Source organism: Eschscholzia californica, unplaced genomic scaffold (assembly GCF_041429995.1).
Source record: "Eschscholzia californica isolate CP2 unplaced genomic scaffold, dmEscCali1.0.p SCAF_3, whole genome shotgun sequence".
NCBI lineage: Eukaryota > Viridiplantae > Streptophyta > Magnoliopsida > Ranunculales > Papaveraceae > Eschscholzia > Eschscholzia californica.
Window position 1 is genome coordinate 27,802,079 of NW_028238420.1, and position 72,089 is coordinate 27,874,167.

The window sequence follows — 72,089 nt, forward strand, 5'->3', positions numbered from 1 at the left end:
ACAGAAAATAGTTAAAGTTTTCAGTTACATACCTTTTTTCTAGGGCTCATTCTTCTACTTACTTGTTCTTCAATAACTGTCTTCGATCTGCTAGACCGAGGTTCATCAATGGATACTTTCTTACTTGATTGTTTTGATGAAGTAGGCTTTACCATCTGTCCGAAACAAAGTAATATCACACAGTAACGAAATCTCTTAGTTGTTCATGATATAGAGATAGATAGAGAGAGAGAAAAAAAAAATTAGAACATTAGGCCTTTTTGAATGAAAAATTACCAAAGAAAATAACAAAAACGTATGTTCATGATATAGAGTGAGAGAGACAGAGAGAGAAAACCTACCTTTGAAATGAAATCAGATGAAAGAGGGTTGAACTTAAATCAGGTGAAAGAGGGCTGAGACGAGAGAGAGAAAACCGTTCCTTCTTAGCTTCTGTTTACGAACTGAAATCAGGTGAAAGAGGGTTGATTTTAGAGGGATTTTATGGCTTCTGGTTCTTTAATGGCTGGTGGTTTTTGAGAGAGGGAACGATTTTTGAGTGAAGTTAATTGAAGAAGAGGGAACGGTTTGCTGGAGTAAAGGCGTGGGAGAGAGAGAGTGATGGAGATGGGACGCCTCCACCTGCAACTGTCACATCGGGCCAAATTTTTCAGATTTTTTCGCGTTTCCCGGGAAATTTGAGTGGCAAATATCGTAAATATTGAGTGGCATGATTCGTATTTGAGTGGCACGAATCGTAATTTTGTTAAAAAAGTAAGGGTATTTGGTTTATCCAAATTCAGATCTAACACAGAGGACCTCTTTTACATTTTTTTCCCAACTTTGGATTGGGCCCTTATTTTGGGCGTAACTTTGGGCCTTACATCCATTCTTTGGCGTTCTGCACAAGCAGTTTGCTCCTGAGAAAAAAATACATAATTTAGCATCAAATGGATTAGACCTTCGTATAGTAGCTTCCCTTAAACAAAACTCTGTGTTTTCCAGACTCCCCATAAAAAATGTAGCTTCTATAAATACTTAAACTAGTGGTACTCCTAACTTATGTAGCATTTACTTTTTTTGTGTCTGAACTCATAATTGTATGGGGGTTCAGACAGTGTTAGGAGGTAAAAGGCCAAGAAGGCAACAAGGGGTAGTATTGTATGATCAATTTTGGATGCCACACAAGGTCGAGCTGAATCCTCGTTAGGAACATATATGTAAGAGGCAGTTTTGTTTCAAATTGGAATTGGCGGTTTAGTTGGCAATCTTGAGAGAGGCGGTTTTGTAACATGGCTTGAGGCGGTTTCAATTAAGGCGGTTTCACAATTGGCAACTTTCAATTTTGAGTTTCTAAATTGGATATGGTCTAAGTCGGCTTATATTATATATAAATAGGAGTGCCAATTATCAACAACATCAACACAACTACTCAACAACAACTCTTCTTTAGAGAGCTAGAGAGAGAGAGCAAGTGAGAGAAATTTTGTTCATAGTTTTTGGGCGGTGTTAAATTTCTCGGTCGTCGAAGATTTAGTATAGAAGGTAAATTTCTATAAGGTACCATCTTGGGACGAACTTGCGGGTTGTGTGAGTCGTCTTCATCTATCCTTCAATAAAGATTTCTTGTTCGCCCGAGGACGTAGGCTTTAAAGCCAAACCTCGTTAAATTCTGTTCGCATATTTGATTTTGGCTTAGCTTTTCGATTATTTTCGTAGTCGGATCAATTTCTAGGATAGGTTCGATAGCTTCCGCGACTTTTAGTTCTAACAATTGGTACCAGAGCATTGTTGAGATTGAACGAAGAGAAGATGGGATCGAGAAGTGGTACGGTCAAAGCAGGGAAATATAAGATAGAGAAGTTCAATGGGAAAAACGATTTTTCTTATTGACGGATGCAGATGAAGAATCTGTTAATCTCGCAGAAATTACACAAGACGTTGATGGGAAAGAAACCAGGAGATATGTCAGATGAGGATTGGGAAGAGTTAGATCTCGAAGCACGGGCTACCATTATGTTGTGTCTTGAGAGGGACGTGGCGTTCTTAGTAGACGAAGAAACAACGACGACGAGTGTGTGGTTAAAGCTAGAAAGCAGGTTCATGACGAAAACTTTAACGAATCGGGTCTACTTAAAATCCAAATTATTCACATGTAGAATGGAAAAGGGTTCTTCTATTCAGGAATATTTGAATAGGTTTGACAGGATTATCTCAGATTTGAAGGATATTGATGTTAAGGTTGAGGATGAGGACCAAGCCCTCATATTGTTACTTTCATTGCCTAAATCCTATGAAAATCTTGTTCAAACTTTGATGCTTGTTGGTGATAGTCTAAGCATGGAAGAGACGAGAAATTCGTTATTAGCGGATGACCTTCGTAAAGGTTGCTACTAGCAGTATGACGTCGGGTGGAGTAGACAAGGATCAAGCACAAGGGTTGTTTGTAACAAGGGGGAGGAGTAATGAAAGGGGAAAGGGAAAGGGCGGGAAATCTAGATCCAAATCTAGAGGCTCTTTCAAGAAAACGTGCTTTAGTTGTGGTGAGCTTGACCACTTTAAAGCGGCTTGTCCAAATAGAAAGTTGAAGCAAAAGAACGAAGACTACAAGGAGAAACAAGAGATGCAAGAGGCGGGATATATGTCAGAAGACCCTGACACATGTTTCTCGGTAACATAGGTGTCTAAGAAGATCTCCGATAAGTAGATGCTTGATTCAGGGGCCTCACACCATATGTGTCCAAATAGGGAGTGGTTTACTACCTATAGGAGTATAGATGGTGGTACAGTTATACTGGGTGATGATAGTATATGTAAAGCTGTGGGACTCGGAACAATACGTATCAAGATGCACGATGGAGTGGTGAGAACATTGACGGACGTAAGACACATACCCGATTTGCGGAAAAATCTAATTTCCCTCGGTGTGTTAGAGCGGAACGGCTGTAAGATAATTATTGAGAATGGCTCCATAAAAGTCGTTAAGGGTTCTTTGGTGGTAATGACGGGTACTCGTTACGGTAATTTATACAAACTTTTGGGGACAACAATTGCGGGAGATGTAGCAGTAGGAATCAGTGGAAGGGATCCAACGACTAGTACGAGGCTTTGGCATAAGCGCCTTGGGCATATGTCAGAAAAGGGTCTATCTTTGATGTGTGGGAAAGGCTTATTGAAGGACATGAAGAAGCCTTGCATGGAGTTTTGTGAGCATTGTGTGTTCGGGAAGGCACACAGGGTGAAGTTCTCTACAAGCAAGCACATGAGCAAAGAGGTATTAGACTACGTACATACCGATGTCTGGGGACCGGAAAAGTTAGCTTCCAAGGGTGGTTCCAGGTATTTTGTTACATTCGTTGATGATCATTCGAGATTTGTCTGGCTTTATTTTCTGAAGCATAAGAATAAGGTATTCAACACATTCCTGGTGTGGAAAGCAATGGTTGAGAACAAAACTGGTCGAAAGCTGAAGACGTTAAGATCGGATAATGGGACCGAGTACACGGATGGGGCATTCAGGGAGTTTTGTAATCTGGAAGGCATTGTGAGGCAGTGGACAGTAGTAAACACACCTCAACAGAATGGAGTCGCAGAGAGATTAAACCGTACACTACTTGAAAAGGCTAGATGTATGCGCTCCAATTCGGGATTAGGCGTAGAATGGTGGGCAGAATCTGTTGTTACAGCTTGTTATATTGTGAACAGGTCTCCACATTCATCTTTAGCTGGCGGCATACCTTACGAGGTGTGGTCAGGTGAACATGCAGATTACGGGAGACTTAAGGTTTTCGGTTGTACGACCTATTACCATGTTAAAGGTAACAAACTTGACAATAGAGCAAAGAAGGCAATTTTCTTAGGATATGCTACAGGACTCAAGGGTTATCGACTATGGCGTACGGAAGACAAGAAGTTTGTAATCAGCAGAGATGTGGTGTTTGAGGAGTCATCTATTGTAGATATGGCGAAAGCTACGGTGCCTAGTTGTGGTGATGTTGGGTCTACTAAAGCTCAAGTAGTGGAAGTAGAAGCCGAAGACCAACGGGTTTCTAGGAATCATGATCAGGTGGAGCATTAGGATAATACTCAGGATGAGGAAATTAATGAACCCGATCATGAGGAGGTTCAAGGGGAAGGTACACAAGTTTTACAACAACAGCAGCAGGATGTTTCGGTACACACTAGGCCGAAACGGTTATATAAGCCGGTACAGAGGTTAGGGTCAGACAAACCTCTTAGGCATTACGGGCAGGCAAATGTGGTTGAATATGTACTCTCGGTGGAAGACGACGAGCCGGTCACCTTCAAACAAGCTATTCCCGCGGAGGAAAGAGAGAGTTGGTTGGTTGCTATGCAAGAAGAGATGAAGTTTCTTCACAAGAACAAGACATGGGAGGTTGTCTCATTGCCCGAAGGAAAGTCGGTTATTGGTTGTAATGGGTGTAAATTTGCCTGCTCCATCAAGGCGTATGGACTTAAACGGAAAATCAGGAAAATGAGCTCGTAATCTAATAATTTAGGCAAACAACCTTCCAAATGCATTATTACGAGTAGACAGAACATTAACATGGGACCATCTTTGATGGGCCTAAAAGGTTACCCTAAAAGGTCTCCACCCGCAAGTATACGGGCGTCAAGTAATAGTTCCGGTAAGACCGGTTCGTTCCTCAGAGACTAAGTTAAACTAAGTTCTAACCTTAAAATTATTGAGATTTAAAAATAGTTTGATGGTGGTAAAATAAAAATAAAATATAAAACTCAAAAATAAATAAAGAAATAAGTCGGTATTCAGAAAAAGGGAACCTAGGGTTTTCGAATCCGTCTTCCTAACAATTCTAACGACAATTTAATTTAGATCTAATTAGAGAGTTCTTTATATAACTCAGGTTTTAGTCCATGAACGGTCTAAAAACCCGGAAGATTTTATCGTTAAAATAGTAAAAACTTTAATAAATTTATCGAGAAAATAATTATTATGACTTCATCTAAAACCCTAGATAGAAAAGATTTAGCTACTCATGCTAGAAACGATAAATATTTGAATTAGTATAAGAAAAAGAAGAAAGAAACTTACCTTTTCTGCGATTTTCCCACCAAACAGAGCCTAAGGATGTGATTTCCTTCTGTTTTTCCAAGAATCTGCCAAACGCACCCTCTGGGAAAACGATTTTCTCGTCTTCCCGGAAATGGTTTCCCTCTGGGAAATTTATTTTCTCATCTTCTCCAACCTTCTTTCTCTCTCTAACCTCCTGTTTCTCTCTTTATCTCTTACTCTAATCTCTCTCTCTATGTTATCTCTTTCTATCTCACTAGAAACAGGAAACAAGAAGAAAGAGAAAATCGAAAATAAAATAAAGATGAACTTTTATCACAACCGAGTCTCTCTCTCTACAATATCTCTCTGTCTCTCTCTCTCTAACTTTCTCTCTTCCTCTGTAATCTCTCTCTCTCTCTCACTAAGAAACTAAGATTACAAAAAGAAAAACCAAAAATCAGAAATCAATAAGCTCTCGGTTCTCTCTCTCTCTTCCCTGTTTTCTTTTAAAACCCGTGATCAACTCTCCTTCTCTCTCTACTGTTCTCTTCCCAAAACTCCTTTTTTCCCTCTTTTCTGTGAATTCCTTCTATTTTATAGACCCAGCCAAAAAAAATCGAATCAAATTTCCTTTACCAAATCTTCCTCCAATCTCGGTCATCTTTCTCTCTATGTATTACTCGGTCCACTTTCTTCTTCAATCCCTCTCTCTAAATACATCCAACCGATTCCATTTTCTTCATTAACCAAGATCTTTATCTCTCTAGGATCCTAACAAACTAACTCCTTCAATCCCTCTCTCTCGGGTTAGTATGAGGATATCTCATAATTGAAGTTTGAAAACGAGAGAAGAGATAAGGAAGGAGGCCGTACCAACGTGTGAATGAAATCTTCATTTGATTCAGTGCTTCGCAGCAACATAAGAAGAGGTGCACAACATGTTCTGATAAAGCCACGTGTCTTTTGACCGAGCATCGGGCGTTGGATCTTGCGTCTCACTCACAAGAGTAGCGGGGTATGATGTCTCGCGCTATACGAAATCAGAGTGAATAGCTGATCCCGAATCCAACTAGCGCGCCCACTAGTGTACCGATAAACTATCCCTCACCCTCAGATTAGCCGCCACGTGTCTTTGACTAGCTCTAAAGTGGGTTTTATTTTAACCAAACTTTGACCGGCTCTATCTTGCTCATCCGGACTCCGATTTCACTTTCGCTTTCGCCGATAGATTCGTATTGGACTCTACTTTCACATGAGCACTAATATTGACCAGAATACCCTTGTCTTTAAAATGACCAAAATGCCCCTCAAGTATGTCTTTATCACGATGTTTTCGCATCGAACTCCGTAAATGAGACCTGAGAAAGAAAATCAAACAAATTATCAGAGTAACCGCTCGAACTGGACTAACTAACCCGAGTTAAGAGATTCAAATGAGACATGTTTCATGTCTCATCAATCTTTCAGAAGCATCTACCAATATCATAAGATATCGAAATGGTCCACATGGTGGGTGAATAGGATCACTTATATCTGCTTGAATCCTTTCCAGAACTTTAGGAGATTCGATGTGAACTTTTGTGTGAGACGGTCTTACAATTAATTTCCCCAATGAGCAAGGTGTACAAGCAACATCCTTGCTTATTAGAATCTTTTGATTCTGTAGTGGGTGTCCCTGGGAATTTTGAATTATTCTACTAATCATGGTAGATCTTGGGAGTCCCAAACGATCATGCCAAAGTGTCGTCACACTTGGATCATAAAACTTCTGATTTATGACAACATAAGATTCAACCGTTTTTATCCTTATAATATACAATCCTGAAGAGAGAGTTGCCAATCTCTCAAGATCATGCTTCTGGCCCGAAGCAGTTGAAGTAATATACAAATATTATTCATTATTTTCATCTCTAGTCTCAATGTGATAACCATTTCGACGTATGTCTTTAAAGCTTAACAGATTCTTCAAAGATCTGTTTGAATACAATGCATCGTCAATGGTTAACTTTGTACCACTCGATAATATTATAATTGCTCTGCCAGAGTCGTCAATGAGACTAGATGAACCAGTGATAATAATTGCATTAGCCTTGAACAATTTCATAGTCAATAAGTACTTTTTACTTCGAAAGATGGAATTTGTGGTTCCACTGTCTGCTAGACAAATATCTGCATCATCTCTCAAAACTATACTTCTAGAATTCATACCTTAACGAACATAAACATAAGATACCATTAGAAAACATGTAAATTTTATATATTATATTGTTATACAATAAACAAAAGTAAAACATTAATGTAATACAAAATTTATAATAACTGAAAATATTATAAAAACACTACTGAGGAGAGTTACGAGTTCGATTAATCATTTCGTCAAACTGATCATCTAGTATTTGATCAAACTCATTACTAGTAAGATTTTCATATCCACTACCATAGATATCTTTTTCTTCGATGGGGTACTGCAACAGCGATGCGGCTCTATTCAGATTAATCCCATAATCTGTGACCTTTGACTCGGTCCTGACATCAGTAAGATGTATTTCAAACTCGTCAATTAAATAGTCAGATACATCCAATCTGGTGTTACATGAAGAATCATTGATTTCCATATGATTTATTTCTCCATTGACAGTACGTTTCTTCAAGGATGCTTCATAAAGATTTATTAGGTGTTTAGCAATCTTACATGTTCTTTGCCAATGCCCTGTCATACCACATTTATAACAGGGTTGATTCTTCATTTCAGAAGGTTCATTTACCACCTTCTTCCTTTTATTTTGCCGATTATACGGCTTGTATCTGTTACTCGAGTTATTTACCCATCGGCCTCAACCGTTGCCACGACCGCGCCCTCCAGAACGGTAACCACCACTTCTGGTATCTTTATTTTGATCGTCACCTCGACCATGTTCCTCCGAATTTTTATTGTGGTAGTTGCCACGATCACTACCCTTATGGTTTTGTTCTCGTATTTCAGTAGAGACAGATGTGGAATAGGTTTCAGAAAAATTAGTATATCCTGTTGGACGGGTTTCTTGATTTTTCATAATTACTTCCCTATTTTGTTCAGCTACAAGAAGACATGAAATTAACTCCGAATGACATTTAAAATTCATATTTCTGTATTGTTCTTGCAAATTCATGTTGGATATATGAAAAGTGAAAAACATTTTTTCTAGCATTTGTTCCTCAGAAACTGGATAACCCAGTGACCCAATTTTGTAGTTATTTTAACTAAGACATAATTATATTCAGAAACTGTTTTGAAATCCTGCAGTCGCAGGTTTATCCAGTCATTCTGGGCCTGCGGTAAAATAACCTTTTTTAAATGACTGTATCGATTCTCTAAACATTTCCATAATACAAGTGGATCTTTCTGATATAAACATTTCGATTTGATTGCTTCACAAAAATGATGACAGATTACAATGAGGGCCGCTGATCGTTTGTAAAGAGAGGTTCATTATTTCTCTCGCAAATTGTCTTCTCTAGTTGTTTGGCCTCTAGATGGACTTCGATTTCAAGCTTTCAAGTAATATAGTTTTTCCTCGATAAGTCGAGGGCTGTAAAATCAACACTTGTTAGAGTCGACATATTAAACTTGAAAATTTACGAATTACCTGTAAAGTTTTGATAGTCCCTTTGAATTGACTGAAATCTTCTCTACGACTAGAGCGTCGTGCTGATAACGTGTCGTGATTGTACCAAAGGAGAGAGATAATTTAAATAGTAAAGGCACTTAAATAACTAAACTCTGTTTTCTTATAAATGTATAAGTATGGTTTTCTCAACTTGCATACCATAATTAATGGTCAAAATGGTGTATTTATAGCAAGAGATGTGGGCAACGTGGAGCATAAAGATGGTAAGGCCTAATTGATGTAGGCACCTCATGCTTGTCGTCATAGTGACTCACCCAACTAACACCGCCTCATGTTTCTCCCATCTTATCCTTGAGAAGCTTGTAGAGGATTATGTGGGCAACTACTAAAGTCCAATAGCAACTTGAACTCTACTAACCTTATGGGCAGCCACATGTAATATAACAAATATAAGTTTTTTGAATAACCATTTTATTTCTTTTCTTTGGTTTCCGTCCTTAGTGTCTCTTTTCTTACTTTTGATCTTTATTGTATTCTTTTCCTTCCCTCTCTATAGGAGGATCTCTATTAATTGAGATTTTACAAAAAAAAAAAAAAAGTTGAAATTACAAAACAAATAGGTTTTTTTTCTTCATTTTCTCTATCAAAAAATTCAAACAAAAACGGTTTAAAACAAGATTTTAACAAATATTGAGAACTGACCTTTAGTTAGTGGAGTCATTTCATCAAATTAATGAGTTTCTCATATTACTTAGTGGTGCTCAAAAGGCCGGGCCGGCCCGGGTTGGGCCCGAACCCGGCCCGGGTTGGGCCCGAACCCGGCCCGTTCCGTACAGGCCCGGCCCGGCCCGGCCCGTTCATAAAACGGGCCAGGCAGAACCGGGTTAGGATCCGGTCCCGGGCTGGGCCTGATATTTCAACCCGCCAGGCCAGGCCCGGCCCGGACCGTAGAGGACCGGGTTTAAGCCCGGCCCGGCGGGCTTATGCGACGGGCCGGGCTATCCGGCCCGGCCCGTCAACGGTCAAATTAATTTAAATTCTTGACCGTTCTGTTTGGGGAAGTACCTCATTTCCCTAATTGGCTGGTGCCAAACGGTACCTAGTACCACATTTAGTTCATTGGCTATTGCCAAAAGGTACTATGTACCTATTTTACTTTTTACTTTCTTTAGTCTTTTTACCAAGAATACCCTCCAACTAGTTGTTGGGGGGGGGGGTATATTAGGTCATTTATTCAATCTTCTACTCCCCTCTTTTGAGTGTTGTCTATAAATGATTCATCATATCTCTTCATTTTTACATTCCTCAAGCTTTTTACTCATTTGTCATTTCTACCACAAGTCCACAACTAAGTCATTTCATCAATCTCCTATTCCTCTATTTATCTATAAATAATCCATTATATCAATTCCATTTTCACATTCTTCAAGCTCTCTACTCATTTCTACTACAATTAATTCCTCTCTAAATTTCATATTCAAGCTCTCTAATCTTTATCATTTAACTTTTATTCTTCACAATTATTCAAGAGCCAAGACTACTACTACAACTCTACAAGTGAACTATCTATTTATTAGTATCAAGTGAAGCTCAATTATTAATATCAAGTAAGTAATTTATTTTCTTATCTAGCTATTTATATTTTCGAAATAATTCTCTTCTCTTACCCCCTCATTAGTTATGAGTACCTTTGATGATGTTAATATTAGTGTAAATGATTATGATTTTGGTAGTCCTACGAGAGATGATAATATCCCTACGCCGGGTGAAAACCCAAGTGTAACACAAACATCTAAGAACAAAAGGTTGAAATCGGATGTATGGAACTATTTTACGATAGAAGAAAGAACGATCAAAGGGAAAAAAGAAAAGAGGGCCGTTTGTAAATATTGCAAACGAGATTATGTCGGAGACCCTTCGAAAGGGTCATCTACTTTAAAACGACATTTAGAAACTTGTAGACCTAAGCACGAAGGAGGTGTTCCTACACAAACAACCATAAATCCAAGTACTACTACTACCCAACAACTATTTACATATAATAGTCGTACAATGAGGGAAGAATTAGCTTTATATATAGCATGTCGTGAACAACCCTTACGATTTGCCGAAGATGAAAAGTTAGAACGTTGGATTAAAAAATCCATACAACCCCTATATCGTAAAACTAGTAGACACACAACTAGGAGAGACATCATGGAACTTTTTAAAAATCAAAAAATTCTTGTGACAAATGAACTACAAAATGTAAAAGGTGGAATTTCTTTTACTTCGGATATATGGAGTGGTATCAACAAATTCGGTTATCTAGTTGTAACCGCACATTATATTAATCCCGAGACTTGGATTTTATGTAAACGTATTATTGGTCTTCGATTATGTACTTACCCCCATGATGGTAGTCAAATATATCAAAGCATATATAACATATTTAGAGAATATGATATTATGAGCAAGTGTATTAGTATTACTTTTGATAATGCTAGTGCTAATACAAGTGCAATGTCTTTATTTCAAGATCGACATGTTAATGACTTTTTTGGTTCTAAAATTACTCATGTTAGATGCGTATGTCATATCATTAATTTAGTTGTTCAAGATGGTATTAAAACAATTGCACGTGATCCGGATCTTAATTTTATTGAAAAAATTTCCGATGCTATTGTGTACATTTCTACTTCAAATTCTAGATTGCAACAATACTCGAAATTGTGTGTAGAGAGGGGCCTAAAAGCCAAAAAATTTATGATGGACGAACCTACTCGTTGGAATGCAACATATTTAATGCTAAAGTCATATAAAGGTTATGAAGAAGTAATTATTGACTCTATTGGATTTGAAAATCAATTTAATTTGAGTATGCGTGATTTTCAAAAATGTGATTCATTTTTAGATTTTCTAACGGTATTTTATAAAGCTACCAATTTATTATCCGGTATTTATTATCCTACTACAAATGAAGTTTTGAGTTCACTTTATGATATGACTCAAGCTTTTGTTAAGGGTAAAGATTATCAAATATATGATAATATAATTAGTATAATGGAGTCTAAGTTTAAAAAATATTGGCATGAAGTTCCTTCATTATTCATTTTAGCTTCATGCTTGGATCCTAGATTAAAGGTAAAAAACACCACTTTCCTATTGCATAAAATTTATGATGACCTTCAAACTATGCCTAATTATGATATTGATCAACATGTATTCAATTTATTTAAAGATTTATATGATTCTTATCAACAAAAGTATGGTACTCAAAGTGTTGAAGATGATGAAAATGTTGCTTCATCTAGTACCTCTACTAGTGCATGGAGACACTTAGTAGTTGGTCGTAGCCAAAGAGAAACTCAATGTAATACAAGTAATGTTGGATATTATGAGTTGAATAGTTATTTACATGGTGGAGCTTTAGACAATAGCAAAACTATATTTGATGAAAACTTCAATGTTCTACAATGGTGGAGAACCAACGGGATTTGTTTCCCAATTTTACAAATAATGGCTCGTGATATACTTTCTTCCCCCGCATCAACCGTTGCATCGGAGTCGGCTTTTAGTGCATGTTCACGGGTTTTAAGTGATAGAAGAAGTCGGTTAAATTCCGATATTTTTGAAGCACTTATACGTGTGAAAGATTGGGATGATTTTGAGACTAGACAAACCACTTACATGGAGGAGCTTCAAAAAGAATTTGATGATTTAGAACAAGAAGAAGATCAAGTAATTGTTGAAGATGATTAGTTACTTATTTTACCAATTTGAATTTTTATTTTTATTTTTTTCTAATGTAAGATAATTGGAAATGATTGATAGTTTAAGTGGGTGCCAACCTAGTTGGGATGTGCTTAATCTATAGTGATCCAATTATCAACCTTTTTTCATGTAATTTTCTATTTTATTTCAATCTAATTTCTACAATTTTGTTGTTCATTCTTAATTTCAATAAGTTAGGATAACTTGAAAAAAATTGACTAAAGAGCAAAGAAACTAAATTACACTTCTTATTTTTTTTTTAAATAATTATCGATAAAACAAATTTAGACTAAATTTGGGAATCAATAAAATATTTTTTTCATAAAAACATGCTAAGACCTAGTTCAACAAAAAAAAAAAAAAAAACATGCAAGACCCAAGTCATATAAAGAGTAACATGCAAGACCCAAGTCATATAAAGACTCTTTAGTCTTTATTAAAGAGTAACAGTAACTGATGCAAGACCCGTGAAAAAACTAAAAACCCAGCCTGCGGGCCGGCCCGGCCCGGCCCGGCCAGACCCGGGTTTGTCCCCAGTCCCGGGCTGGGCCTTGGTTAGCCAACCCGGGTTGGAGGCCCGGCCCGGGACCATTTCAACCCGGCCTGCCTAGGCCTGGCCCGTAGCCCGGCCTGGCCTTTTCCTAGACGGGCCGGGCCGGCCCGGCCCGGCCTTTTGAACACCACTAATATTACTTCAAATGGTAGCAGCTTGTCTACCTGTCTTGCTATTTCGGCTTGCTTTTCGAGTGCAAAGTTCTTCTGTTTTTGTTTGTGATCTTCTCTGGTGTCTAGTTTATGAGTGATGGCTGACTGGTCAATTTAGGAACTTGCTCTGCTCTACCTTTTCCTCCCTGGTTAGCGTGCTGCCAATATAAGTGATTTACAAATGGGAATCTCCAATCTGGACCAGAAAGGTTATGTTGGCGGTGTTGCCTGCTTCTCTGGCAGGGGTTAACTCTGCCTGTATTAAGTAGGTAAGCATTAGGCATGCTTCAACTCCCCAGAATTTGGGGATTAAGGCATTGGCCCCACTTACTCGAACTCCTTAGTCTTCTCTTAAATCCCACGGAAGACCTAATTACACTTGAGTTTAGCTCAAGCGCCTAGGACAATCATACCGACCTCCCAGTTGTAGCTTGAGTGACAGACCTCCTACGGATTCAACCTCCATGTTGACTTGATGCGGGTTGACCCCGTTAAGCTTTTGATCTTTTCTTGACTTATTGACCTCAATCAACTGATGACCAATTTTTGGATCATCATCCGGACTTCAACTACCTGGTTCTGCATACATACATTTTTTTTACGGACGAATATTCAGCAGTAGGTGTGGGAATCGGGGCAGTTCACGGACGACAACTCATCCAGTCCGGGCGCAACGCTCGCAAGTCAAACTTGTACGCACAGACAACCGGACAAGCATTTCGGTCTGAAAAAATGTTCGTCCGTGTCGATCTTCCTAGCCTGACAAGGCAGACATTGGTCGATCGGGCAACAGGTATACATCGTAATTTGACAAAAAATTTTAAAAAAAAAATCAGCAAGTTCATTTACTTAGTGAACAATAACAACAAAATTGAAAACACCGAGATAAAAGATCGCCAATTGTAAAATCCTTTGATGATGACGAAGATACACGGTGTCGATCATAACGTTAGAAACTTAAGGTTTCTCAAAGTAAAGAGTCAGAGAAGTAAATGATTCAATAATTTCCAAGATAGAAGCTTCTCTTTTCGGCCTACCACATCTAGATTGCAAATGACGCGATATGACACAAACAGGTGTGACCGCATGAGAAAGGTGAAGATGGCGGTCGACAATATGGAAGATCGAAGCGCATTGTGTTTTGTGCAACTTATCAAATGATCTGATAAAGAGGGCTGCTGAAAGCACCAGACCTTTCTGCTATAAGCAGGTGGCATATTAGTTAGCACAAAAGGGAGTGACTTTGGCAGCAGTCCGTGAGAAATCATATTGCCTAAAGGGAAAGATATGCTATATATCAATTATAACAGAAGTATTTGACAATCAAGATTAGCTACTATACGTCTCCGATTAAATTAAGCGATTTGTAAGTAAAACTAGTTTAAGATATCATCTGGAGTTTGGTCTGACAACCTTCATTTCTGCTTTTATTTTCTGAAATAATAAATATTTTTCCTGGCTTTGTTTTTTCCTATTATTTAAGGGTCCAATGGAGATCAAGCAAAATATGACGACGAAGAGGTAGTATCAGCCAAAACCTGCAGTATTCCCGAAACAATAAAGAGAATTAGAAAATGAATCAACATAAAAGTTCGTTAGAGCATGTAAAATACTATGTCTCAAATTTCTTGAGCATACCTCAAGTTGTTCTTCTGAAAAACAATCTTTTTGAATACTCCATGTATCAGCATGAGTCCTTCTGAACTCTGCAATTGCTTTCATAACTGTAGATCTTACAGGTGATGGTTCTCCGATGAAACGAGCCAATAAGGTCACATGGTCAGGCATCCAACTGCAAAATATATATATTGTGATGGTAAGAGATAACTCTAGTGAAATATTGTCATGGCAATTAATATAACAAATAGAAGCATTTCAATTTCTTCAGATTCTAAACTAGTATGTACTAATGAATCTACGGAGTTGGTACAGAAATTAAAAAAGATAACTCTAATGAAATAATGTCACTTACGATTAATGCAAACATAGACACTTCATTTTCTTTAAGTTCAGAACTAATATGTAATACAGTAATAGTGAATCTACGGAGATGCAGTCTAACCGTTGTGTATCCATCCCAAATTCAAGAGGTCACGGGATCAATATTTGGAGACCACAGCTTCCCTCAATTATTATTTCATGTAATTTACAGGTATAAATAAAGTGAATGTTGTTATCATGGCCCTTCAGGGCTTGTTTTGGGGTCCATTTCCATGGAAGCTTACGTGCACAATGATGAATCTGGATGGATTGCTCCGTGTTGGCTAGGACTCACATGGAGATATAGTATTTTTTGTGGGAAACGATCTAAGCAGCAAAGACTAGAGTACATGGTTCAGCGGGGTCAGCTCACTACCAAGTTATATAGAACAGTACAGATTTACATATTCTTATCGTACATATTTCTAAGTTGCTTTAAGTGTTCCTGGTGCCCATGAAAAAATGATTATGTTAAACTGGCTAGCTGCATACCTGGGCATGTCATAAGGAACTGATAATACAGAAGCAGCCAAAGCAAGCACTGCACCATGTGTGGAAGCAATCGACTGACCCGAACTCGTTGAGCTTCTGCAGTTGCAAATTTCAAATTTATCATCCGAATATAGGTCAAGCATGTTATTCATGCAGAAAATCTGAACATATCTAAGTCATTACGGAATTGTGTGTGTGTGTGTGTGTATGTGTGTGTGTGTGTGTGTGTGTGTGTGTGTGTGTGTGTGTGTGTGTGTGTGTGTGTGAAGAAATTGGGAGGAAAAAGTAACATTAAGCACTGGTAGAGTGCATATACTACTGAGTACTGACCTCTTCCTTTGTTTCTTTTGAATAGAGAGAGCTTCTGTGTAGGCTTTATCACGAAATACTCTGACCAGATCCTCATCCCCACCCTTGAGCAAGCCTGCAAGAACTCCCGCAGCATGCTCCCTTACCTAAGCCAACAATTAGTATTTGGTTCATTAGTAACTACTAATTAGTTCATTACTGTTTAATGCTAAGACCTAAAAAAGTTATTCATAAAGGGAACTATTGTTCTTTCTGTAAGTTTGGCCCAGACTTTCAGCGTTTATCTACAAAATATTAGTGATGCAACTTATCTACTTTATCATTGCAATACCGTATTCCACTATCATTCTAGTATTTACAATTTTCTTTTCGATATTGGTCTCAGGACCATGTTTTTAGGACAAGTCCAAAATTTTCTGTTGGAAAATTATATAGATGGTGGACCATTACGTCCTTTTTCTTTAAAAGCAACTTATGTGGAAATTGTCTTCCGCAGAAGTATTTCAATGACTTGGGAATATATAAACTCCAAACCAATTAAGGAATCTTGATCTATACAACAACTTAAGAGTTGTCAAACTGTTGTGTTTTGCTATGCATAAAGAATTCCACATGGTTAATGCATGACACGTCAGATATTTACTATAAGGAACTAAAGGCATAAGTTTCAGAACATTAGCTAAAAAAAGAGCAAATTAAAAGACTTGAGCAACTATGGTTTTGTGCTAGGCCTTGTGTAATCAAACATTTACCTCAACTTGGTTGTCTGTAAGTAGCTTTTCAGTGGTTTGCCAGATTTGCTGTTTTGCAGCATTTGAGAGAACAAATGTGTGCCTGACATCAACAAAGAAGGCAATTTAGACTTAATTCCCTTGGCAGTTATAACTTACGACGAAGACCTACTCAGGATCTCAGATGTCTATAAAGCAAAGAAGGGGAAAACTCAGGATCTAAGATGTATATAACATGTAATGAGAATTCTGCATTACATTGGAGAGTTCATATTCTATTTTACAGATATATGTCAGAGTTGAGAACCTTAACATGAGTTTATATCAAAGAAGAAGCATTGTTGAAAATTATATATATATATATATATATATACAAAATTTTATGAAGTGACTGTATTAGCTCCCAATGTAAGATCATGGTTAGTATTTTTAAACCTATTGTATGGTATTTTTAGTGGTCAAGTTGCCAATTTTAGAGTTATTTGAACTCTAGAAAGAGTAATAGGCTTAGTAGGTACCTGGTAATTTTAAAGAGCTTCATTAAGATTCTGAGTATTTTCAAATGAGTTATACACACGAGGAGATTATAAGAAAATTAATTTTTTCCTTTTAGATGAATTTGTTTGAAGCCAAGAGATTCTTCAAGTTTCAATTTGGATAGAAGAATTCCCCTGACTATTTATATGAGTAACTAGTGATTGTTTGCTCCTATCCACTGCTTACATCATATTTGATATTCAATATCCTCGACAAACACAGCAAGGTAAACAGAAAAGAAATCCTGTGAACCACTACAAATGCCCATGGAGATGGTGAGAGAGGATAGAACTGCCTTAAATACATTCTACGGAATGTGATTAGCTCTTCATAGGTCAGATATTCTCAAAGTGAGGGAGAATGACGCGAAGTGATCTACGAAGAACTACACTGTTTCTTCCTTTAAACTATTGAGTATACTTTATTAGCTTCCAATTAAGATTAGGATTAGTACTTTTAAGTTTCCGATATAGCTTTTAGAACGGTATTTTAGGAGCCATAAGCTGTTATCTTTAATTAGTTTAATTAGAGACCTTGGCAACAAGTACTATGAATTTTACTAGAATGTTAAGTCTCTTTACTAGTTTTATGGAGTAACCTAACACAAGGAGCTCTTTAGCTGATTTGATCAACAATTGAATTCTTGGTGTTTCCTCATGGGTAAAGTAAATATCCTAATTATCTATTTGGGTGGAAATTAACTCCTTCAGCCACCAGTTTACATAAGAGATTCATTGCAGTCCAAGATCTAAATGCTGAAAAGGTGGTAAGAGCTGAGCTATAAATATCCATACCTATACATAAAAGTACGAAGATATGTCAGAATTGCAAATCTGGTACGCCAGTTAGAGTCATTCGCTAATGAAAGGAGGACAGCAACAGCCTTTTGCAGATGGGGTTCCGGAAATATTCTCCATTTTAGCAATTCAAAAGAAGCCTTAGCTAGCGTAGATAGATCTTTGTTTGATGTTTCCTGCAAATAATAATAGAAGTCTATTAACTCTCGAGCGCTACAGCACAACATTTTAGGCAAACAAATATTGACAAAGCACATTCATTATAAACCCTTGTAGAAAAGAGTTCATTTTTAGATTGGGCATAAATCTCAGCTGCATGTCTTCCGTTTATCTTCCGCGGGAGTAAATCTCAACTGCAAATTTCCCTCCATGATGTCTCAAATTTTTTTTTCATTATAATGAATTCCTTGACTACAAAAAATAACTAAATCCACTTTCTAATTGTTTACTACTCCCGACTAACCCCTACACCTAATCCCTCTAATATTTTTAAAATATGACGATATCGCCAGCGTCCATGTTTTTATTGATTTATCCAGTTAAGCTGTCACGTAAGTGGCCCACTTGCAACACTTGTTCTCGTGGAATGATTGTTTCTAATTTCTAGTTAAGCAGAAACAAAATTAATAATCTCATGAACATCAAATCGAAAAAAAAAGTTTCTTTGCTTGGGTACCTGCAATGCAATTACGGGATGAAGAAGATCTACCAGTACGTCAAGCAAAATTGAAGATCTTCCTGACTTCAAACATGATATGATAAAATGGAACATCTGCACCCAATTGAAAGGATAAAAATTTGGTAAAAATTAATTCCATTTTTAGTGAAAGCAGCAGCAAGTGATAGCACATTAGCACCTATAAAATTCATACCGTTTCCATCCACTTAACATCTTGTGATTCATTAGCTGAAACCCCATTTTCACCAGACAACGCCTCCACATTGTCAGACAGACCAGCATTCTGGATATTTACAGCCAGTTCAGAAGCCCGTTGTGGAAGAACCTGATTCCAGTTTCTGGTTCCGAGAGAATAATCTCCCCCTTCACAAGAATTGTTCTGGATAAAGGATTCAGAAAGCCTAATGTTTGAGCACAACACAGAAAGGGCAACACCAATAGTTTCCCGTACCTGCACGATACAGCCTCTTTATATATGAAGTACAACTCTGCAAAAATTGAGAACTGGGAAGCAATATGTTTCTCAAATTTAGAGAGAACTACTAATTATAGGAAGTCAAATAAGAAGATGGTGTAATGCAATGCTTGGCCGCACCATAATCAAAATAATAAACCTTCAAGCAAGGGGTGTGCAGATGAGCAAGTTCCAACGTTTGTGGAACCTCGGGAGAGGAATCCTCCGCCTCAGACCGGGTCTAGCCTGGACCTGTGTCTCGGAGCATGATATCTAAACTCTCAAGAGCCCAATATGAAGATGAACAAATTGCAATTTAATACTTAGATGACTCTAGCAAAAGGGAGCAAAACTAAAAAAGGTAGTGGATGTCGAACATTGTGGAAAGGAAAGAGCACTGCTACAAAAGAAGTCCAATGCAAATTGCACTTACTTGGGCCGATGAGTGCCCCATGTTCTCCAGCAACTCTACCAGAAGTTTCTCATGTAATTGCACCTCGGCAACTGGCATCCTTGGTGGGGAAATTTCAATGAGTACAGCTGAAAGAAAAGTATACCTCTTAGCAACCACGTTAGTAGCCACTGTTTGAGGCAAAGGTGTCATCAGGCAATCCATGATCCTTTGCCTTAGAAGAGGAACTCTTTTTCCATGTTTTCCTTTCCCTGTAACTGCATAACGTATGCAAGCAGCCCACTCAGGTATGGACTCTACAGAAGGTGCTAGAATGATCTTCTGCAGTTGGGTCATTATCCAGCTATCCCATGCTCCTAAAAGACCATTTACATCAGAATGCAATACTCCAGCAAGTGCTTCTGCAGCAACGCACTGTTTTGATCTCTCCTTAGCATTTGAAAATTCCTCCAATGCATTCTGAAGTGATAATACCACTGGCACACCACATTCTTGAATCAATCGCTTAAAAATACGTGCAAAGCTTGAGTAAAAAGTATCACTTCCAAGTAAAGAGATCCAACTAGGGGTGCGAGGCCAGGATGTTGAGAAGTCAAAATAGAAAAGAGTAATTGATTTGTCTGACTGGCTCTGGATAGATGCTCCATGATTCCCTCGAGAAGTCCCATCAGTATCCGAGGTTATATGAACATGAGAAAGACTATTCAATGTCTCACCAAAAAAGCCCTCTTCCTGATATATTTCACTCAGTGACCCTTCAAGGGGAGATTTATGTTTCCCTGTGAAGTCCATAGACGGATTATACTGCTCCTTAGCTGAGATCTTGTATGGTGATTCTTTCAGTAAAGTATTTAGAGCTGATATTGCAAGTATCCTTGTCTGAGGAAGTTGACTTTTCAAATTCTTCAAGAAATGACCTGGAATACAATCGTCAATTACAATATGAAAAAAGTGACTAAATGCAGAAAGACTAAAATAGGATGCATTTGTACATAGGTCATGACTAATAAAAACCTTTAGGTGGATAGTATTGATGCATTAATTATTCTAACAAAATCTAACCAGTAGTTTTGCTCAGAATCTTTGAGGATAAGTTTGGATCGCTCCTAGAAGCCATGGTTAACAATAGCAGTACTCTGTTAGCCATCAAATTGTACCTAAAAAACGTTAACCAAACTCGTTTAGTTGTTTGCAGACAAAGAAATATCCGCAGCTCCAGTAGAGAATAAGAAATTTGCTTTACACACTTGAAAAGATATTCTGACTAACGTTTCTGCACATTAGCCATAGATAACACTGTTTGGCATGTAATCTTACCACATTAGAAGCGAATTACAAAAATGAAAGAAGACAAAAAGAATTTACCGCCAATGTAATCCAGTGGCATCAAAACTTAGAGAAGCGATCCGAGAGACCAGATCTGCAAACTCTGATTCAGCTGAATGCTTGTCTGATGGGCTGAGAATACTTTTTGATACTCCAGCAAAGTGAATGTTGTATTTGACAAAGAGCTGGCGATGTCAAACGGCATCAGGTAACACAGTTCAAAATGTACCGTAAACATCTTACTACTATTATTTAATTTACCTCACTGATAGCTTTCTGAGCTTTTAGTGATTCATGGTGGGAGCTACAAACAACAGATGGTAGGAAAGGTAAGAGCTATATGGGGATAAAATTCATCAACTTGAAAAGGCAAGTGAAACTAGATTAACTATTATATGCTAGTAGAAAGAATAAGATGCACCTCGCAAGGATGCTGAGAAGAAATGAGGATAAGGACTTCGTATCCTAAAGAGGAAAAAAAAGAATATGGAGTCAGAATAATCTCACTAAAAAGTTCTCCAAAGCAATCTTGTTGGGTATAATCACCATGCTCAAATGCTTGAGAACCGTTTGTGTAGCAAGAATGGAGCACGAACCCAACACCACATGTTCTGGTGAATTTGGATTGCTCAGGTTCTCAGTAAATGCTAGAACACATTTCGATATCATAAACGGCCACCGTTTTAGCATCTTTACAAGAGATCTTCCAGCAAGTCTGCAGCCCAATTCAATGACCAAAATGAGATAGAGGAGAGCATCATAGCATAAATTAAGAGACCCCACATAACTTACTTTCAGATAACCAGTTAACAATGAAATACCATCTTATTTACTTGGATCATAACCCTGACTTCGTAATAAAAGCTAGAAACACGTAACTACACCTTGATGGAATTTAGATCGGCCTATTGTTAACCTTTAATACCTAGGATGATGACGTTATCACTTTTAGACACCACTAACACATTCAGGAAGCCACTTGACGCATGTAAGTTTGTGGTCGGTGGTCCACAATGAAACGACTATAGACTACCAGTTACATCACTACTATCAACTATTTGGTAATAAACTATTAATTAGTATCTGAATTATGCAAGTTGACATGAAAAACTATTATTTATCATGATAAAGGATCATAAATAGAACGTTAATGGACTCACGCTCGGACAGTTTCATAGCTATGCAAAGCGAGATTCAGAAGATCATCCATTAAAACGAACACATGATCTGATGGCGACATATTTCCACTCATACGGAATAAATGGTATGATGACTGGGATGATCTCCATGTGTTATGCATGTATGCCTTGTCAATAAGTGCCCATCTGGGCCTGTAAAAGAAATAGAATATGCATTAAACAGTTAGAAATCGGGACTTGGTTTATATTCTATCAAATGCAAAAATAATCATGAAAGAGAGGCATAACCTTCTCTTTCCCCGTGAATGAGAAGAAACGATAAAATTCGTTGGAGGCTCTATCACAGCAGCAGATTCCAATTTCCAAGCCTGCCTGTGATTTGACCAGTCATCATACTCCAAACTTCCTGTAGACATTAAAATGAAAAGAAGTGAGGAATGATAAGGTTCACCTGTTGGCAACAATTTCATACCATAGCAGAAGATACACTTCTTTGATGCAGAGAGACATACCATAGTTTCCTAAAGCATCCATTATACGAATTATAAGTATCAAAAGGACACTATCATCTGATCTTTCTGCCAAGAAATATCTGTCCCGTGACCAAAAAAAGTCAATAATTTGCTGCAGTGTGCAATAAAACAAACTGCATGCAGAAGGTTAGAAAAATGGATAAGAAGCAATACTTGCAGGCCTCGTGAATGATCTCAGCTGCCTTTTCCCTTAATTCGGAGTTGCCAACTGTTGAACCAGTTGATCCAGCAATTAAGAAAGAACTCTGGTCTAGATTCCCTATCTCTCCATTCCTAAATGATGGACGGAAATCAGGCAAGCATGAGAGAACACCTTCTAGCGAAGAATCAATGCGTAAAAGAGTCACTTTCAAGTGTTCTTTCTCATTTCCTGAAGCACAAGTTCATGCAACTCTCAATAATTTCATATAGCATATAAAGAAAACTTCCCTCTAACTGGGAAAAAAATTGCTGGTAACTGTTACCCATATTTAAGAGAATTTACTCAAAAAGTTGGCGATTAATTAGGACTAAGGACATATTAACAATTATAGGATAAGTAGCTGAGTTATACGGATCACCAATATCACGTACGAGGTGTCTTATAGTGTAATCTAAGAAATACCAATACAAACAGTACCAGTACATCACTCGAGCATTGTTAGATAACGACGCAAACGACAATGATGGCATCGACCAAGGGTGGTATTTTGAGGACCTAAGTACCTAACAGTTCTGTGCAAAGTATACAACATCTACAGACAGAACCTCACATTACAACGTTGAAGTTGCTGCAAGTATCCGCAAAACACCCAACTGTTCGTGACTGATAAGTATTACACTGAAGTATCTGTGTTACATAGATAAATCATAACAGGCAGGTTCCTTCTTACACAGGTGTGGAAAAACCTCCGTTTTTCAAATCCTATATAGATCACACATAGGGGAATTTTTTTTCCCAATCAAAAACACCTAACCCCGTGTGAAGCTGAATAGGGATCAATAATGATCGACGGATCCATTTCTAACTCTTGTAAAGAACAAGCTGAAGATGGTCCAAGAACTATTTCCAGTTAGAATCATTTACTCGCTCTTAGATAATCCTCAAGGAAGATCACATCATTCTCAGACTTCTAGCCCTCCAAAATGACTTCATAACTTTATCATGTAGATGAGGGGCTGGAAGTCTTCAATGATTGGATTATTGCTAAGGATGATCTACAGAGTGGAAATTGCTCACTGAGAAATGTCCTTGGATCTGTTAAATGAGCCCAATATCTGAACTCAGTTAAATAAAGAATTACAGAACTGACAGAAGTTAGCATAGATCATTGAAGGTAAAAAAAATGTTATGTCCATGAATATTTTTAAGCATTCATAATCCAAGTGAATGCATAGTAAAGTGGATTTATAGTTATCTAGAATCAATGGTATTTATTGAAACACCTTTGACTGATTTGGAGGTCTTCACAGACCCCCGAGTCTACTCTACTTGATCACCAAATGGCCGACTTTCTAAATCCTTCCTAAAGCGCAGTAGCAGCCAACCAATGTCGCCATGATCCTAAAATCTAATTCAAATTCGTCACACGTCAGGAGATGGAAATTTGCAATCTGAGGGAACTCGGACTTGGAACTCCCTTTTGACGATTTGGAATATTGAAATTATTCCAAATTCGCTCTAATTAACCTACCGAGCAACTGATTTCCACCAATTACTTCATAGAATCCAAAATACAACGAGCAACCCCTAATTGAACCGAAATCTTCCAGTAACACATTTCTCTATTACAAAACTCATGTATTTCATGTCCATGCACAAGATAATAGACAAAGGGTTAAAAACTAGTAGAGCAAATGAATGCATGGCGTACCAGGGTCAGAATGGAATTTAGTCTGACATATTCTGAGAAGATCATCTAAAGCTGAACCAAAATGAAGCTTTAAGAGCTCATTGGCAAACAAAACTTCATCCTCAATCGGGACATGCCATTTTGCCTTCAAATGTTCATCATTATGGAAACCTTTTGTGCTAATCCATTCTTCCAAAGGAGCAGCGTCAGGGTGATGAAAGATACACCTGAACATAGGTACTCTATTTACATAATAGCAGTTAACAAATTGTAAAAGAATGGTGAAAAAATATGTGAGCATACTTATATTGGTCAATGGGATAATAATGGACCATGCTTCCGAGGAGAGACCGAAGAACGTGATCACCAGCTCCATTAACCTACGATATCATGAACAATATTTCAAAAGATAGCAAAATTTAATAAAACCCAAGAACTAAAGTTAATTCTTATGAATTAGTTAGAGAAGAATCTGTTTAGAAATTTATTAACACTGAACCGCAGCAAATGCAAATGATAATTCCAAACAAAGGTATATACAAACACCTTCCAAGATGGAGCTTCAAAGGCAGCTACAATTGCTTGTTTGAGTTGTTCCTTATATCGAAGAAGTACTGGACCTGCATACGTTATTGCAACAGATAATACTCTCAACTGATAATCAACTGCTGTCTCCAGAGCTGGAGAAAGTGTTGGCTTCGCCTGCAATTATAAATGGAGTTATAGTTCCGGATACAAAAAGTAATAAGTAAAATAGAATCAAGTAGAAAACCTTTGCTGGCAGCGAGGCTGAAACTCCACTTCCCCCAAAACCTGTAAGAGGTGTCCCTTTCAAGGAGGATATGACAGACTTCAAAATTGGTTCAATAAGGTGCCCAGCAGCTTCTTCTGGATTAGAATGGACGCATGCACAACAAAGAAGTCCAACTTCTGAAATAGCTCCAGGAAGGATATTTGTCATAACAAACTTGGATATTTTCTTCAAGGCCTGCAGAGAGTGTGCTAAAAAGATAACATAACAATATCTAGGTGCAGCGAAGTATGAATGGAACGCAATTATATACTTAAGAATAACTCAATACCTGACTGTATAAACGTTTTGATAGTTTTCCAAGTAATATTTCCAGCATGCAAAAGAAATAAGGACCGTCTTCCACCAGGAAAGTTGCTGATGTTGCTGATGTGGGGACACCTTCATTTCTGCAGTACAAAATAATATGATTAAGTAACATAGTAATAGCTGCATACATAATAAATACTTGCTGAAGAGAACTCAAGGAAAAAAGAGACAGGAGAATGTGACATATGGACAGCTTACAGAACACTGCTGGGTTCCAAGTGTAGAAATAAAGAAAATAAGCGACATAAAAACTCATCAAGCCATTCAGAGAAGCCAATGGACGCCATAAATGATAGCCCGTCTTCATTATCAGACAATATTGCTATCTGCATTCAAAACACAGGTAATTAGTAAGAAAGCAAAAGCAGTAACTATCAACGCATATGGTCATAAGTTGGTGCTTACGTTGGAAAACATGGAACCAATCAATTGCATGGTTGCCAATGTCTTAGGGGGATCATTGGCATCCATACCAAGTAAGGCATTGGATAAAGAACTCATCAGAAGATCCATGAAGTTATTTGTACTGTCAAGTTCATTAGTTTGTGATGAAGACGATAATGACGCAAGAAAGAGAGCCCGACCAGCATATGCAACTGATGTGACAGCAGTCTTCAGTTGGTGAGTGGCTGTCATCTAAGTAAAATACAAGGAAAAAAGACGTTAGTGTCACAGCAAGGCACTGTTGTAATGTGGACCCTCTATTTGCTATAGAGTTATTACTCTAGAGATATCCTTGAAGAGAACAGGGAAAAGCAGGAATCAAAAAATAAAAACTCTACTACAGTAAGATGTAAATGAAAATTGAAGGAAGAAAACTAACTGTCTCCAAGGCCATATGAAAGCGAGAAGCTATAAGAGGAAGGACCAAAGAAGGCTCCACATATGCTAAAATAGAGGTTGCAGCAGCAACAGTCTCAGCAAGGGACTCATTTTTGCTGTACTGCCCACGTTCAATTAACTTCAGCACCACTTTGACGAATAATGTTCTTTCTGATTTTCCTAGATAAAACTCGGGCAGCAATGGCTCATCCGTTTTCCTGTATCGAGAAGAATCAGTATGGAAGGTTTAAATTCAACCTGCAAAATCCTACAGTTCCTAAGGAACAAATCTCATACTATCTAATAGTAGAAACTTCTTACTGCTGCTCACGCTGGAGGCGCTTTTGCATGGTAATGACCAAGTATCGTAAGAACCGCTCTAAAGTGTAAGTCCAACGTCCTCCATTAGATGGATGGTAATATCTAAAACAGCAAAAACAGATGACAGACGCGGGTTACGTTGCATGAGTTAACAAAAAGGAAGCATTAGAAGATGAAAAGTCAAGCATTGAAATGCCAGAAACAAACTGCTCTAAGAGGTTGACCAATTTGTCAAAGTAATCCTGCGCCGAACTTCCAGGCTTTAAGAGATACACCTGAATATATGATACTGTCATCTAAACTGTGACTGGATAACTATTTATCTATATACATATACGTTACATATATTAAATTATATATATATACACCAACAAACTGAACACAAACAGCATCTTCCTTACAATTGATCTGGCAATGTCCTTAGCAGGGGTAACCGCTTTGTTGGAGAACAAGAACCTCGTGTTTCTTGGGACTTCCATGGCATATGGGTATGACGGAGTGCCATTTGCAACGGGTACCTTTAATAACATGACAACTTTAGACTTTGTATTTCATCTTAACAGATAAGGTTAATTAAATTGTATCACTTATCACATATTTGTGGCATTTCTGAACTCACCTCAAACATATTTAAGAAACGGGTGAAAAGTACTGGTAAGAAATCTTCCCAGTCTATAAAATTGTAGTTCTTAATACAACGGGCAATTACAGCAGCCCACTGACTGTCCCAAAACTGACAATTTGGTACAGAATCCCACCGATCTATGCAGTGTTTAATCCAGTCACTGACATTTACAAAAATAAGAGTGTGACTTTGTACTATAATCAATCAAACAAAACTTCAAAAGGATTAACAACAATATAGGTCCTGCAAAAGATTAAATATCCTTACTGTGAGAAGAAATCTTGATTGTCCAAATTTGTTGGAAGAAACAACCTTATAAACCCAGAACCTTCAAATGTAGAATTATGCCAGGGATTTTCCAATTGGGATCTACATAAGTAAAAAAAAAAAGTTAAATACTAAAACCAGTAGGGCGATCTCGTTAGTGGAAAATTTCTTTCGCTGGAGGGCAACTGAAAGAAACAATTTGGAGGTTGTATCTTTCACAAACACCCTAAACCCAAGCAAAGACAAAAGTATCAAATATATGCTGTGTGCGTGAGTGTTTGTGTGTGCCCACGCGCGTGCGTGCTTAGTGCTTACATAAAGAAAAAAGGTAGCTACTTTCTTTGTAGTTCAGATGAAAAGGGTGTGGCCTGATGACTCAAATGGGTCAAAACTGATGCTTACACAATAACGCGTTTAGTTACCGCAGGATGAAGAGTGCACAACATGGCAGGTACAAAATTACAAATATTTCCCCCGAAATGAGCAACGTATTTCTCTTTCGACCAAACAACATGAACATCAATTTGCAAATTTCTTTTATATAAATTTTGGCGGAATTAGCAAAATGTAAGAATAAACATATGTTGAATGTTCTGAGCAAAATTTGGAGAAAATAGTATGAAAAGCGTAACATTTTGTGTAGGTACTAGATAATCTCGGTTTCCTCCTACATCTACAAAAAAACATAATGAAGGAACAACTGTCAATAGATGACCAAACTCGAAACTCAAAAGGACCCAAAGAGAGAATGGAGAACAATCCAAATCAAACAAAGTTCACGAGAAAAAGATGTGCTTTGCAAGAACTATCCCACTTTCAAATGTCATACTTTTCCTCGAGTTTACGCATCTAGAAACATTCTTCTTTTATAAATGAACTCTCTAAAACAATTCAACTTATTCTGCTCCAACTTTGAGTAATTGATTCCACCTCTTACAGGAAAGTAGAAAACCAATTCGTTTTTCAGTATAATCCTGATAACACCCCTTAGATAAGGCTTGCTAGCAAAACCCCAGCTATGGTTTCTCATTTTCTTGCATCAATACACCTTAGGCACCACACCTTGTTTCTTGCATAATACAAATATGTGAAATAACACACCTTCTATTTAAGTTCACACTTAGTTCACAGCATGTGGGGCACATAAAGTGGCCTCCACTATGGTTTTTCGGAACGATAAAGTTCTAATATAGTAGATCATCCTCATGCGAAATAAGATCATATTTAATTCCTTTGTGTAATATTTGACCACTTCTATAGATTGTAGTTCTTTCTAGACTAACCGAAATATTACCACAGAAGATGTCTCTTTCTAGCAAGACTCAAAACTTAATACCGGGGTTGGAGTGCATCGGAAAAAAATAACTACGAAGGAAAGTGCATCTAATCTAAAGGTTTACTGCAAATTTAGATAAAAGAAAAATGCAAAAGACTTCTATTCGTCTCCAGCCAACTTCAATCAAACCAATAAGACAATTCATCAAAGGGAACTTTTTCCAACCAAGTGAACAAAAGCTGATCAATAACCTGAATTCGTCCCATATCTCTGACGCGGAGCCTGGTGGAAAGAACCTCCTGCAACATCTAATAAGGGATGTAACAGCATCAAAGTGTCGTTGTCTCAGTCTCCATCCTTCTGGACCAGTATTGCTGTACAAATGCAGAACCATAGTTACTAACACGGCCATATAAAGCATCAACTACATAGAGCAAAGTCCATGCAAGCTCTCAATAAAAATTAGAATAGCTGCAAGGGAATGATGACAAAGGCTTGATATTTTTGTAACGCACAACAAAAAAACCAGAAAATCTATGGTGTTTATGTAGAACTTTAAAGCGGATCAGACACCTCTCATACCAACAAATGTCAAAATGCAACTCTCAACCACATATTACTTCGTAATGTTAGCCAATATAGCTGCATAGGACTGGATTGCAATCGACAGCGCCTTACAAGACAAACGACATGTATGTGACTAGGTAAGGACAACATGAGCCCGGTCATGAAAGCATAACAGCCTAAACATGTCCGCGCACAGTAACAATATAGTACTGAAATTGGATTAACTAATCTCTATACTTCAGGAGCAAGAATGCTGAAAGTACAAGTCAGGTAAACCACTATAATGTATGCAGAAGCTTACGTGAGCATGAACACTAACAACTATTAGAACATTATATTCCAGAATTAAACGTCAAAGAATCTCGAGCAATAGAACAGAAACACTTAAAAAGACACTCACCGTGAGAAATGTGTCTGCATCAACGTGTCATAGAGTGGACGCCACTGAACCTTTAATGACAACTTCTTTCCGTACTTAGTCAACAACTTGAATAAGATACTCCCCCATCTAACCTAATCCATCATAAAATTTGATTTAGTCACAAGTTTAAAACCAAGATCCTGCAAGTAGGGGATGTAGCTTTTCATATTAGTATCAGAAATTAATACAAGTTCGTAAAAGAAACTCTCCTCTCACCTGAACATATAGTTTGTTCTGTGATATGTGAAACAGTTGTAAGCCAAGCTCCACAACTTCCCCTACTTCTTCAAGAGAAACTTCGCTTTTCGCCTTTATGAAACTGAAAAAGAAAATGTAAGACTAAGTGCATTTTCAGAAAAGAAAATGCTTTATCAAAAATGACTCGGAAAATATTTTCTTTCATAAAGAAAGCTCTATGAACCATTGCTCTTTGGTATACTTCAGCAACTCAAAATTATGTCAGAGAACACTTTTAACACAATAACAAAGTACACAAAGGATATACTCAAACATCTGCAAGTTAGTAATGGATCCACTTATATAACGAGCCATGTCCACGGGCACGGACTTGACATGTAAATTGCACGTCCCTACAGTTATGATGTGAGGTGACTACACATTTAGGGTCATTCCCCTAATGGTCGGCTACTTCAATTATATTTAGGTATTTTAACAACTGTAAACCTCTGTTTAAGCTTTTGTTAACCCCTGTACATCATTATGGGTTTCAGTCCCATACTTAAGAAGTACACACATGTAGATGCTTAAGGATTGGCTTAATCAACATTCTGAGATCATCCCCTCATAAAGCCTTTGGATCATAAGCCACAAGGGTAATGATTAACGGAAATGTAATACTAAACACGTATTTAACCACATAGAAGATACAACTAAAATGTTTTTTTCACGTTTATAAGAAAAACATGAAACTTAAAATCTTAAAAAAAAAAGGAATAGGTAAGATTAGAACAACTAAAAAAAATATTAGATTTGGACCGTCCTGTTAAGCCATCAAAGTTTATGTGAAATACGCTGTAGCTATGTTGTTAAACTTGAATGACTCAGTCGAGTAACTTGGGACTTGGCTTGGGCTTGGGGGTAGGACAAGTCCCTCAATCTAGGGTTTAACCTACTAACTAGGCCGAGTCTAGACAGAGTCCCAAGTCAGCTTGGCTCGCCCTAACTCCGCTGAATAATTTACTTTTATATTACTATTTTCCCTTGTTTTTGTCTTTTGAAATATGAAGAGTCATTTAAAAAGTTGTAAATGAGTAAATACTCATTAAAATTATAAGCAACTTTTAGTAATAGATTTTAGAGATGCTAAAAGGTAGTTAGGAATACCAAATTTTTTTCGAAAGTATATAATAGAAAATTTCAAAGTAATAAATAAGAACTTCATATAAAATGTTGGAAAGAAAAAAAAAACATTACAAACACAATTTTTTTTTACACAGTTTATAATATTCACTTGTTGTTTTTGTCTTCTCAAAATATGAAAAGTCATCTAAAAAGTTGTAAATTAGTAAATACTCATTGAAATTTTTAGGAATTCTAGTAATAGTTTTTGGAGATACCAAAATGTATTTAAACATATCAAACTGCCGTAGAAAGTATAAAATATCAAGTCTCAAAGTCATAAGAAAGAACTTCAAATATAATTTGAGAAGAAAAAAAGGAAGCACCAAAGCCCTAAAATTTTTGCATATAACCCAAACTTGGTCGAGTAACTCGGCTCGGCCCTTGGCTCGAGCTCGGCCCTTGGCTCGAGCTCGGCCCTTGGCTCGAGCTCGGCCCTTGGCTCGAGCTCGGCCCTTGGTCGATCCCGAGCCTAGTCCGTTAACCGCTTAGCACTGCAGTCCTTTAAAATGGTTGTTAACATATGATGTATAATAACCTAACATCTAGGTTGTGATTCAAGTCATAGTCATCGCTCTAAGCAAGATAAATGTTACTGTAGGTTGGTACTCCAACTAGTGTATTACTTGTGGATTAGCTCTCGAACAGGGGTAGACCGAGCATATTGCCAATGGAGCCCGAAGTTTAGGATTTTCTTACTCATCACGAAAGTTGTCACTACGTTGGCGAGTCATGGGCCGTTTGACCCGTCGAGTGACTTAGTCATGCATCTATTCTTTAAAATTATAAAAGAACATGTTATCTATTCAGCCAAGTGAGAAAGTGAGAGAAAGGGAAAGAAAGAGGAAAGGACCGAAAGCCTTTCAAATTCTTCTTCTACTTCTTTTTTTCCTCATTATGACATGTCTTATTCTATGCCATATGTCTTTTTCTGTAGTTATCTGCAATCTTTTTTCTTTGGTAAATAGATCATTCCCTCGAGCTGGAACATATCTATCTAGATTTGCTCAAGAAGCCGATCTGGCGTTGCACTTCTTTTTTTCTACTTCTCTATTTCTTATAATGAATACGTAATAAAAGAAACAAATATCACCAAGTTTGCTCTGACTCGAGGCACGAATCTGGTCAATCCAAGATCAAGGCCACTACTAAGTCACAGGTGTATCCAGCGCTAGTACTGAGGGTCACTGTTGAATTGACCCACCCATCCCCCTTTACTGTTTGTTGCATTATTTTGTTTGGGAATGTCATGTCATAGAGTTAGCATTTGAAACAGCAGTACGAGACCATCTTAAAGTAGCATTTTGAAAAATCTTAATACTATTGATCTGATTATTTATCAACACTTTTATCACTACACTAACGAGCAAATCCTACAGGCTAGATTTTAAAGTCTCTCTTGCACCAAGTTTTTGTAGACCTAAGCTACGCCTAAAGCATGCTTAAGGCCTTTGGGCATTTACTGGTTCAGGGTTTTCTTGGGATTCATATTGTATAATTTGTATCATCAGAGTCAACAGACATACATTACCAAACACAAACCGTTTATTTTTGTCTACTTCATTGAAGTATTAGAGAGAGAGAGGTTTTTCATACCATTTCTTATTAGAATTTTCAAAATTCCAGAGGAAGAAAATTCATCTTGAACAAGGTTTTGGACCCATGTTCTTATATCATAGGCAAGCATCGACTCTCTCTCTCTCTCTTTAAATTGAAATTGAACCAATTGTTGAACTAAAATTAACTAAATTGTACTGATCAGTGATAACTCCCTAAATCTAATAGTGAATAGGGATATAGAACATAACAAAAACCTAAAATCCTAATGAAATTTGAACAAGAAAACGAAAAAACAAACTAAACAACATCAAATCTAACATGAAATAAAGCTCAATTGTGAAATGAACTTAAAAACACACCAAAAAAACGAAGCAAATTCCCAAAAATTAAACTAAACTATAAAAATAGAAAGTGAGAAAAGGTAATTGGAACACTAACAGGTCGATAACTGAAATCCATTTGAGAGTTGAGTAAATTGATTCAGGATCATCAGGTTTCCATGATTCCTTGACTAAACGCACAACAGATGAGAATGATTCTTTCTCTCTCTTCGTTTCTTCTTCAACCGGTGGTGGAAGCCAAGCATTATAGAGATGCATCTCTTCTCTCTCTCTCTCTCTCTAGTCTCTTCTTTCTTTCTCTCTCTAAGTGGAGATAGAAAGGAGATTTGGGTGATGATATTTACTCAGCTTCGTGTCTGCAAGTTTGTTTTTATAGTGTCATTTGCTAATTTTCTCGATGTCTTTCTGTTCAAGAAAATAGAGAGAGAGAGAGAGAGAGAAAATGAGGGTACCGGGTTAGCCAGTTGCGGGTCAATGACTCAATTGTGAGACTTTCAGCGACTTATAGTAGGTGGATCCACGGGAGCTATTCTGTTTTTGTGATTTAAGGAATTGTGTGGGTCCCTCTTTTTATTGTGTTTCTTATCTCAAAGTAATTACTATTCACTCGAGTTAGTTGTGTTAATTGGACTAGGACTGACCCACCTAAGGGGGGCCAGGCTAATCTACTATGCCCAATTGCCCAGCATGTGTTTCCTGTTCTAAGCCTGGCCCTTTAAGTTTAGTTATGGGCACTCTCATCTCCTTTTTGAAAAAGGAAGAGGCAAAGATCGACGGACCGAGGGATTCTCTCTCCTCATTCTTTTTGCTCTTCTCCCTTGTTCTTTTTCTTTTCGAATAGGTGAGAGGGGGAAATTCAATGAGAGATGGTAGTGATGTCAAATGGATCGGGAGGCTAGATTGCAAACTGTTATTTTTTGGTCTGGCACAATACTTTGAAGGTCTCGAGGTAGGCTAACTTCTTGGCATACGAATTTGCCATTTAAAGGCCTGATTTTATTTTTTACTTTTTTGGCATATTATATACGATGTATTTCAAAACATATATATATATAGGGGTGGGAAAACGGTCCGGGAACCCGAGACCCGGCCCGATCCGCCCGGACCGTTTACACCCGAAAACCGACTGCTACCCGAGCCGGGCAAACCCGACCCGATGGCTCGGGCTATAGGGGCGGGACTCGGACAATCCCTCATATCCGAGTCCTGACCCGAAACACCCGCCCGATACCCGTCCATGAGGATCCGCCCGTTAGTTGCCCGCTACCCGAAGGTTACTACCCGAGCACCTCTTTCATCCACATATCACCAACATAAGTTTATACGATCCAAAGGTGTGGGACTAAAGAGCTTGAGCTACTTAAAATTTTGGTTTTTGCTAAGCATTGTTTTGTGAAGCAGAGGAAGAGGTAGATATAACCTCCCCTCTTGCTTCTTTACCTTTATCCCAACAATGTGGGACTAATAGATTAAGCTTACTTGCCTTCTTTGTTGGAAACATGCATGGTAGAGTCCGACACAAGTTGATATCACCAACATAAGTTTATATGATCCAAAGGTGTGGGACTAAAGAGCTTGAGCTACTTAAAATTTTGGTTTTTGCTAAGCATTGTTTTGTGAAGCAGAGGAAGAGGTAGATATAACCTCCTCTCTTGCTTCTTTACCTTTATCCCAACAATGTGGGACTAATAGATTAAGCTTACTTGCCTTCTTTGTTGGAAACATGCATGGTAGAGTCCGACACAAGTTGATTGAAGTCTGTGGTGAAAAAGACGAAGACATGAAAATCTATGGGCCTTTACCCCCAAGAGTTTTAAAAAATATGTCTTATGTTCAACACATGAAACATAGCAAGTTTTTTATTTGTCATTTCATAAGTATATACAAAATGCAACAAGATGGAGATCAGATATGAACATTTTCTAAAGTAATGTTGGAGGAAACATGAGAAGAAGAGTAAAAACAAAAAATAAAAAACAAAGTACGCCATTAATTAGCCATTACGAAGGCGAGAATGATGTAGGTGTCCCAACATATTGGACCAATCAATGAGAATAGTAAAACCTAATAGAGTTAAGGCATAACTTCATCTAATATAGTACAAAAAGGGCAACTATATAAGTTAAGTTGTGAGAGGAAAGAGGAGATTATTTCATAAGTATAGAAGAGAAAGGATTAATTCTTGAATTACTTTTTGGTGGTGAGGAAGTGTTGAGAGAAGAGAAGGGTGTATCAAAGTCTGTCATGTCCTATAAGTTTGGGGAGCTCCGATTGAACTCTAATAGATCCACAAATTTAGTAGTATTCTACTCCGATTGAACAAATCCTTCTCCTTGGACACTTCTAACAACAAAAGGCCCACCACTAACATGCCCCTATGCATCAGTCTTCTTGGAGCATCCATCAAGAACTGTGGATAGTTGATAAGGTGGAGCATCAGTAACCAACCACTGTTGGACATAAAATATGGTCTGGCTGCATTGTTTGTGGGGTCCAGTAGAAGTTACTTCTATAGAATCACAGTACCATCCATGATGTGCTCCTAAATCGTTGGATGTAAGATTTAAATGACAGAACGGTCAAGGTCACAAGAAGATGACCATCTGATATAGAAGATGAGAATAGTGGCTCAAAAAACTTGTTTTAGTTGGTGGGCTTGGAAAAGAAAACAAAGAAATGATAGAAGATGAGAATAGTAGATGGACACAAATTTGTTGGAACAATTAAGTAGAGGGGTGTTGGAATAAATAGATGAGAAGATGAGAGGTGTGGGACTAAATAGATTGAATGGAGGCAAAGAAAGTGATCTTTAGTTCTTGTTTTGTGATGGATCGCGTTTTAGTCCCACACCTTTGGGACAAAAGAAAAGCTACTAGGAGAATGGTTATTTATATCCACTTCCCAAATATCTCAAGTATCTCTCTCACTTTCCTCACACCAAGGGGATTGGGTATGAGAGTAATTATTTGTTTTTATATAAAAAAAAATTATTTTTTTTATATTTTTTAAGTCAAATTACCCGAACTCGTCCGGCCCGAGTTTGTTGGAACCCGCTCGGGCAGGCGGGCTCGGACGGGCTACGGGCTCAGTTATGGAGACTTCTGTCCGGCCTGATCAGCCCGTCAAATACATGCAGGCTAGGCTTACTCTTGCCCTATCCGTCCGAGTCCGGCTATATATTGTCCGAGCCCCTCCGAACCCGCCCGATTCCCACCCCTATATATATACTAGAGTATATCCCGCGCCTTAGTGTCACGGCCACATTCTTGGAGATGCATATGGCGTGACGAGTGCTAAGATGGCACGCACGAGCATATAGGCCGGAGGCCCAAAGACGAGGTCGAAGAGGGCCATAAGCTTCTTGAATCCATGCACGGTAGGGTATCCGTGGCATTTAAGTCTTAGACATGGGCATATGATTCATTTGGACGAGAGTATCCTTGGTTGAAAGGATTGATGTTTCCTTGTGGAAATAGGCTAAAAAAGATGTTGACACTATATGAGGGGGTGGTCTCCCTTCCTCATATGCATCTTACATATGCCAAGACCTCGTGGATGAGACGCTCGCCCATCTTAGCTATTGTGCACGAAAGTGAGCTTTCTCATAGCGCAACCCATGAGGACGGCCTAGCATATGTTGAAGAAGCATATTGCACGGGTTCCCTTGTCATAGGATATGGCTCGGAACAGTACTTGGAGATAGGTTACTGCGGGTTCCTTTGGATACAAGGTTGCATGTTCTCGTACCGCGTCAAGGCGTGCGACGTGTTATCCTATTCCATAAGGAGGATAGGGCTATTCAAGGAGCCAAACCTTGATGTGCTATGTTGGGCATACGGAGCTAAGGTAACTTATGGCACGACGGATGCTCCTATGCCTAATGTCCAGATGGTAACCGAGATGATAGATGTCGGATGCTTGAGACTAGAAGGCAAGATCCGCATATGCGGCTTGGTGTGCACTACACATATGTTGGTATCCTTTATAGTGGGCGAGAGTCTATGACTTAAGGAAGCGTTATACGGGACGGCACGAGCTATGCTCGTATGTTGAGACTGAAGGATATATTGCCTAAGTCTGAAGGAATGGTATCCTTCCGAAGGAGTGTCCTTCAACCAAGGTTCCAATGCGTACAATTTGGCGAATAGGATCTAATGACCTTACTCGGAAGATCATTAGTCCGGTCCAATTAGGGGTCGTAATGCTTAGCTAGAAGCCAACTACGATCGTCGAATCAAGGAGTTGATTCGCAGCTAACATAGACCGGATCCTACAAGGGTTACACATCAGAGTAATGATTTGAACGGAGAGAATTGACTAGAAGGATAATGGCAAATAAGTGGATTGGATCCATTATTGGTAAGTCCAGATTGATTCGGAGAAGTCCGAAGAGATAAACATGTCCGGGCCCGAAAGGGAGGCCCGGAAAGGCTTTAGGTAGGCCGACCATGTGATGGCCGGCCCTATTGCATAGGGCCGGCCATGTGATGGCCGGTTAGGCCCTAAGTGGGCCGGCCAAGGAAGCCCATAAAGGGCTATGTTGGCCGACCACTTTAAGTGACCCAAAGGAGGGTATTTTGGGTGTTGCCTTATAATTAGGTTTTAGGAATCCTAGTTTGTGTCTAATACCTCTTCTAGGGATTTCTATATATACCTAATTATACAACCTAAAGAAAGAGACAATTCTCAGCCAAGTTTGAGAGCTTCTCTGAGAACCTGAAAGAGTTTCAGAATATACATCTCAGAGAGAGAGAGAAAATGAGTTTTCTCAAGTATCTAGTCAAGAAGAAGGAGTTCTTCATCTCAACCTTCAAGAAGGTCCTAGCTGACTGAAAGGAGGGAGTTCAAGTCATTACTCGGTGTCTCAAGTAGAGGAGCTACACTTGGAGCTCTTATCTTTCGAATACTGGTCGGGATTTAGTTCGTGGGAAAGCGATTAAGAGGTAATCATCTTTCCAAACTAGTTCATTGGTATGTTCATGTATAGATCCTGGAAACTAGTGTTAAACATATAGATGTTTGAGATTCCGCTACCAACACTAGACAATTAGGTGTATGAGATACCCTAGTAATCCCCTACAGGGACACTATGGTGTCATGCCACGATATTAGTTGAGAACCAAGATGACTTGATAGTCGAGATGCTCCGGATATGTTCGGGAAGGCTGGTTATGTACTAAGAGGGAGTGCATAACGCCGCATGGTACGTTAGGATTTGTTATTCCGCACCATCGGCCCGGGTGTATTGAGCGTATTATGCCGGGTCGACCTAACGAGGGAAAAAAGCCGTGAAACTAGGGTGCAAACAGTTGTTTCAATCAAATGTAACGAAATTTTAACCAAATGCTTCTATAGGCGCCCCATAGTATTGCTCTAGGCGCTCAGCCCAAACATATCACCCGACTTTCTATGTTTATTATTGTTATATTCTAGATACCCTAATTTTTTTGGTATTCTACTTATTGTTTATTTTCTTTTGTTTCCCTTTTCTTAAATTAGTTGCTCCTTTTTTTCAGTTAGTTAATTAATTGAGAGAGATAGAGATTTAAATTTCTTTTTTTAACCTTTGCAAATTTTTTTTATTCTTTAGAAATAAATTAGTTATTTTATTTCTGAGAAGGACACAGTTATTTTTTTTCTTTAAATAGGTTATTTTATTTCTAACGACTATATTTTAAATTATATATACATATAATGATCATGATTATCATACAATATATGGAATGTCATTTGCAAAAATCTCAAGGATATTGTTTCCAAAGTTCTTTTATCTCTCAACTCTTTAACAATTGTTTGTTTTGGATTTAAAAGATTGATTTGGCCATATAAAGTAGTTAATAACATATTTGAATGTTATAAATATCATTTTGACTATATTTTACCTTTCAAAACCAATATTTTGACTATATTTGATCCTCTAAAACACTATGTTGAGAGAGTGGACTGTGTTCTTACATTATGTTGTGGTACATTAAAGAATTATTTGAGTCCTTGAAGAAAAGAATTTAAATCTATGAGTCAGCCAACTCACCGTGTGACTAAATAAGTTCAGGTTCGGGTTGGATTGGACCATAATATTTGTTTTAGAGGTCGCCCAGACCGATCTGTGTAAGCGGGTCGAGTCGGGTCGTGTGAATATATAAGAGGATTGACCCGACCCATCTGTTATCATGCACCTACTCTGGCTGGGTCAGCCCAACTTGTTTGATGCCACTAAGAAATAGGGAGGTAAGGGAAGAGAGATTGGAAATCATACAAAAATCGTAATTTTCTATCTTATTTAAACAAAAAGGGGAATTACCACTTTACACCATGTTTTGAAAATTGATTTACTAAAATCCCCATGTTTTTGTAAGTTACTTTTTTCACCTGGTTCCGTTAGATTTAACACCACAAAACTGTTAATGCATGCGAAAAAGTCAATTTCCACCCTTAAATTTCAACAAAAAAACACTAGGGGTGATTTAGTAATTTCCTATATTTGGGTGATTTAGTAATTTCTTATGTTTAGGTGATTTAGTAATTTCCTATGTTTGGTATAAAAGGAATTGGGATTTCAAATCACATTAGGGCAAAATTACATTTATTCCTTTACCAGCGAGGAAAACAATGGCATTAAAGTTGACTTTTCTCTCTATAATCCTTTACCGACTTTGATCTCTATAATCAGGTTAGCATACTGCATAATCTTATGTCTAAACTGTATTTTGTTAAGATACAAAACTCAAAGAGGGATCTTGATTGTTTAAATAGGTTAGAACTTAGAAGAGATGGAGAAAACAATTATTAGGTTTGATAGGAACATATATCGCTAAGGGTGGGAATCGGGCGGGTTCGGGCTCATGATGTTCGGGCACGGGCGGGTTCGGGCGGGAGACTAAGCTACCTGATCGGGATAGGCGGGTAAACTTGAGCCTATTGGAGCCCGCGGCCCGATTATGCCCGAGTGCCTGATCGGGCTCGGGCGGGTCGAGTTTCGGGTTTTCCCAAAAAAATATTATATTCTTTCAATGAAAAATAATATTTATAAAAAAACATAATTAAACTTAATTAAAGAAACAAAATATTCATCAATAATCTTCACCAAACCCTAATCTCACCAAACCAACACCTCCATCAATATTCTCACCTCCATGAAGAAATCAACCATAATCGGTTCCATGAAGGAATCCTTTGTTATTATAGCGCTTCGGTTATAATTATTAGTATTAATAATTTGGCATGTGATATAAGCCAAGAAGTGATGTGAGCTAAAACATTTTGGTTCGGACCAGCCTAATGAAGTATTTTTACCGTTTTTAATATACTAACAATTACTTGTATAACTAATAAACCATCACTAGTATGAGTGTATGACTCATTAACCTAACCATGTATGCGTACAAAAACAATTATAGTATGAAATCCAACATAAGATCTAAACAAGGTGGAGAACTTTCTGTTGCAGTGGTTGGAATTTAGGTAGTTGGTCGGTTGAAATACCAACTGAAACAATTTAAATCTTTTCATTGCTTCCTAGAAATGGCAAGTAACTTGAGCTACGTGGTGGTCAATCATTGGTTGTGTATTTCTTCTACCTACGTCATTCTTGCCTAATTGATCTCGGGCGGCCGGATCGGGTACTACTTCGGGCGGGTGGATCGGGTACTACTTCGGGCAGGCGTATCGGGTGCTACTTCGGGCGGGCGGAGAGATTTGGAAAAAAAAGAAAAAAAATTTAGAGAGAGGAAAAAAAATTATTTATTTTTTATGTTTGAAGGTCGTCGGCTGAAAAATTGGTCGGTCGGCGACCTTCGCCGGTGAAGACGATGGGGTGGTGAGAAGGTTAGGTGGCAGAGAAAGGTGGTGAGATAAAGGAGAGAGATGATGACTGGTTAAAGGTGTTATAACGGAATCTGAAAAAGGGGGTCATCTGGGTATTTTTGATAAAGTAGGGGGCTAGGCAAGAAGCTGGTCACAAAGTTGGGGCCTATTTGGGAAATAACCCTTTGATCTAAGACTAACAATCAGTAAGAATAATTTCATCATCAACTTTAAGAAAAAAGAATAAGAAGAGGAATAATTTGAAGATAGGGTTGAGTACTTATTAGAAACCTGAGTGGAATTGAAGTTCAATGAAGAGAAAGTGAAGATTTAAGCAAAAACCCAAAAACCCTAAAGTGAAGTTCAATTGAAACCTGAGTATAACTCCTCTTATTTTCACAATAAATACTTGAAATCTGAGTAGAAAATTTCCCAAATTAAACCTTGCTCTCCAATTCAAATCTGAATAGAAAGTTTTCACCTGAAACTCCTCTTATTTTTCATGCCCTAAACGAATCTAGAGAGATGAAATTTAGAAATTGAAAAAGAAGAGATCCTCAATTGAAAGATGAATCTGGAGTTTAGTGTTTAGGCACGGTTTGGTTATTCTAACACTTTAAAATTGAGTTAACTTCTCTAAATCTCTATGAGTTATTTTTAATTATCTATTATATAAATCAGGTTGAAAAGTGTTGATTGGGACAAACATTGGAGATAAATCCGACCGTCCGTCCCAGATCAATACCATATCGACCATTAGATCGTTCCCATTATAATGAGCATTATAATTAGTATTAATATCAGTCTTCAAATCAATAGTTGGATCATTCACATTATAATGAGCGCTATTTCTATCAGCTTTCAAATCAACCATTGGATCATTCCCATTATAATTAACGTTATAATCAACCTTTATAATTAGATATCAGCTTTCAAATCAATTGTTGGATCATTAATATCAACCTTAAAAGTTATTTTATTAAAGTACCAAACAATCTATAATAACCAATCAACTGTTTGATTTCACTATGCTCTTATCTATTATAATAAAACAACTCAGTAGTTATTTAGGGATAAGTCTGGTTGTCTATTTTATTTTAGAGATTTAGTTGGGAATACATCTGACGGTTGATATAAAATCTTTTTTATGTAGATAGACTAAAAAAAGAAGGGTATTTATGTAAATTAGTTAAAATTGGTTAGAATAACTACTACCACATATCTTCCTAAATTGGTTAGAATAACTACTACCCACGTATCTATGTAAATCAGCCAAAATTGGTTAGAAATGAATAATTTTCTCATCTTTACAGTAGAAAATCGTGGGAGAGAAATAACTAACCCACTCTGACGTATCTTCCTAATTTCTCTCTCAACCGACTGACTATTTGACTTAAAATTGATATTCTCTCATTTCTTCTCCAAGTTCTATCTCTACACCATGCTTTCTATCTCTCAACAAATTTTATTTAAAAAAAGAGCAACAACAGAATTCTCCTAATTTTTTTATCCAATCTTTCTTGTTAGTGATTTTTTTATATGTTCTTCCTTCACGTAAAATTCTTTTTACATAAAGGCGAAGCCAAGAGGGATCTGTCACGTCCGTAGGACACAACTGAAACCTAGTTGAATTAAGGGATTAGGGGCCCGAAGCATCATTTTATGGCGCCCAGAGCATATCTCCTTCAAATCTAGCCTTCAAATAACGCATATCTCCTTCGTCTCTGGAAATTCTCTAACGCATATCTAGCCAAATTCTCTAATGCATATCTAGCCAATTCACGCAAATCATTAATCTCCCACAGATCATTCCTTTTTCCCCTCAATCTTTAACGCAAATCGTTACAAAATAATAAATTTTGGGAATTAATAATCCCTTAATTCAATCATCCAAATCTCTTAAAGGATTTTCACAATAAAATGTCTCACTCATCATCTAATTGGTAAGCTCTAATTCAATCATGTAATTAGTTTATAGTTCACCTCTTCTATATTTGTTTGTTGATTATAGATTATATATTATTGTTTGCTCATTAATGTTGATGTTTTTTTGATAGGTTTTTGTTGCTAGGAGATCATGTTAGGGTATTGATAGGTGAGTTCATCTCTGTCTTTTTTTTTTTTAACAGTAAGTGATTAGGGTATTGTTGATGTTGTTCTAATCATATTTTGGTTTATTATGTAAGCTAGGATCGAAGATTAATAATTTTGAGCTCGGTAAGTTCTCCTGTTATTTTATTTGTTCAGTTTGTTTTCTATTTAGCGAAGATCAATTAAAGTATTTATTATATCATATTTTAATCAGGATACACACACAATATCGTTGGAGTAGAGATCATTTGGTTCAAGTCAAAGACTCTCAAATTGGCCAGAATAGTTACTTAGGCTTGATATAATTTTTTTCTGTCTCATTCTATGTTTGTCTAATTTATTTTATACATATGGAAGATGTCATGCGTTTGTTTGATTAGTTGTCTAAAAAGAATTAAGCTACTCCCTCCGACCCAAATTAAGAGTCTCATATTGGGAATCTAACTTATTTTCATATTTTATCTTCTTCCATGTTTGCCCTTATTTATTTTATAACTTTTCTTGAAGTAATTCAAAGATTACAATTTTCATTCTAGAAACATACGTAACCATATTAATTTCTCACTTGATTAATCCAAAGAATAGATTTGTTCATTGGAAAAACAAGTTTTTGTATTGAAAATTATCAAATGTCTTAATTAGCTTAATTAATGCACCATATATTGGAAACATATAAGAAATGGAATTTATGGAAAAGTAAGGGATTTTATGTGATATATAAGGAATGATACTCTTAATTTGAGACATCTAAAAAAGGAATAGTGGACTCTTAATTTGAGACGGAGGGAGTACTATATTAGGTTGTGTTGTGTTGGGGCTAGTTTGTATTCAAAAGCTTTTAATTGTTCATGAAATTTTTGGAAAGTTCTTAGATACATGTGTATGTATAATACTCAGAGTCTAGGTTGTCTAGGTTTTGCAACTCATTCAAGTTGGATAATTTCTACAGTACATATTTCACAAAAAAATTGTTGAATGATCATGTCTGGGTTTGAAGGTGCGTCTGGGTTTGAAGGTGCGTCTAGGTAATTTTTCGATTAGTAAAACACGTGGGTTGAAATTGTGTACATTTTAATGTGTTAATTTTCTTACACGGTTAATGGTGTTTTCAAAAAATAAAACGTTTTGATTTGGTATTTGAATTTAGAGTCATGGTAAATATAGAGTTATGGTATTTAGGTGATTGTCTATTTATGGTAGAAGTTGGGAACATTTATTGATTTCAAATGGAGTATTGAAATCCGCTTCGAAGAATTTTAATTACCTGAGAAACAATTACGAGTTATATCTAGAAAAATACTCTAATGTTCAGAAGTTTTTAGAGGATGATTCGTCTATACCTAAACATCATTTCATGTTCATACCCATAAATGAGATTGAAACGATGGAACCTAATATATTTGTTGATATACTGGGGATTGTCTCATCTATAAATGTCACTCAACCTATAACGAAGAATGATGGTACTCAAACGGAAAAAAAAAAACTTTGTGGTTAAAGGATAATTATGGCTATACTGTAGAACTGACTTAATGGGGTAAATGTTGCGATGAGGAAGGTCACAGGATCCATCAAATGGTCGATTCAGGAGTATTTCCAGTTTTGTCTGTCAAGTCCGGAAGAATTTGTGTTTCAACGGAAAATCAGTGGGAATGCTCCCATCAAGTCAATTGTTTGTGGACCCAGATCTTCTAGAGGCTCGCGAAATAAAAAGTTGGTTTACCACAACGGGATGCAATTCTCCATCCATACCGATATAAAAGGATTTTCTAGTAACGTTGAATCCATGTCGTACCCATATATCCAAGATCAAAGATGATCAACTTGGAACCTCTGATAAACCAGACTTCATCACTATCAATGCCGCAATTTCATCCGCCAAGACTGACCACTTCGCTTATAATGCTTGTCCCCTGATGGACGGAACCCGCCATTGCAACAAGCAGGTAATTATGATTGACGACTGTCAGTGGCATTGCCCTAAATGTGACAACATTTACTGAATGCAACTTGAGGTACATCCTACAGTTAAAGCTACAAGATCATTCTGGATGTCATCGTCGCTGACACTGAATCTACAAAGTGAAGTTAATTCATTTTATTAGTTTTACTGGTTTGAACTTTTACCTTCCCAGTTAACACATTCTAATGTTGTGCTTCTTTCGATGTCATTGATTACAACTAATTTGTATTAATTTTTTGGGTTAATTCCGTTTTGACCCTCAATTTGTGACCAACTCAGGTTTTGTCCCCTATAAGTGTCTGGTAGTTCGATTTGGCTCCCAAAGACCAATTTTTTTCCAGAAGTACCCTTGGGGGCCATAATAGAATTATTTCAAAAAAAAAGTTAAAACCATAAATGCCACATCACCTTTTTCTTTCTCTTCCACTTCACCCTATCTCTCCTCCATCACATCTCCACCTTACCTTTCTTCTCCGGCGAAAGGTTGCCGACCGGAATAAAAAATTCTGGCTAGCCACTTTAACTTTAAAAAAGAATCTTTCATTCTCTCTCTTCCTTCCTTTCTTTTTTTCTCTCTTCCTTCCTTTCTTTCTCTCTCCTCCTTTCTCTCTCCTTCTTCCTTTCTATCTCTTACACTCCCTTCTCTCTCTGAAACCTCTGGCGAAGGGGTTTCCTTCGCCGAAGGTCCACTCTAACAAATCTTCAAAGGTTTATTAGAGATCTGGTCGAACAGACCTTCGAAGGTCTGTTGGAGTAGACCTTCGGCGAAGGAAACCCCTTCGCCGGAGGTTTTAGAGAGAGAATGAAGAGTAAGAGAGACAGAGGAAGAAGGAGAGAGAAAGAAAGGAAGGAAGAGAGAGAAAGAAATAAAGGAAGGTTATCTTGGGCGGCCACACTTAAGGGGGAAACCCTGATTAGGGTTTTCCCTAATAAAAGAGTTTTAACTCGATTAAACTCTAATTTTTGTGCTTATCTTTTATGTGGGACTTTTTAGGATTCCTTATTTAAGTGGACTCTACTAAGGTAATGCCTATATAAGGACCAGTTATGAGTTCAAAAAAGTGTGGATTTTCTCAGAAGAAAATCATCTCTCTTATACATCTTAGAGAGAAGAAGATTTTAGAGGAAAACTTCCCATTCTATCAATCAAAGTCTAGAAGAAGGAGTTCTTCATCTCTACCTTCAAGAGGGAGTTCAAGCTATACATTCGGTATCTCAAGTAGAGGAGCTACACTTGAAGCTCTTTACTTCCGAATACTGGTCAGAATTTAGTTCATGGGAAAGCGAATAAAAGGTATTTTTCTTCCTTCTAGTTCATAGATTAGTTCATGTATAGATCCTGGACAACATAGTGTTAATCATATGATGATTGAGATTCCGCTTACAACACTAGTAACATGATTAGGATGTGTATTAGATACATGTAATTCCCAACAGTGGCATCACGAGTCGTTTGCATGAAACTATCTTTGGCTAGAACGAATTAAATTCGAACTTTAGATTGATAGATATAATTGTTAGAATAAAGATTCGGACAAAACTTTGACTAGTTTGAATAAGATTTAAACACAATCAAACATGTATTTGAAAGATTTTTAATGCATGGAATAATTAGATTTCTTTTTTTTGTTTTTGAAAAGGGTTTTCGAAAACGGATCTAACGGATTAAAAATTTTGAAAAGCGGGTTTCAAAATCATGAATTTCGGGTGGTGAACAGTGCAAAAACAGCAGCTATCACCATGAAAATAGTAGGAAGAAGAAGAAAAAGTCGATTGGTTGGAAGGTTTTTTTGAAAAATCAAATAACCCACATGGTCGAACCGGCCAGCTAGTCTCGGGAAAGCGTCCCAAGACCGAGAATCATGGGACAAGAAGTCCTGGTCCGTGTAGGACCGGGATTCCTAGTCCATTCGGACTGGGAGTTCGAGATTTTTTAATTTCGAACATCCCAGACGCGTCCTAGACGCGTCTGGGAAGTCCCAGTCCGAGATGTACGCATCTTGGACATGTCTGGGAGTCCCAATTGGTCCGGGACCAAGGGCGCACGTCCCGACGCATCTAGATGCGTCTGGAGGCTTCCAGACGCGTCTAGTACGTCCATGCACGTCTCAGACTTAGAGTTCGAGACGGCCATGCCGTCCACAGCACTGGACGCGTCCATGACGTCTCGGACTTAGAGTCTGAGACGGCCAAGTGCTATGCTAGGACGCGTCCAACACATTCCAACCGAGACTGGCCCAGGGCCATGTCGTGCTAGGCCGCGTCTAGGACACGACTAGCACGTGCCAACCGACACGGTCTAGGACCCATTCCCTAAAAGTCCGGACCATTGACTAGCTTGGCCAAGACTAGTCAAAGGACCTTTTTACCAAGTTTAACTTGAGTCTTTTCGAGCTTGACTTGGGCCCATTGGGCCTTGACTCGAGTGGGAGATTTTCTTAATTTTTCTTCCGGTCACCCGGGCCATCCGAGAGCCCAAAACGGAGTTTTTCCAAAGTTGATTTTAGAAATCATTATGGAAGAAATAAAATGAACCATTAGTCCGAATTTTACGAAAATAGACTTAGAAAGCCCACTAGATATAAGAATGTCACAATATCCCACTATTAGCTATACGGAACATAGCAAAACCTAGAAACGAATCTAGGATACATACTTTATTTATGATTGTCATATATTTTGTATGTATATATGTGAATGAGTAGAATAGTATTGCCTTTAGTTAAGTAATCGATTCTTGTTTCTAAGCACAAACCAGTATGTGCCCGAATAATATTTAGAGTATAGGGTCTAGAAAAGCCATTGATGAATCGAATGATGAGATCATGATTCGAGTGGGAGTAATCAATGGTGGTTCAAGGATAAAAATCCAAAAGAACCATTAGGCGAACAAGAATTAAACTAAAAGATAAAAATCTTTTAGGGGCTCTACTAAGGTTTTAGACAAAACCTTACGAGAATTCACATAAAAACTTACGTAAAAGTCACGAATGGTTACGATAGAGTTCACGATAACGCAAACTTGATAAAATATGTAAAAATCCCTAAAAGGAATTTTGAGTATAAGCCTACCTAGAAATAAGACACCTGTTGATCCCTTGTTCATCGATGGTTAGGCAGGAGTTGACTCGTTATTTTTGGGTAGTATGGTTGTTAGGCCATCCTTGCTGAACCGTATTGTGGATGCACAAGTTAACGATGAGTGGTGCCAGAAACAGGTTTCGTTAATGCAAGAAACTAAAACTAAGTTCAGTACAAGACAGGACGGAGGATTGAGGTTCCGAGGGAGGTTATTTGTACCGGCAGATACGGTCTTGAGACGGGATATATTAGACGAGGCACATCGGAGTAAGTACATTGTTCATCCTGGTGGTAACAAGATGTACAAAGACTTGAAGAGGCAATATTGGTGGTCTGGAATGAAAAAAGATGTTGCTGAACATGTAAGGAAGTGTGAGGTGTGTCAGATGGTGAAAGCAGAAAATCGACATCCGTTGGGACTTCTAGAACCGTTGCCTATTCCAGAGTGGAAATGGGAGAACATATCGATGGACTTCATCACAGGTTTATCGCGTTCGAGTCGAGGCTTTGATGCCATTTGGGTGATAGTTGATAGGCTGACTAAGTTGACTCACTTCTTACCAGTGAAGACGACAGATAGTGGAGATCGACTGGCATAATTTTACATTAGGGAGATTGTCAGGCTGCACGAAGTTCCAGTGTCTATTGTGTTAGATAGAGATTCATCCTTTACTTCTCGGTTCTGGAAGAGTTTCCACGCTTCTATGAGAACATCATTACACTTTAGTACAGCCTTTCACCCTCAGACCGATGGGCAGACATAGAGAGTCAATAAAGTACTCGAGGATATGTTACGGTGCTCGATACTAGATCTTGGTGGTAGTTGGCAAGATTACTTGCCCTTGGTAGAGTTCGCATATAATAATAGTTACCAATCTAGCATTGGCATGGCTCCTTTCGAGGCATTATATGGGAGGCCTTGTCGATCACCATCATGTGGGACAAAGGCAGGAGATGCTAAATTAGAAGGACCAGAGGTGATTCGGGATACTTCTGAAAAGATTGCGTTGATTCGGAGTAGGCTCAAAGCAGCTCAGAGCCGTCAGAAGAGTTATGCTGACAAACAACTTAGGGATTTGGAGTTTATCGTTGGAGATGAGGTGTTATTGAAGGTGTCACCTATGAAGGGTGTTTTACGGTTTGGTAAGAAAGGAAAATTGGCTCCGAGATACATTGGACCTTTCAGAATAGTTGAGAAGGTAGGCAAAGTAGCTTATCGTCTTGACTTGCCTGCAAGCTTGGCAGGAGTGCACAACGTATTCCATATATCGATGCTTCGGAAGCATGTGAGAGATGAAGAGCAACATTCAGTTATTGGTTACGATGACTTAGAACTCCAACCACATGCAACATATGAGGAGGAACCCGCTCGCATCGTTGACCGTAGAGAGCATGTGCTTCGTCGGAAGACTATTCCCATGGTCAAGGTTCAGTGGAATCATCACAACGATAAAGGAGTTACTTGGGAGCGTGAGGATGATATGCAACTCCGTTATCCTCATTTTTTCTCTCGTCTAGGTATGTTCAATTTCGAGGACGAAATTTCCTATTAGGAGGAAGATTGTAGTGCCCCTACTATTTTTATAGGGTGTTTATAGCAGGACCAATTTAATACCCCCCCTTTTTAAAACCCTACTACCCCCTTATTCTCATTCTCCTTTTTTTTTTGGCCAGCCATGGGGTTTTAGAAAGAGAGAGAGAATATGTGGGTGAGGTTGTGTTGGATTTAGATTTAGCCAAGAAGAAGAAGAGGAAGAAAGGGAGATCAAGGTTGGTGTTTTCTTTGGTGTTCTTCGTGTGGGAGGTTTTTTGCGTTCTTTTTCTTGGTGTTTGAGGTAGATTTCTATCTCTCTAGGGCTTGAATAGCCATTTTTATAGATAACCTAGACAAATTAGATAACACTACAAACCCTAGGTTTTAGTATTACTTGAATATAGTTTAGGGTTCTTGACACAAATGTATAAATTAGAAGTAGTAGATCCTTTATTTCTACATACTCATTCTTAGGTCACTTTAAAAGGAAATTTGGCAAAGCAAACGGCAAACAAGTTGCCAAAACCAAAAACTCATCTTCTTACTCCAAATGTTTCTACTGTGATGGCATATGTGATTGGAAGAGAAGCTGTCCCAAATTCCTGGAAGACAAAAAAAACGGAACGATAGTTTCCGCAAAAGGTAAAAATGTTAAAAGTTGATTCAATTAAATACATTTCCCTTAAAAGGTATTGGATACCTAATGCTCATTTCATTATGAATGACAGGAGCAAGTGGGAGCTGAGTATTTAACTGACAGGAGACGAACCTGTCAAAGAGCAAAAGAAGCAATGGTTGCTGAAAAGGCTCAAGAAGGATTTTAGTCTCTTATAGACATTACTTTTATTAGATTTTAGTATTTTCTTTTTCTTTGAACATCTTCGCTAGAATTGATTTATAAGAAATAAAATATTTGGTTTTGATATTTTATGATGTTCTTGGAAAGGTGCTTATTCCAACTTACAAACATTAATACCAATCGATTCAATTAGTTATTCTAATCTAGTCAGATAACTAGGATGAACATGAAATTCGAAAGAATAATCATGGCTCAAACTATCTGGTCTGACAAGATCTCTTATGACAAAACAGAGGTCAATTAATCACTAAAACTTATGTAAGACATAAGATTATTGTTAATGTGACTAGAATCAACTCGAACTTAGAAGAAGTTTTAGAACCTTAAACTAAATCCAGTAAAATAATCAAAATGACTGAATATCTTGATAAGACCAATAATCTCAGTCATAACAAGTCTTCTGAAACGATAGTGTCTAAATACAACCTGCATAACCACTAAACTCATAACTGCTATAGAAAATGAAAGAATACCATGGTAGTATGGATTTTAGAAAATTCTAAAATAGTCTTTTATTTAAAGTCTGAGAATTTCAGACATAATTTCTTCTTTATAAGAAGAAATATGAGGCTTTTCCTCACAACATCGAAACAAAATTAGATTGTTGCTCTCGATGGCGTCTTCCTTGTAAGGAGTCGTTCAAGAAGACAAGTGGGAGAAAATATTCGAATCTGATTCGAACCGAGCAACAGAAGAACAAACTAGGAGTACGAGAACTCACCTAGTAACTTCTTACAAGAGTTAAGAAGATTCTACGACATTGCTCAAAAACCCCAATGAGTCTTCAGAAGACCAACAAATACTATAGCAGAACCAGACTCTGAAAATTGCTAAGAGTCAAAAGGATCAAAAGTAAGAGTTGGAATCTAACATTCATAAAGGAACTCAAGGATTGATTTTTCTGAAAGAATAGTTAGAATCTTGTTTGACAAGATGGTAAGTGGGAGTGAAACAAGTTTGTTTTAAGTCTTGTATGTGAAACATACTAGAATTGAGAAACAGTTAAAGAACTGACTCAATAGGACACCGGACGAGGGTAAATAAATAAATAATTAAAAATGGGCATCGTAATCTATATAGTTATAGATTAACAGATGATAAGACTCTTTCAAAAGAGGTTTTGAAAAGGTCTAATTAGAAATACTCTTAGAGAGAGATTCTACCCATCTCTCATGGATCACTGCTAAGCAAGAACTTAAAAATTGAAGGTTCTGATGAGCGAAAGCACACATGAGGGAAACACTTATGTCACGAGACATGAGATCGAACACGGGAAGGCAGAAGTGTGCGTCATGCTTAGCGACTCAATCCCGAATATTTCCAAAGATCTCAGTGGGCCAAGATCTTAAGTATTTAAGTAATTTGGGCTTCAAAAGTCTCAAAAGGAGGAAACGCCTCCTACAGAATCTATAAGCGTGGACTTATAAATATCTAAGATACGAGATAAACTCAAACAGAAAATCCTAAATTTCCAAACTACCGAAGAGTGGTCTCAATCCCGAACAGTGGATCTAAACCGCTTCATCCACACCGTCTATCAACATTCGATCCAAAACAGCCTATAAAAGGACACCAAATTCCCTCGAAGAAGGTTCGTTGAATCCACAAACTCCACGGTTCAATCAATACTCATTCTTTACTAAAAAGGGCAATCTGACTGTTTTGAGCGTCAGAGAGGTTTCCGAACTCTTTACAGGTTTCCCCTCAGGTTTTCAAGAGCAGGAGCGGAAATCAAAGACGTAAAATCACTCATTCAGACGAGATTCAGCATGAAGTCTCTTTTCTCTTACTGATTCCAAGGTTGACAAATTTTGACATTAGCAGGTTTCACCCCAAATCTAGAGGAACGTAGCGAGGTTCAACGTAGCAGTCTCATTATTCTGACTGATTCCAAGAAAGATAAATTTTGATATCAACAATTTAAGCAAGAAAATCCTCATTTTCTCCAAAAAGTTGAAACCACAATTATTCAAAATAAAACCCGAAACCAACTAACTCGTCGAAGTTAAACGGTATAAATGTGGCATTTTGACGCCACATCACAGCTAACGCATGCCTCTTCCATATAAAACTTGCTTAATCAGTGTCACTTTCTCTATCCATCTCCTTCTTTCTCTCTTTATCTTTCTTTGAAAAACTCCCGCGATCTCTCTCTATCTACTGTAATAAACGTGAGAGAAAGAAAACGGGAGAGAAGATTTCCCCAAATATGGTGGCCAGTCCGCGTTGATTTCAACAGTCTTTTGATGCAGTGCTTCGCAGAGTAGCAAAAGATTATAAAGAAACCATTCGATTTGCACGCGCTCATTTGATGTCCGTTAGATTTGAGGTGTAGCGACTCTTACTATTCAGCGCGCCGCACACTATCAACGCTTTAGAAACAGGATATACCGTGCGTTGCAGCCTCGCGAATATGGTCAGGCTCTCGGCTGGGAACACGCCAGGTAATCCCTCTCTGTTCCGTGGGCCTAAAGACATCCCGAGATTATACCGTTGGTCAACAATATTTTACCTAAATTACCTGCTATATTTTTCTCGTCTAGACTCTGATCTGACTTCCCTTTTCGCCGTTAGGTTTGTTTTCAACTCTAATTTACATCTGAGTACCAATATTAGTCGATATTATCAGAATGTCTTCATCACCAAATAACCGAAATACCCCTTGTGTGTCTTTCTTTCGTTTTTCGCGCTCAAATCCGTAGAAGAAACCTGTAAGAGAAACAAACAATTTATTAGAATAACATCTCGAAATAGACTAACTAGCTAAAGTTAAAAGATTCAGATGAGACATTATGTGGTTGACTAATATCAGGTACACCCCATCGTTTTCAACTCTAGTAACATATGGAATCTGGGGAATTTGAAATCAGTACACTTGAGTCGAATTTTTTTAATAAATTTAGCACGAGACAACTGATTCCAACTTCGTATGTTGCTAGAGTTTATTTCAATATTGGTATGCCGAGTTTTGCTTACCAATTCAGCCTAAACTGACATATTACAAACTTCAAATTTTATACAAGGTTGAATAGTGTCTGGTCCCTCCCAAATGTTATAAACAAATTTGGTTAAACCAGACCGAATTACCCGTTGTACTGCACTATCTTTTTTTAGTATAGCCAAAAAATATTTCATAAAACATGTAATACTGTGTTAGCACGTGCATAAATCGATTTAGTAGAGTCTTTTGACGTAGTAGTTTCGAAGCTTCCTTCATCCATGGCGGGTTGCAAAAAGGGCCATACCTCTTGGACTCTGAGTTTAAGAACAAAAAAATGACATGGTGCACGAATTAGGTGTTGAGAGGTCGATTCTAAAGCTCGCCGACATATGACCTTGGAGATTTCGGTGAGAATAAGAGGGGTGCTTAGGGATTTTAGTTTTTGGGAGATTTCGGTGAGAATAAGGTTGAAAGAGAGAAACTAATGTGGGTGAAACAAACCTAGTCAAGCAGTTCATGGGAGATTGCGAGTGGCTCTTAACAAAAAAAAAAAGGTCCCTATAAAACTTGCCTTAATTTGATTTGCTATCCATCACCTGCCGGATTAAATTAGGCCGCGGCTTTGGGGAATAAAGAAAATTCTCCGGAGAATAAATTCTCGAGGGAATCCAGATTTTTTTGAAAGTTCTCCGGGGAATAAATTTTTATGGGGAATACAGAATATATTTTTTTGAAAGTTCTCCTCCATCTCATCTGTTCTCTTTGCCACTTCATCTTCTCGCCACCTCATCATCTTCTCCTGCGAAGGTCGTCGGCCGGCTAATTTTTCGGCCGACGACCTTCAAACATAAAAAAATAATAAATTATTTTCTCTCTCCTCTCTCTCTCTCTCTCTAAATTTTTTTCTTTTCTCTCTCTCTCTAGAACAGATCTAGAGTAGACCTTGAAGAGAGAAAATAATTTATTTATTTTTATGTTTGAAGGTTCGCCGGAGAAGATGATGAGATGGCGTGAAGATGAGGTGGTAGAGAGAGGTGATGAGATGGAGAAGCCTTCTAAAATTTGTTTTATTTTGAACTCTCAAAATTAGAAGCCCCTTAGCATAAAAAGAAACATAAAAGTCAATCTTATTTGACTAATTTTAAGAAAAGCCTTTATTCCCCAGAGAATTTTCTTTATTCCCCAAAGCCGCGGGCTTAAATTAGTACCCTTTTCCACCCCCACCCGGGAAAACACCAAAATATGACCGTTGATCCATAAAAACATTAAATAAACAAACCAAAAAATATGACCGTTGATCCATAAAAACATTAAAATAAACAAACCAAAAAATATGACCGTTACATTTTTCAGGCGTTTTACAATTTCAAATACTCCCTCCTCCATCTTCGCTCAACAACAAAGTGAACAAATCTCTCTCACACTCTCTCTCTCTCTACAACAATCTCAGTATCTGCTCTTGCTTCCTAGTGCTCACTCATACTTCCTGTTTTATAAAACTTATCTTCATTTCTCATATATATTTATTTATTTATTTCATTTGATCATTTCATTATTCAAACTTCCTTCATTTCTTTTTGTGAATTTTCTTGCTTAATATCTTAAAATGGCTGAATTGAAAGATACCCATGTTGTCGAAATCCCAGTAGATGAAGAACATCAAGAGAAAAAAACAACCCTTTCAGTAATTCAACAACACCCATTAATGGAGATTTCGCAAAGTCCAGGCCATTACTTACTTCTCAAACTATGGCAAAGAGAAGAAGACTTATTTGGTCGTCGAATTTCCACCAAAGAAACTAGATTAGATAACATTAGATCTGAAATATTTCAATTATGTTGTTGTTTCTTTGCATTTTATGGGTTTTTCTTAACTTTTTTATACACATCTTCAATTAATTCCCATGACCATTCATGTAAACAATGGTGGTTACCTTCATCAATTTCTGCTTTTACTTCTTTAATTCTTATCTCTTTAGTTCAGATGAAACTTTATAGGTTTTGGAAAGTTTCAAGACAATTACAGAGAGAAAGAAATGATAATAGAACACTTACTAGATGTATTCAAGAATTGAGAATGAAAGGGTCAAGTTTTGATTTATCAAAAGAACCTCATAATGCAAGAAAATTGAAAAGCTCAAGTGTTGAAATCAAATGGAGACCTATTTCTTGGTTTTCTCAGTATTTTGTTACCTTTTTTCTTGTTTTTGTTACAGGTTTGATATTTCCTGCTAGTAAGTTGATTCTTTGTACTTGATTTGATGATGATATCAAGATTTTTCGATGTTGATCTAAGATCTAATTGAGGTACTATCACTTATTACAAGTGTAATCTTTCTTTCTCTAAATATTGTCCGGCCACGTACCTAGGGGCTTTAGCTATTTGATCTCCTTGTGTTCATAGACTCATTTCATTTGTCCATCAGATACTTGGTTATTCATCCATCCTAGATGGGGCTCAGAAGGATAGATTCAAATTGTGATGTTTGATTTGGAGATTATAGTTGAAGATCTTCAATGCAGTACAATTGGATGTGAGAGGGTTCTACCCCAACCTTAGAAATTGATGACTATTAGTATCTATTTTTGAACTTTAAGGTACTTCCTTTAACTTACCTAATTTAAAGTAAATTTGCTGCCCAATGTGTGTTGTATTAGCTAAGCTTACCTTTAGCCCCCTGTTTACCTTTGTTTAACCAGTTGAAATGACAATCTTACAACAAGCATCAAGACGGCTTTTGTTCTTAGATCCAATTTTGGATGTGGATTGATCAAAGGTCCAATTACTCGCAACGGTTGATCCACAAGAAGCAAGCTCAATCTTGACCAGGTCCTTGGGGTAAGGCGATCGTGGTCATTGTGAGAAAGTTTACTGCCTTATTTGCATTCTCTGAAGCCGATTGGACTGACCACCTTAAAAGATGAGACCATTGACTGGTATTTGGTACAAAAGAAGAATTCGTCTCTCGTTGTATAAATGTAGCCGAAATTTGAGAGCTCTGAGTTTATTGGGCGAAAGTGATTGTTACATAAAGTTCTTTTTTCTGTTGCAAGTTCTTACATACAGATCTATTCTCTTAAATTATGATTTAACTCCCAAAAGTAAATGTTAATGTTCCACATTCTGTAGTTCTCTACACTATTACCTCTATAACTAAACCAGATATAGTATCCGACGATCCAACCAAGGAATATGAAAAATACTAGTAATGAGAAAGGCGCTTTGATATTATAAGATGTCAATTCATTATTTTTAGTGAAGTTTTAAAGACGCCCCTTGTGTTAAAAGTGCTTTCTCCGAGGCAAATTTGAAGTAAAATTTGTGAGAGAGGGGCCTTCACCACATACAAATGGGCTCCTTTAAAACACCTTTTTTTTTATACAGGTAGTAAACAAGAATTCCCCCTTTGAGTCACATGAGATTTTTTTTTAATATCTAGATAAATGTAAATAAGCACAATAATCAATTATGTATGTTTGATGTTTCAAAGTATGTACGAAAAAAAAACTTACTAACCGAGTAACGAGTTACATTCTTTCACAAAAAATATAAATTCTAGTTTTGTATAAAGACATTTAGGAATTATTATCTAAAAAAGAGAATGAAATAATAACTAATTGAATTTCAAATTCCATATTCATTAGCCAAAAATCATACAATTATGGTATTTGCTATTTTAAAGAAAAAGAGTATTCAACTGACGAACCGAGTTATATTTCTTTTGATAAAAGAAATGATTTTTAGTTTTATATAAACACATTTAGGAGTTGTTATCTGAAAAGAAAGGAACAAAATAATAGTTATTGGATTTCAAATTCCATATTCATCCGCCAAAAACATACAATTAAAGTATGTGTAATTGAGTGACACGGTCGACTTCTTAGAAAAAAGTGGATCAATTGAATGGAAGCTCTTGGACTTTTCTTACATTATATTATATTATTTTAATGGTTGATCACACGAACTCTGAGTGAAACAATGGTCAAACTAAATTGGAAAAATCACCTAATTTGAATGTGAAAAATATGGGTAAATGCGAATAAAACTTAAAGTACTATTTCCCTCGCAGTTGCAGTTGTCTAGGATAGCATGTCTATATTTATTTTTTTTCTGTTTCTCCCAAACGGATAACATGTCTCAACTCTCACCCATGGGGTCATAAAGGGTGGGGCATGGACCCATACCAAACTCGAACCCATCACAAGCGCGAAACTAAATGCATACGAAACAAATAGTGCAGGGCCAGGCTCATGAGATAGAAGCGGCATCCCCAAAAGCCGTCTTTCTACTTGTCTCTCTCACCCTCTCCGGCTCTCCGTCCCAACTTCAAAACCCTAAATTCTCCTGTTCTTGTATCGATTTTCTCAAGACCCTAAACAGAAGATCAAATTAGAAGATGGTTAGTTCACCTCTAATTCAAACTTTCTAGGGTTTATATCTATTTCTGCATTTCCTTATCCAGCTTTTAATTGTACATTTTGATGTTTTTATGCTTGGTTTGGTTGTTAATTACGTCAGTTATGTGTGATGAGAATTCCTAAATGGATTCCTCCATTTTTTTTTTTTGTTTATTGGTTTCAGAGTGGAAGGGGAGGAAGGGATAGGTTTCGTGGTAGAGATAATAATAATAATAATTACTCGTCAAGATCTGAAGAGAAATCTCGCCACGGAAGAAATAGTAATCCTCCATCAAGACATCTTTGGGTTGGAAATTTGTCTCATCATATATCAGAAAGTGAACTTTCAGAGCATTTTTTGAGATTTGGGGAGCTTGATAGTATTGCTTTTCAACCAGGTCGTAGTTATGCATTTGTTAATTTCAGGAGAGATGAAGATGCCCTAATTGCAGTAAGAGCACTTCAAGGGTTTGAACTTGCTGGCCTCCCACTTAATATCGAATTCGCAAAGGCGGTTAGTTGTGTCATTCTCAATCTTTATCACACTTGTTACAATGCCTTGGTGCATTATTATTGTACTTCGTCGTTATTGTTTGTCATCTATTATATGAAGGCTTCATTAGTTATCAATTTAAAACACTTAAAATAAACAACAAGAGAACTAAACCAATTTGATTAAGTTAACTCACTGACTACTATAATCTTACTTTTGATTAGTAAGAGATTAAGAATTGGATTATATTCGAAAGGGCAACCGGTTAACAACATTTATCATCATTCAGAAAACAGATATTATTACTTGATTAGTTGTTTTAGACTCTCACAATGGAAACAGTACCTAAACTAAAGCAATTGAATTACTCAACTTCAGCATTTTAAACGCTTATATTTGAAGGAGCAACCGATTAACAACAGTATCATCATTCAAAAAACAGATATTATTACTTGATTTAGACTCTCACAGTGGAAACAGTACTCCTAAACTAAAGCAATTGAAGTACTAAACTTAAGCATATTAAACGATAGCAAGATCTTCATGAATTAAAGTAATGAATGGTGTTTGTATCATCTAAAGTCAAGAAGAAACACCCACATTAACTTAATATGCTACACCCAATATGTGCTCATAACTATTATGTATAGTCAGGTAATTTGCCGAAGAAGAAAAACTCACATTAACTTAATATGCCACGTGCCCACGTCCAATAAGTGCTCATAAATATAATGTAGAGTCAGCTAATTTGCTGCCAGATTTCGTGCCTTGAGAAAGATGGTATCCAATAAGCTACTATCGTCAAACCTAAGTAAGACGGTAGCCTGTATAGGTATTGCCGTATTGGTACCGGGTTCTATACCGGTACAAGGTGTGGGACGTGATCATTGAGAAACGGTTAAGCAAGGACACCTGGTTTCTGACACCATACAAATAATTCCCTGTTTTTAATTATTAGGTCCTATTGTCCTTTCCTTTTTTTTAACCTTTCGGATTAAGAATAGTAACTTTACATAAAAAGGGTGTCATCTTAGAGTGGTATTTTATAGTCATAAGTCCTAATACGGTTATTAGTTCCAAGTACACACTAGATGTACATACAAAATCTCATATTATGCCTACTGAGTTGACTGTGTGTTCTACTAGAATATCTGTGTTTGACCCAAACAATACTGAAAACGATTAACCAAACTACATAAGATGACAAAAACTAATACTGCAATAGACATTTCTGCTTCTTTAGTTGAGTTTGCCTTTGGTGTGCTATAGCATCTAAGATATAAGTAATCAGCAGGATCCCCCATTTTACGATATGGTACACCATAATATAGAAAGAGTTCGAACACTCATATTTCAGCAACACGCTTAAGCACTTAACTGTCGCTATGTGCGTTACTGAATTATAATATGTAGTTTATGGTCTTTGTTGTTGTTGACTTATTGATCTCCCGCAAGACATTAAAGTCACATATTTGCATACAAGATAACCAACCTTGTGTTCTACACGAATGAATGGGCCACCTTGAAAATTGGATTTATAAAAAAGTGCCATTGTGCTGGACTATATAAAGGAAGCTGTATAAAGGTGACACGTAAAAGTATCCACACTTATAACATGAAATTTCTCGTAAGACAATATAAACCTAAATCCGTTGGGTATAACTTATTCCACTTGAAACTCTGATTGGAACTACAGATGGAAGTTGGTGTGTGGGTTCAATAGATGAAGGCTGACGCCACGTAATAAAATTTGAACTGATGACCTCATTTGCTACCTGACACCAAATTAGTGAAGTGTCTGTTAACTCTTCACTTGACTAATCACTGATTTTGTTGTTGACCATGATTTTTTGCTAACAAAATGCAGTGTCTGAACGTGTAATCATGGTGTAAAATGTAAATTAGTTTTTCCCGATTACCATCCACAGAAAATATATGCTAGAGAAGTACTTCGCCACGATCCTCAACTACAGACCCTAATTCTAATAAAGAGAAAGCATCTCTTGCATCGTAACTTATTACTTTCTCTCTCGATCGATCCAGACTTTAGGACGACACTTCATGTAATCCGTAGCTACTCATGCTCCAACAGCACTATTTCATTTTTACAATAAGCAAAAAGTTTTATCTGTTAAGCGGTACCAATTGAAATAAGACAAACTCCTACAAAATTGGACATGGAGCATCTGCAATTCTCCCATCAATTTATCCTTGGTGGCTTGGCAAAATGCCTCCAAAGCTATGTTACAACAATTAGGAGTTTTCTTGTGTCAACACTGACATGTATGCCTTAGACATTGATGCTTTAGTGGGTACTCGTACATAATACCTTGAACTTGCACGTAGGTCTAATGTGTTTGCTCACTGAAAATGTTACGACATATGATCTTGTTCGAGATTAATGTCTTCTGTTCCCTGTGCTCTTATATAATAGTGTAAGACTTAATGTTCAAGATTAAAAGTTGTAACTAAAAATGAGGCATAGAATAACTAAGACAATACACAATAGTTTATTTATATGTAATCGTTACGAAGTTTTAGCTTTCGTCAAATTGTGTTTAATACTTATAGCTTGTGCTGTGAAATTGCCAATATTCAGTGTTTAATTCCGGCTAAAGGAACATCATCTCTCAAGAAATGGGTCAAAAGACAAAAGTACACTATAATGGGAGCCAATTCAATGTTAAGTCGGGCCACGTAAAAGGAATCATCACAAATAAAATTATCTCAAGCCTCTGTAACAAATCCTAACATAAAAAAGTAAGAAGCTGCTGATTGCACCCCAAGAAATCTTATTCCAAGAGTTAAGCTTAGTAAAGGAATCAATTAATATCATGAAAGCTACCTAACAGCTTTATAAAATAACTAATTATTTATATGTAGAATCGGCTGAGGATGAACCAAATGGTTCTCTTTCCCTGATTGGTAGTCAAGATGTGTTCATTACTGCATCAATAGAGTAAAACCCTGAATATATGCAACTTGTGGGAGCACTTGACATTCTAAAAGACCACTTTTTTCTTTGTTAAATCTTCAACTTGTTATGGTTATCATTGATAAAAACCAACGCATGGGTCTAAATCGGTTATGTCCCGGTGCTTACATCAGCAGGCTAAATGGGATAAGCTAAACAGCATCATAAATCTGAACCCGACACTAGTTTTTATCTTCTTAAGACAGACATTTGATTATAAGACTAACCGAACCAATAAAAAATATATTATTAGTCGGTGTGTTTGTGCTGCTAATGAAGTTAATTCGTGTTCTTTTGGCGACTTCCAACAAGCAAGCGCGGTAAATTACTGTTTGATTGTCCCAAGCTATAAAAGAATAACATAATATAACAAAACATTAGCTACAAATAATTAATAAGTCGGCAGGATAGCCAACAAGAAACCTTATTATGTATAGTTAAGATTTGTGAGTGGGGAAGTCTTTGTTTAGTTATACACATCATAGTTAGCACGCAAACTGTTTGACATATATTCATGGTCTAAACGTGTATATTTTCTTTTATAGTTATTCATGGTCTAAACGTGTATTGTCTTTTATAGTTAGGAAAATCTGCTTATTGTAACTTCAGCAGGCAGTATAGAATGCATAGAGAAAATATTACTACCTAATGGGTTTTAGCAGTTATTCACTCTTACAATAGCTTTGTTGCTAATACACATAGTACAACAAGTGAAGAAGAAGCAAAAGCAATTATTCATCAAAGTGATATCGAAGCATAATCTTCAGTGCACACCAAGTTGAGTCTCATAAGGCTGAAACCATCCGTTTAAACATTGGAAGCGAGCAATGACCTCACTTAAGCACTCAAATTTTAAGACAGGGAATTTCATAAAAGAGAGTCGAGCGCATCTCTAAACCACTGAAGCAGTAGCTTGAGTATGGACGTTTACTTGCTGTCGCCAAGCTCTGTAGTTGTAGATGAGGAGAAAATGATGCGTTTAATGTTCCACGTACCCTTGCCTGTGAATGCTCTCGAAATGAGTAGAAGTAGGTCATTGTCATTTGCCCCGGAAAATTAACTTCAAAGAATTAAAAAATAATTGAATGTGGGCATAACTCGTAGGAGTGTTTTATATTGGTGAACAACATGAAAAAAATTAACACTTTGCTGCTTGACACAACTTAAAACTCAGACCAAGGTCAAAATCATTAATGTGGTGACTGACTGACTGACTGCGAACTGATATAGCAAGTTTTCTTCTTATTCTGGAATTTGACCTGGTTATCAGACTATCAGTTTCAACGAGAACTACTTAAACCTTCTAAGGATTGTCATCCATACACAATGTTATGAAACTGGCGCACTGGTATCCGCTCAAGACGAGAATCATTAGTAACTCCCATTGCTCGTCTCATCCATTACTGTATCGTTCTCTTGATCTCTTCTTATATTGCGATTAGAGGTTCACTTTTTTGCTATTGTATGGAGTAAAAGAAGTGCAGGTAGCCTAGTTTCAAGTTCCAGTTATGTATTTTGGTCGTTCGGAAGTTCCAGACCGAAATTTCCCACCTGTAAATTTGTCATCTTCAGTAAGAGTTACATTTGTAGAAACTTGAGTGAGAACAGTTATCTTTCAATGTTCTTGAAGTGTTGAACATATGTAAGGTTTTCCATGAGAGAAACAAGACATGCGAAAAAAAATGCACGTTAAGTTTGCCTTGTTCTAATGCTGCCAATGTTGTAACTTGTTAGCAGCTTCTGTCAAAAATATTCCCGTGGGCAGTTAGTACTTAGGTTCCAGATTTCCTGTTGATAGAGTTGCTCTGAAGTGACCCCTTTTCGTTTATGATAGATTTTCTATGCCGTGATCAGAGTTCTTAGATGTCCACAAGTCATTGAGTCTTTCATGTATAATTCTTAGATTTCCCATGTATGGGGAATCCTGCAAGTTTTCTTGTTTCTCTGGATGATATGTCATTTGTTTAAAGCAACACTTTGTTCATGGTTAAAGCTTCATCAATCGTCTATGTTCATATTACTGAATGGAAGAATCTATGGTCGCTATAACGTGGGTAAACTTGTTGCAGACAAAGTAGATCGTGCTAAGTTTTAATAAGCCTTTAGGTTCTTAATTCTTATTGCATGAGAGTAGCATATCCGATAGAGAGATTACTTAATAAATCTTCCAGGTGCCTTACTTTCACCTTGTTGATGAGCAATTATAAATACTCTACAGGGTGTCCAATTACTAGTTCTCCACCGAAGATTTCAGCTTTCTAGATCTTAATGAATGTATTCTGGGGATGGGGTTTCAGAATGAGTTATATCTTGTATGAATGTTTTGCATGGTGAGGATTTATGTCTCTTATGGCGAAGCTGCAGGTTTTGTGAAGATCAGTGCCACAATCAGTACTGGCTGATCTCCATTTATAATGTGTGATTATCATTACGCTTATAAAACAGCAAACTTCAGTTTGTTGGGTCATACATATTTGGCTCCTACCAAAGTTGTGGAACCAATTAAAGGCTTCCAGAGAATATTGATTGAAGCTGTTGTTGAACACACAGGCACACACAGGCACACACGCGCACATATATATATATATACACACATACAGACACACAAATATAATACATATATAGATACATATTGCTGCTATTTTTAATTGGCGTGCTTCTCTGGTAATATATTCACAGTGAGCAACCTGGTCACTTCCGCTGGATAAACAAAGCCTGAAGTTTTTCGGTTTTCTCCCGCCTTGTGCCTCTGGGCTTTTAGTACTGTTTATGTGTCCCAGATGGCTCTTTGGTTAAAGGTTCAACTTTGTAAGGCCTTCTTGGTATTTTTTGTTATCCGACTTGGGAAGTTAGGAGTTAGGACCATGTACTCTAGCATTAAGGCACTTTAGATGCTCATATGACTAATTGTACAAATACTAAATTATTTCATCCTGCAGTCCAGTATTAACTTTTAATTTGCTAAGATATCACTGTATTTTAGCTAACTATAAGTGGTCGACTTCTTATGAGGAGTTGTTAAATTACAGGAGAGATCGACGACATCATCTCGTGATGAGGACTACTCAAAACGGCGTGTTGAGAGATTCTCTGCTGAAAGGGATGGGGGTTCATTCTTCCAGAGAGACTCGAGAGGACGACCTCCAAGTCTGGAACCATCTTTTCCTGACAAAAATGCAGAACCAAGTGAAGTTTTATGGATAGGATTTCCTGCTTTCTTGAATGTTGACGAAATAATGTTAAGAAGGGCTTTCTCACCCTTCGGTGATATTGTGAAAATTACTGCATTTCCTGGTCGCAGTTATGCTTTCGTGCGATTCAGGACCATTCCAGCAGCCCGCAGGGCAAGAGAAGCTCTTCAAGGAAAACTGTTCAATAATCCTCGAGTTGCTATTAGCTTTGCAAAGAGTGAACTAGACCAAACAGAGGAGTCAAGGAACACAGTTGATATCTTTTCCAACTTCAATACGAGTGATAATTATAGGCAGGACCTATTGTTTCAACCCCACATCCGATCTCCTCATTTTACTTCTGATATGGAGTATGTCGATTCTGGTTCTCTTGGTTTTGGTAGGAATAGTTCAGCGCGACAAGGAGAAAGTAGAGTCTTTGAACAGATGGGGTTGCTAGGTCCAGGGTCTCAATTTGGATTATCTGATAATACTTATAAACTACAGAGAGATACTCCTACGAGAGAGAGTTACCATCCAAGAGATTTTTCTCCGGAGAGATTTTCTAGAACTTTTGCACCTTTCGACGAACCTTCAGACTTCAGAGATGATTCCTTTCCCTTCCAAGAACCCAAGAGAATGAAGATGGGTCTGTTTCCTTCTGATACAGAACTCCCAGATTATCCTTTCTCTGGTTTGGGACGTGATAGACAGTTCGCTGGCCTTCCCCATAAATTTAATAGTTTTCCTGAATTTGATTCATACAATAGAAGTGTTGTACCTGGAGAATCTTTCAGGATGAACATGAGCCTTCCTCATGAGGACAGAGATGATGATTGGAAAGTGCCTCTCGAGAGGTTTGAAACCGGTTCTGGTTCTTTGCACTTGAATCCTGTTAAGCGAAAAACTTTCACTCCTGAATCACATCGTCCCTCTTTAAGTGAAGAGTGGAAATGGGAAGGAACAATAGCAAAGGGTGGAACCCCTGTCTGCCGGGCTCGCTGCTTTCCTAAAGGCAAGGTGCTCGACTTCATGTTGTAAGTTTCTCCAGCTTGTTATAATAATGCAGATTCTTGTTTAGTTTTGCACGACCAGATATGCTTTAGTTTTGCATGATTTAACACTACATTACTGTTCCAGGCCCGATGTCCTAGATTGTACGGCCAGAACAAGCCTCGATATGCTATCGAAGCATTTCTATCAAGCAGCTAGTAGTTGGGTGGTTTTCTTTGCTCCAGAAACTGACGATGATATCACGTTCTATAATGAGTTCATGCACTATTTGGGAGAAAAACAGCGAGCAGCGGTTGCTAAGTTGAGTGAGAAGGCGACCTTGTTTCTTGTACCACCTTCAGATTTCTCTGAGAAAGTACTGAAAGTACCCGGGAAGCTAAGCATTTCTGGTGTCATCTTGAAGTTTGAGGAGGCTAATTCTAGTTTTAGTTCTAGTCATCACCAACTTGAAACTACGGATTCAAAGGTCACACCTTTTCATGAAAATGTATCGTTTGCCAGTAGAACGTCAAGTGAGATAAGAACACCTGCCCGGAGCCAAAATCAAAACTACATAAACTCGTCCTCAGAGGCTTCTCGTTCACTTACTTCATTACCCACACCACGGAAACCAGAAAATAGAGAGCTCTCTTATATGGGAAATATTCCGCGACCAGCGCCATCGATATCTAATTCTGGTTCAGCTAGTTTACCAGGAAGATCATCCGAATTCCTCGACGATAGTACCTATTATGATCCATTTCAGCCTCAGAGCTCGTCCATCCCATCTTCCTGGTCCTCTCACATTACACAGAACTCAAATACTGGTCCAGGAAATTTGCCTCCCAATATATCAAATAATCCTTCAGTTCATTCTTCTGATAATACCACCACACACCATCAGTCTATGAAGCCTAGAGTTTCAGAAGAAACAAGCTCTAGTCAGTATACACCTGGAAATTTCGATATCCGCTCATATGGTGCAGGCAACTTCTCTCACCAGGAAAGGAAATCAGATGTATCTTCATCTTTGACTGCTCCATCACTTCAAGCTGAACATCTTGCTCGATTGGCATCTCTTCTTGGACAAAGGCAACAACAAACAAATGGCGGATCTGGATTATCCCTCGAGGAAGAGCAGAAACATTTAGGCCCAATAAGTCCACCAAGGCTTGCTTTTGGATCATTACAGCAACCAGGTTTACAGAATCAAGGATCCCCATATAATCCTCCATCGGCCCAGTTTAATCAAGTTCATCAGATGATGCCAACATCAAATGCTCCTAGTACTCAATCAAACAGATTCGAGCCATCAAGAGAGGTTCCTCAAAGCCAAGGAAATCCATCCTTTCAGAACAATCCTGGCGCTCAAGAAGAAACAGAAGCAGACCCACAGAAGCGTCTCCAAGCCACATTGCAGTTAGCTGCAGCTCTTCTCCAACAGATCCAGCAACAAGGAAAAGGACCCGACCAACACTAGTGTATTTCTTTGAGAAACGTTATCTATTCCTTTGTTGTTAATCCATCTAGAGAGATGGAAAAACAAAGCCGTTGTTCATGTTTTACTTTAATTTCTAGTGTGACCAATACACAACCAAATATCCTGTCTAGTTTTTATGTATTTATTTTATTAAGTCTTCGAGATTTGATTCAGCATGAAGTTTTATTATCGCAACTTGCTCCATTTTTCTCTTAAAATTATATCTTACGAGCTTATTTTCGAAGAGAAAGATGAAGACAAAGATATCGGCTTTGCACCATATGCAGGTAAGCCATTGTTGCAGGGTGCAGGATTTCTTTTATCTTTTGGTTCCTTGAGTTTGGGCACTAAACCTCAGCATCCCTGATGGAGCTAACCCATGGCAGTTGCAGGTCAGTGAAGTCTGAATTGTTTGAAGTTCATTAACACGTTTAACGATCATATTGGTGTGACATCTTGGTGATTATGTATTTTTATCAAGTGTGAAATTTCAATTATTTAAAATCAAACTGTGTCATTTATAGTTTTCGAGTAAAACTTCAAGTGATTGTAAACTCTTGTAAAAACAATATCTTCTATACAACTTTATGATTCTCTTGATTGATTAATTTTTGGATCCGAAACTAGTGCGCTTTATTCCGTCTGCCTCCGGCATCTGTATCTGATGTTACTTTTCTTCGTGTGTGTTGTTACATCGGCAACGAATTTCATACGTTACCGCTAGAATAGATAAATTTTCCAAAATATTGGTGTCCATATGATATTTTGGGAGAGAGAGAGAAAGAGAGGAAGAAATGTAGGTGAATTTGAAAACACCAATCTGGTCCAACAAATGTTGGAAGTTAGTTGGGATCCAACTGTGAAAACATATACTGATTGTGTTATAGTAGGTCCCTCTTATTAACTAGCTTTTCACGTTTTTCTTTTGATTTTATCACGGAATGTCTCTCTATGACAGTAAGAGAAAAAGGAGGTATTCCCCAGTCATGTCTCCAAAAAGTTAAAGTGTTGGTTGATTGTGCCTTTGTTACTTTTGACTTGTAAAATCTCACAAGTTTTTACCCTCATTGTTTTTTACCTTTTTATCTTTTTTTTTCTTCTAGGCTTGTTAATTAACCTACTAATTTCCAAAATATTATTACTACTTATTATTGTTTCTCTTGCGTGAAGCATGCTAATAATTGATTGTTGACCAAGTGATGTGGCAGCTTATGTGGACAAATCAAGTTGTTATGATCAATCATTTACTTACACTATATACAAATATACGTAGTTATGGTGCTAGGATCTATATAATAAGGAGATAGCTTTTCAGAATGGGTCCATCGGTTTTAAGTCCAAAATAAAGTTCAAAAAAAGTTTAAGGTCCAATCTTCCTAGAAAATAGGTTTTTAGTCCTTTTCGTTTTGGAAGAAACATTGTTGATAAATAACGTGTTATGTATGACACATATAAAAAAAAATGAAATAAAGTATGGAAAACATGAAATAAAGTATGAAACTTTAACAATAAATAACAGGTAATTTATGAAACAAAACAAGAATTTTTAAACAGAAAAGTACTGTAACTTTGAAGTCTAGACATACTTTAACTAATTTGGACTAAATATCCATTATAATTATTATTTTGGCTTAAAATTCTATATTAATATTAGGGGGACTAAATGTGTGTTTAGGGGTAGATTTTTGGACTAGGAACCAAAAAATTCTTTCAGAATATACCTTATTCTCTAATGGCTAAGATTACGTGTCACAAACTTATTTCTAGAAGTCAGATATATTACAATTCTTAAGTTTATTTCTAAATACTAAAATCTCACACTAATTCAAGAATTAAGATTATAGAATTGTTGGTGTCGGTGTCCATGAGGCACAAATTATGCACTTGTAAATGCATATTTTAGAATAAGAGGTGACTCACCTCACTATGCGTAGATTCATAAATTTTTGATTAAGATAACAATACTAATATGAGAAGTCTAATTTGGTTGAGTAGCCTGTTGATGAGACTAATATTCTATTTTTTTCTTAATATGACATAGATAAATGATAAATAAATACATTAATTGAATAAGTGTTACGACATCACTAAAGACATCTTAGATCTTAAAGGCCATATAAAGCCCTTTAGTTTGTTCCAGGGACATGAAATGGAATTCCTATCGTTACTTTATTATATCCCTTATCACAAGTTAATAAGCGATGGATTCCACTTCCACCGTCAATTGAACTAGTGACCTCTGAATTGTCGGAGTAGATGTTGGCAAAATTGGAGTCTTACTCTATCTAAGAAAAATGTAGAAGGATGAAACACTAAGGTGATTTGAATCCTAACATGTATAAATTTTATTTTTTCTCCTAAATGTTTTTATCATTCATGTGTATCTAATCCATGTGTTTTTGTTAAAAAAAAAAAAAAAAAAGTGCAAACTTGCCTGGAGTTGTTTTAAAATCTGATTTAGTAGATAGATAAGTGTACCATTGAACTCAAATTATGCAGGAACTTGAGATATTTCCACCCAAAATTGTTTGAAAAGTTAAAGTCTTCGTTGCTGGATTCATACCAGTTTGAAAACGGTTTATAACTACCAAATAATTGTGAACCTCATATGGTCGTTTTAGTAGTACTCTTTCCAAATCAAACTCCACATTGAAAGTATTAGATAAGTGTTTAATCTTTCTTGCAAAAGAGCATACGACTATACGAGTAACTAAACGTAACCGGAAATTGGTTCTTTAGATGACTTTTGATTTTCAACAGTGGAACATGTTAGTTCAACAAAAAAAAAACAGTGGAACATGTTAGTAGTAGGATTTGAATAAAATCTAATAACTACTTCTATTGAGCTAAAGAGACTTTCACAACACAAATTACTTTAGTCTCACATCTCTCAAAGAGAAAAACAAGTTTGTGTTTATAAGGATAAAGTTGGATGTAAAGGGGTGTGGCCCTTGGGGTTACAATAGTGCTCTCCGGAGGAGAGACCCATCACTTTTTAGAGGCACCCTTACCTTAAGCACACTTAGATTTATACCTTTCACACCCTCGCAGGTCGGGTCACCGACCCGGAACTCGGAACTCGGAACTCGGTCTAGGTCTATGTCTATGTCTAGGTCTCGGTCTGGCTAGTGGAAAGAGTCCACTTCCTTAATTTTCTCAGACCTCTTCTTCTTCTACTGGCTACTTTTTCTCCACCGTTGGATCAAAACAACCCAAGGTCTTATGATCTGGGTTCGTACTCTATAAATAGGGATAAACTCCCAGAAGGAAAACACACAGAAAATATTTCGTCTTCTATCTCTCACCGACCCGGACCCGGACCCGGACCCGGACCCGGTCTAGGTCTCGGTCTAGGTCTTGGTCTAGGTCTAAGTCTAGGTCTCGGTCTGGCTAGTGGAAAGAGTCCACTTCCTTAATTTTCTCAGACCTCTTCTTCCTCTACTGGCTACTTTTTCTCCACCGTTGGATCAAAACAACCCAAGGTCTTATGATCTGGGTTCGTACTCTATAAATAGGGATAAACTCCCAGAAGGAAAACACACAGAAAATATTTCGTCTTCTATCTCTCTCTCTTAGTTCTCTGTTTACTTCTCTCTGTTTCGAAATTCTGTCAAGATCAGGAGATCAAAATTGAAGTTTGCTTCTTCAATTTTGATAAGGAATAGTTGAATCCTAGGGGACTACGTTCACATACTGCAAAGCAATACCTAATTCTACGGTAGCAGGGGCGTTTAAAGTCTTCAGGAAAGCGAGTTCAATTTGTGCCTTTGTTCCACCTTTATTTTACTACGATTTATTGCAGGTTCATTCTTTCTGGTTGGTTCGATTAATACTTGATTTCAGCTCTGCAAAAAGATAAGTCACTTATTTAATTTACTGTTTATTGCTCATTGAAATCTTCCTTTTACAATGCGGTTTTTAATACTATTTTATTAACAATCTGAAGACTTTAAACATTCCCTTTTCAAAATCGACCAAAACAACTTACTGTTTTACTGAAAATGGAATTTAAGATGAGCAATGAAAAACCAGAGAAATTCGATGGTCAAAATTTCAAAAGATGGCAACAAAAAATGTTATTTTTTCTAACCACTTTGAATATAAACTATGTTTTAACCGAACCAGCTACCACTGTTGTGGGGGAAAATGAAACTGGTAGATCTGGAGCAGTAGAAGCATGGAATAAGGCTGACTATCTATGCAGAAACTATATTCTGAACTGCTTAGATAACATCTTATATGATATTTACTGCCATACTAAGACTGCCAAAGAATTATGGGACTCTCTACAAGAGAAATATATATCTGAAGATGCAGGTATTAAGAAGTTCGTAGTAAGACGATTTCTGGATTACAAAATGGAAGATGAAAAATCTGTAGTAAGCCAATTTCAGATACTAAGGCTCATTCTAAATGAAATCAAAACTGAGGGAATGGTTATAGATGAGGCTTTTCAGGTTGCTGCAGTTATTGAAAAGCTACCACCCAGCTGGAATGAGTACAAGAAGAAACTCAGACACAAAAGGAAGGACATTGACATGCAATACTTGATCCTTCAAATCAGGGTTGAAGAAGAACATCTGAAACAGGAGAAAAATGAGGTGGCTGCTTCACTTGTATCTAAAGCTCACATCGTGGAAGAGGTAAAGAAGAAAAAGCTTACCAATTACAAACCTTCTAACCAGCGGAAGAAAGGTAATTCTAAATTCAAAAGGGCTGGTTCTAAGCCTAACCAAGGTAATTCTAAACCTTGTTATGTATGTGGTAAGTCTGGTCACCTAGCCAAGGACTGCAGACACAGGAAAGCAAACCCTAACCCTAACCCCCCGACCAAACATCCCAGACCCAATCTTGCTCACGTAGTCGAAACAGAGAACTTTTGTGCAATGGTAACTGAAACCAACTCAGTGACGAACACTAAAGATTGGTGGTTCGATACAGGAGCCACCAAACACATCTGTTCAGAAAGGTCACAATTTTCTTAATATAACCTAGTAAAAACAGGAGAACAACTGTATATGGGTAACAACTCTTCGTCCACAATTGTAGGAAAAGGGAAGATTGTTCTAAATATGACTTCTGGAAAAACCATGACTCTGAATGATGTGCTTCACGTTCCTGAAATTAGGAAAAACTTAATCTCTGTTTCGGTACTAAACAAGAAAGGGTTTAAGATTGTGATTGAAAGTGACGAGGTCATTCTGTCTAAAGGGGGGGTCTATGTGGGGAAAGGGTATTGTACTGAGAGCCTATTTAAGTTAAATGTTGTTTCTGATTCTGAATTAAATAAAGTATTTTCTTCTGCTTACTGGATTGTGCATAATCCTAC

General features: G+C 37.4%; 3 protein-coding genes across 5 annotated transcripts; 2 read left to right on the top strand and 1 right to left on the bottom strand.

The window, feature by feature from the left end:
* Window positions 1-14,349: 14,349 nt before the first annotated feature.
* Window positions 14,350-33,521, bottom strand: PA200 (proteasome activating protein 200). Of its 2 annotated transcripts, XM_086669227.1 has the most exons (35): window positions 33,078-33,521; window positions 29,937-30,039; window positions 29,700-29,812; window positions 28,984-29,106; window positions 27,457-27,558; window positions 27,184-27,349; window positions 26,966-27,082; window positions 26,772-26,839; window positions 26,565-26,666; window positions 26,245-26,461; window positions 25,827-26,057; window positions 25,620-25,747; window positions 25,384-25,501; window positions 25,074-25,289; window positions 24,848-25,003; window positions 24,605-24,681; window positions 24,323-24,528; window positions 22,623-22,839; window positions 22,449-22,528; window positions 22,225-22,342; window positions 21,958-22,128; window positions 21,344-21,512; window positions 21,219-21,262; window positions 21,059-21,101; window positions 20,837-20,982; window positions 20,534-20,628; window positions 19,493-20,388; window positions 18,799-19,056; window positions 18,603-18,698; window positions 17,924-18,102; window positions 16,614-16,695; window positions 15,883-16,007; window positions 15,553-15,648; window positions 14,719-14,872; window positions 14,350-14,618 (listed from the first exon to the last, which is right to left on the bottom strand). In XM_086669227.1, the coding sequence occupies exons 1-35, from the start codon at window positions 33,236-33,238 to the stop codon at window positions 14,577-14,579; spliced, it is 5,415 nt and encodes a 1,804-aa protein (XP_086525353.1). In that variant the 5' UTR covers window positions 33,239-33,521; the 3' UTR covers window positions 14,350-14,576. The 2 variants fall into 2 exon arrangements, with proteins under 2 accessions (XP_086525353.1, XP_086525354.1); XM_086669228.1 differs by lacking the exon at window positions 26,772-26,839 and having other exon boundaries at window positions 33,078-33,453.
* Window positions 33,522-54,729: 21,208 nt separating this feature from the next.
* LOC147549321 (uncharacterized) lies at window positions 54,730-55,634 on the top strand. The gene has a single exon (XM_086671099.1). The coding sequence runs from the start codon at window positions 54,859-54,861 to the stop codon at window positions 55,507-55,509; it is 651 nt and encodes a 216-aa protein (XP_086527225.1). The 5' UTR covers window positions 54,730-54,858; the 3' UTR covers window positions 55,510-55,634.
* A 1,656-nt stretch (window positions 55,635-57,290) lies between these two features.
* Window positions 57,291-66,955, top strand: LOC147549322 (RNA recognition motif (RRM)-containing protein). Of its 2 annotated transcripts, XM_086667091.1 has the most exons (4): window positions 57,291-57,652; window positions 57,835-58,164; window positions 64,147-65,324; window positions 65,428-66,955. In XM_086667091.1, exons 1-4 carry the CDS (start codon window positions 57,650-57,652, stop codon window positions 66,758-66,760), a joined length of 2,844 nt encoding a protein of 947 aa, XP_086523217.1. In that variant the 5' UTR covers window positions 57,291-57,649; the 3' UTR covers window positions 66,761-66,955. The 2 variants fall into 2 exon arrangements, with proteins under 2 accessions (XP_086523217.1, XP_086523218.1); XM_086667092.1 differs by lacking the exons at window positions 57,291-57,652; window positions 57,835-58,164 and adding an exon at window positions 58,877-63,215 and having other exon boundaries at window positions 63,289-65,324; window positions 65,428-66,888.
* The last annotated feature ends 5,134 nt before the right edge of the window (window positions 66,956-72,089 follow it).

Bases quoted from the DNA above. Each gene is read 5' to 3' on its own strand.
- PA200 (XM_086669227.1), bottom strand. From the start codon at position 33,238: ATGCATCTCTATAATGCTTGGCTTCCACCACCGGTTGAAGAAGAAACG. The intron at 24,682-24,847 runs GTGTTTGTATAT...ATGATATCGTAG, and splicing joins TTGAAGCTCCATCTTGGAAG to GTTAATGGAGCTGGTGATCA. The intron at 21,263-21,343 runs GTGATTATACCC...TTTCCTCTTTAG, and splicing joins TTCTCAAGCATTTGAGCATG to GATACGAAGTCCTTATCCTC.
- LOC147549321 (XM_086671099.1), top strand. From the start codon at position 54,859: ATGGCTGAATTGAAAGATACCCATGTTGTCGAAATCCCAGTAGATGAA.
- LOC147549322 (XM_086667091.1), top strand. The intron at 58,165-64,146 runs GTTAGTTGTGTC...GTTAAATTACAG, and splicing joins ATATCGAATTCGCAAAGGCG to GAGAGATCGACGACATCATC. The intron at 65,325-65,427 runs GTAAGTTTCTCC...TTACTGTTCCAG, and splicing joins AAGGTGCTCGACTTCATGTT to GCCCGATGTCCTAGATTGTA.